At 40.0% G+C, this 72,089-nt stretch overlaps 1 protein-coding gene across 2 annotated transcripts; it reads right to left on the reverse strand.

The window, feature by feature from the left end:
• Positions 1–3,386: 3,386 nt before the first annotated feature.
• On the reverse strand, positions 3,387–60,107 carry LOC137961916 (structural maintenance of chromosomes protein 1). 2 transcript variants are annotated; one of them, XM_068808555.1, is made up of 18 exons: positions 59,373–60,105; positions 40,421–40,657; positions 37,085–37,318; positions 17,164–17,402; positions 16,463–16,729; positions 11,822–12,092; positions 11,355–11,479; positions 10,484–10,593; positions 10,288–10,395; positions 10,074–10,213; positions 8,255–8,344; positions 7,972–8,180; positions 7,169–7,338; positions 6,100–6,209; positions 5,541–5,920; positions 4,525–4,776; positions 3,848–4,075; positions 3,387–3,764 (listed from the first exon to the last, which is right to left on the reverse strand). In XM_068808555.1, the coding sequence occupies exons 1-18, from the start codon at positions 59,808–59,810 to the stop codon at positions 3,716–3,718; spliced, it is 3,657 nt and encodes a 1,218-aa protein (XP_068664656.1). In that variant the 5' UTR covers positions 59,811–60,105; the 3' UTR covers positions 3,387–3,715. The 2 variants fall into 2 exon arrangements, with proteins under 2 accessions (XP_068664656.1, XP_068664657.1); XM_068808556.1 differs by lacking the exon at positions 3,387–3,764 and having other exon boundaries at positions 3,948–4,075; positions 4,497–4,776; positions 59,373–60,107.
• Positions 60,108–72,089: the final 11,982 nt, after the last annotated feature.

The raw sequence follows: 72,089 nt of genomic DNA on the forward strand, positions 1-72,089 counted from the left end.
TGTCAAACAAATTGATGCTGCTAAAGCTTCCCTTTGCCTCTCTTGGACTGAAATATCGGTGGAGTATGGTTGAGTGAACTTCCACTCTTGAAGTAGACCCCGAACCGAGCCAAAATTGATGAATATTGTCTCCTTGCTTAGTATTGAGTATGTTTTGCAATACATCAAATAACTTTTGTAAAGAAATCGTATTAGAATATAGCTTAGTACAAGTGTACCAAATCTGTTTGACTGATTCTAAGTGGACAACATTGTTGGCTACATGCTCTTCCATATTATTAATAAGCCAACAAATTACCAAATTATCATCCTTAACTCACTTTAGATAGGATTGACTTTCTTCATCAATCGGTGGAGAAGGCTTGGTTAAGTGATCGAGAAGGTCTCGAGTAATAAGAAACCTTCTTACCGATTGAGACCAACTAAGATAATTGCATAATACCCTTAAGGGAATAGTAGTAATTTTGAGTATATCATTCTTACTACTTGTGTTTCCTTCAGCCATCTTAAGTCAACCAATGCTTAGTAATGCACAAACAAGAGGAGGATATGATGAAGATCCAATCAAACTAAAACTCCAATTAAGATAGCGCAATTGTTGTAATCCCTAATTAAGTTTGAGAAGCAATTAAAGCAATAATATGTGTCCAAAAAAGAAGGTAACCTAAATGAGATGGCTACCTTCCTCCCAATCCGAATTTTAAACTCAAGGACCTTAAGAGTCCAAAAAATTCAAACTTGTATTCAAACTGAAACCCCAATCTTGGGAGGCTCATGTGTTGCCAAAAATATCCATTGTTCAAATTTGAAAAATAATCCACTTAATCAAATTTGAACAGCCTTCTTTCACATAGCAACCACTTTCAAATAAAGATAAGTTCTTATCCACTACATTAGCCACTAAATCAGGCTCCAAATAAACTAAAAATCATATCTTAAGTGGAGTAGATCAATTATTCACTCAATACCAATTCAAATCGTCCTTTTGGTCTTAAAAAACTCAAGAACTCGTGGTTGGTTCTTAACCCAAGCATAGCTTAACTTTTCCTTATGATAAGTGTCATATTTATCACTTAAAAAGACACATTTCCCTTACTCATTTCCAAAAATCCTTTAGGCAATGAAATTGCTCATTAGTCTTAAAAGGGTTGGAGAAGAAATTAGCAATTCCAAAAAATCATAAATCACCAAAAACCAACTGCTCTTTAAGATCGGCAAAGTCCCTCAAACAATTTCTATATGTTTGGAGAATCCGAGTACCATAAATCATAAACAAACTTGATTTAATCCAAAAAAATCAAGTAAGCTACTGGTCTTGAATAATGAGAGATCAGGCTAAGTCTCATGCAAGTCTCATATCATTCTTCCATCATATAACCATCAACTTCATAATCAATAGGTCTTCATAGCCTTGTAGGCAACCGATCTTGATCGAACTTGCAATATTTGAGTGCAAGAAGATCAAAGTCGTAATGTCCTTTAAACACCAAGTATTAGTTTTCACAACTTCTCATATGAAAGCCATTTGTTTCTTGATGTAATATAGAGATTAAGGGCTCTGTACATAGTATGAATGTAAGGAAAAATATAACCAGAAATCACTTATTTTTCCATGGTTGAATATCTTCCTTCAAGAGCACCTTGCATGAAACCTTCAAAGGTACTTAAGCGTCACTTCAACGTGAGAGTCCTAAATCCTCAGTTCTGATACGATGTAGAATTTAGGACTCCTTCGTAATGATCTCAAGCCAAAGAGGGAGAAGAAGAAGAGAAGAAGAGAAGAAGAGAGAAATGAGAGAGAGTTTAGAGATCGACTTCCAAGAGAAGGGAGAGGAGAGTTTGGACGAATTTGAGAAGAGAGGAGAGAACTTGATGCTCTACCTCTTAGCCAGGGACCTCTATTTATAGTTTTTACAATGCCCTTAGAGCTACAACATTACAAGAGAAGAGACATAAATAGATAAATAATTACATCTTCATGCCATCTTTATAAAAAAATCTTCTTAGTTACCAATATGGCACCTCTTGGATGTGTGGGTTTCTTCCTTAGACGTAGGCTTGAGTCCACCTTCTAACAAGTAAGTTTATTCCTTTTAAAGCTTTTAGACCTTGATATGCATTGATTCTTGAATATGAAGTATCTAAAATACTTAGTTTTGCAAATTGTCAAATTTTTTAAGTTTTGTTATTATCAAAAACAATAAGGGAGTCAACCAATGGCCAACATTGTTAATAAATTTGATCCACCAAATAATTGACCTAAATATTAGTTAATCAAAATGAATATACTTATTATAAAATAAATATTTAAATTTATCATATAAATATTTTTTTATAAAATAAATGAATCATAATTACTTAAACTTACTTAGTTATTTTTAAAAATTTTAAGTTTTAATAATATATAATAGTTAACATTTATATGAATAATTATTTAAATTATATAAATTTTAATTTGAAAATTTAATTCTACATTATATTAGTTTAGATCATTTTAATCTTAATGTTAGACAATATATTTTGAATATTTCACTTTTTAAATATATTTAACATAATCTTAGATTATTATGTTATTATCAAAATAAAAATATTAGTTAACCATTTTAGTAAAAACATAGTAATAATATTTATATTCAATATATATTATTTTATCATATTACTAATATTGTATAATAAATAATAAGTTATATTAAATTATTAAATTATTAATTGTTAGTATTATATAAATAATTTAAAATTACATAGCTCTTAGTAATTTAAATTATTATGTTAAAAATTTATATGAATTACTACATTTTCATTATATAATTTTGTAATTAACTTTAATTATTTAGATTTTCTTAAATTAATAATATTTAGTAAGAACCCAGGAGGGTAGTACTTCCTTTTCTTTTCTTTTTTTCATTCATTCATTCACCGGAACTCTTAGGATTTTCGTTTCGGATCTTGGAGATAAATTAACATTATATTACTGAAAAAGTTGAGGTATCTAAAAAATAGTTTCAAATAAATTCTCACTACACTAACTTTAAAATCATTGTTGAATTGAAATTCCAGACCAATTCTAAACAAATTTGTTCATACCTAATAGTCCTAAGAACAGCAATAAACCGGAGGGGAATGATAATGGGCAAAAATTATTGGATATCTAAGGGTCTGTTTAGAACACCTAGAAAAAAAAAAGAGAATTTAACCGTTATTATTCCTAAAAATAAAATAATAATCAATCTCCCCTAACGATGTTAGGTATTTTGAAATACAATATCGTATACTTGCTACCTCCCACACCTATGCATACCTTATCCCTGCAGTTACATTGTTCGCTATTTACGCTTTTTACCCTTACGTTATACAATGAACTGGTAGCTAAGCAGAAGAAACATAATTCAATATATGAAATAAGGTGAAGCACAAAATGGTATTTCGCCAGAAGCCATTTTTTCCAAATATGACGGAGATATGTTCAAAATATAAACATTTACAATAAAGTAGACAAAGGAGGTCAGTCCTGGCACATGTCTCCTCAAAAACTGCTGCTCACAATCTACCAAAATGAACCAGATGCGTTTTGGGTCCATATACAACATGAAGGAGAGAGGTAGCTAGCCCAAGATCCTGTCTCAAAGCAGATAACTCTTCTCTCCCACTGATGATATCATATACAAGAATCAGCTGAAAAATTCAGTTAGCCAAGTGTGTGAGTAGCAACTGGTTGTCAACACTCCCGATACTTGGTAAGATCAAATGTCAAAGTTCTTGAACAGCTGCAAACAAAAACCAAACATCAACAATTCCCAGTGAAGGAACAAAACAGTTTAGGAGAAGGAAGAGGGCATTGAAATTTTACCTTCTTTCAGAGTCTCGGTAGACTCCAACTAAGGCTTCAGCCTTGTCATAGAAAGTGTCTTTTAGTGAAATCACGATAGTTTGAAATCCAGTCCCTCCCTCGGCATCTTGATTCCCCCTCGCCCCATCACATGACTTCGACCGAACGAACCCTGCGACCTTGGCAACATTCAAGTTGTCCAATGCAGCATCAACTTCATCCAGTATAAAGAATGGAGACGGTCGGTAACTGCAACATTTATCATACTATGATTTAGAAGTTATAAATTAGAATCATCATCGCAACCCTTTTTCCTCTTTCTCATGCAGAAATAGAAATTTTGTAACCATTTCAACCTTTATGTGTAAACTACTACAAGGTTGGGGGATGATTAGTAGACTAACTGTAGGTGCATCCACTCACCTGTTTGCAAAAGAAATTCACTACTCAAAGTGCCAATTCAGTTTCCAACTAGGCAGTGCCAATAGAGAATGACATGTTTTCTAAATGACCCAGAATTATATATAAGGCAGTACTCCTGTTTGGCAGAGTAACCAGTACCAAGAATTTAACTAGTAAAAAAAATGTAATGGCTTTGGCATAGCATCCTCTAACCACTCCATTTTTCAGAAAAAGTGATATGTAGTGGAGTCAAAAAAGAGAACCGTACAGAAATGAGAAGCAGTTGGAACGAACACCTGTGGATTGAAAACAGCAAAGCAAGAGCAGCAACTGTCTTTTCACCCCCAGATAACTGTTCCATATCTCGAAACCGTTTTGTCGGAGGCATTGCTGTGTATTTTATGCCATGCAAGTATGGATCATCCTCATTTTCAAGATTCAAATAAGCAGTTCCACCAAGAGGATGAGTGCTGCTCTTTGTTAGTTGCTTGTAGATCTTATCAATGTTGTTTGAAACATGGTTGAAAGCTTCCATGAACAGCTCATACCTACGATAACCACAACATAGCAGTATAATGATAATATCCCAACATTATCGATGTAGCACACACTGTCAAGAGGTAAATTAGGAGATCGTTTGAAACTACTAATGAGCTAAATGCAAAAGACGCTAATTTAAATTTTCCCTTTTTTTGGCTCATGCAACAGAAGTAGCAAAAATGGAGCAGCTAAAAAAGTTCCATATCCAATATGTAACAATAAAGGTAATGCTACAGATGAACAAAACATTCAACCATGTGCCCAGGATAGGCAACCACCTAACCAACATAAGACACAAGCACATCCCACAATCTGATGATCCTGGAGTTGGCCTGCTTATAAGGTATTGAGCAAACCACAGAAAAGACTTACCCTGGGAGTATGCTACTTTCAAAACCTTTTCACCAGCTATCCTCTTCAATTCTATTAACATTACCAGGGTAACCTTGAGCAGAAAATGTCCATCATATTTTTTAGTTGCATATGCATGCCTTAAGGAACTGAATTGTTCATGTTCGGTGATTCATACCAACAATTGCATTTCTTGCAACATAAAGAGAAAAAAGAAATAAAAAATCTTCCTGAACAAATATGTTAACCGGATCCTATATGCATGATCCTCACAGCAAAAATAAAAAATAAAAAATCTTGTTTTAGTTGAAAACTTTGACTAAAACCAACATCAACAAATTCTTGAAAGCAAGGTTTGCTTGTTATGAACTTATTTTGTAAGCAGTACCATCCAAATAAACTGCAGTATCTGATAACATACCTCTTTTGCTTCACTGAATTGTACTTATCAGCTATTTCTTGAACTACATGCTTTGCAGCATCAAATTCTTCTGTTACTTGTCTCTCCTTCTCTTGTAGAGCCTCATATTGGTCCAAGGCCTTCAAGTTGGGAGCAGTTCTTTCAATTTCAGACACTAAGGAGTCCATCTTCTGTTTGAATTCTACCTCAACTTTATCTCGCTCGGAAGGTCTCATGTCCCGTAGATGTGATCTACTTAACTGATTGTAATCAAAACTTGGTGTTTGCGAGGATGATCCTGTGTCCATAGGGTCAGAAATAATAGGAAGCTTTATTTGCTCCAGGTCACACTTCTCAAATATTTCTTGCATACGTGATTTCATTTGCTCAATCTGGGACACCTGTATATAAATGCAAAGCAAACCATACAACCTGTTCTCTTCAGCAAGTCAGACAAACTAAAATGCTAATCCACTTTCAAATACTTAGTGAGAAGAAGACCTCTAGCACAACTACTAGCAAAGATACATTGAAAAATCAAACAAATGAGGAGCTTCATGGGATCAGTGTAACATCCGACCTTTGAGTTTACTTGTCGTTTCAGTTTCCCAAAGCTTCCCATGACCTCAGCGCACTGTTTCTTCAGTTCATCAATGGCTTCTTCACACTCATCTGATTTGGCTTTCCACTCTAGGAACAGAATAAAAATTAAAGGAAATCAAATTTTAAAAATGTTGCAACAAAGTACTTACAGCTGTTAAAATTAACACTCTGCTAGGTCCCAACATGGTTGAAACAAAAAGACAGATATTTCTTCCAAAGATTTTTAGTGTGAGGTTGTAAGGTGCATATCTGTGTCTAAACAACATTCAAAAAAGAAAATTTTCCTTTTAAGGACAAGAAAAAGAGTTGAGTTTTCTACTCTGGGAACACAATGAAAATTAAAAGAAAGTCAATTTATAGTTGTTGCAATAGATTGCTCACAGAAGAAAGTTATCTATGATTACTACTAAAACCTAAGCTGCATAAATTACAAAGAAAAACAACAACAACTAAACTGCATAGGCCCCAAGATAGTTGATGAAAAATGGTGAAAACTCAATTTTGAAAGAAAACAAAAAGGATAAGATGAGAGGAGCAGTCGCCATAATTCAATAACTGCCTGGAGTTAAGGTCTACTTGTGATCTGAATCCCCCTAAAGTACATTACAATACAATGGACAGATATGCCCTCAATAACTTAAACAAAACAGAACATAAAGGCAATTGTCTAATCTACCCCTCACAAGACCATGATTTCAAAACAAAAACAAAAAAAGTCTTCTTAATTACAAAAAACAACCTGTCTGCCTATCTCTCAACAATTGAAGTGAAAGGACAAATATGTTTTTAAAGTTGGTAAGAAATAGGGTGAATTCTACATGATCACCAAAGGAATTCATGGCAATAAAATATGTTTTTATGTTAATAAAAACATAAGCATTTTCTAATGGGAAAGAAATAAAAAGCATTTTATCCCAACACCTATAAAAAAATTAACAACACGCATAGATAAGCATGCTACTCCAGTACGAAGACTAACTATCAGTGAATCTTTCTAATTCAAAGTGCTAGCTCAAACTATATAAACAGAAGATTAAGATTGGTACCCTCTAGTTCAGCCTTAATTTCATCCATCTCCTTTCCAGCTTTCTCAGTAGCTAATTTGGCTTCAGCATTTTTTCTCTGTACTTGCTTTAACTCTCCATCTAATGATTTCAAAGATGCTTCCAGCTTTGTGATTGGTGAGATCATGTCTCGCTTCTGCTCATACTCTAACCTAATAAAAGATGATCCTCATAATGTAAATTTGAGCAATTCATACTCTCAATTTACATATAAAAAAGATAAAATAATATTATAAATATATATATAAGAGAAGAACAAGAGAAAACAAGGAAATAAAACAAACAAAGAAAAAATAAAAAAAAACTTGAAGATTCTACAGGGTCCAACAAATGGATTAAATAGGTTGTAAGTTCAAATTTATAACTGATCCCCAAAAAGCTCTTTCTGCTTTCTAACAGTTATTAACACAGCTACGGAAAAGTTTAAACATGTAGAAGAAATCAAGCTTCAAATGAGAATTCATAAGAGGTAAATAGTTGTCCTGAAGAGATACAACTGGGAAAAGATCAACTGATGTTGGCCTTTGGCCCAATAACTGATCTCATCTTCAGCAGATTATGGACCAGTTATCTTTTCAAAAACTGTCCAAAAATAAAGTGAAAAAGGAAAAAACAGTATAAACCAGCATTAAGAAACAGGGTGCATGTGAAAGCCATAACTCAACAAGCTTTTAAGCATATAATTATAGTCATTGGCAATGTTACAACTCGCAAGGAAAAGAGTGTAGATGCACATCCAAGAAAGTGTCTGTCTACTATAAGGTAGAAGATCAATCCAAGCTTACTGGTACTTCAGTTTTGACATGTGATTGCTCATTTGAAGTCTCTTTTCTGAGAGCTCTTGAGCATCCTTGAGTTGTTTCTCTTCATATTCACGAATATTTTTCACACCAACAGATGCACTGAAGTTCTTGTAGACACGGTCAACAATCTCATTGATCCTTTTTTCAAGTTTCTGGATATCCACCAATCTTTTTGCAATGACACTTTTCAGCTGCAGATACAAAAATGATGTAAAATGATCATTAAATCCGATGAACTCCAACTATATAAATTCATTGCCTGTACCTTTTGGAGATCAGGCTTAAGACGATCAATCTCTTCTTTTACATTCTGCTTCTCCTGTTTCAGTTTTGACATCTTCTCCTGAAAATTTTTCTGTAGACAAGCAATTCCAGTAAAATATCCATACTGCTTAGTGCATATATCCATACTGCTTAGTGCATCTCTCAGAACAAACACTTAGAAACGAGTGAAGAACAAATTTGGGAAAAACTAGACCCATCCTCACCCCCATGCCTTCTTCCCCACACCCCTGGCATACATAATATAACTCCACCCTAGCTTCTTAGCAATTAAAGAAATAGAATATTGTATTCCAATTCCAGATAAACAGTAATCAGGAATTATGCACAGTAATATCATCTGGAGTTACATTCATGAGAAACTCTAGAACAATCTTTTCTTCCTTCAACTTCAACAATGCATTTCCATTGTAGAACTTATAAAAGGGGAGAGAATGTGAGATTCCCCTATCATGCACCCTCTTTACTGAAGAAATGGAGAAGGTGAAAGAGGGGAAAGTGGAAACCCCAACTCCTCCCAACAAAGGAGCAGCCCCCACCCTCCCTCATCACTTCTCAATCCTCTGCCTGCTGGAGGGTGGTGCTTTAATCCGAAACAGAAAGTGGGAGGTGCTACTGACTTTTGTTTTAGATAATTTGTATTTTATATAAATGGTTAATTATTTTGTATATATACATATTTTATTTTTTTAAAATAAATAACTTATTATTATAAATGAGATTCAGCTCTATTATATAAATATGACTCATTTAGATTAAATAATATTTAAGTCAATTATTTAGCAGTTGCAGTTAATTGCACTGACTGTAGAATTCTATAGTTTCAAAAAGGTAGACAAGATACCAGTATCACAGTCATTCTAGAATCTTACATTCAAGAAATCCTTATCCTAGAATTTTATAAACCAGTAACATATTCCAGTAAAAGTAGTCCAGTACTACAATTCCAAACACCTGCCCAAAGAAGGAAAAAAATAAGATAAGGACCCTGATTCTGTTGAAGAATGAAACTAAGAGTACAATTTGTCTAGAAGACATGTGAGAAATTGAGTGAATAGGGTTGAGAGAGAGAGATGAAGAGGAAGAGAGACGAGAGCCAGAAAACTGAAAAGAACGTCTTTCTGAATTAGGAGAAAAGTACGACCCCTAATCTCTATCATTGACTAAACTGGATGTAGAGGAAAAGACATCTCTACCCCCTATAAAAAGTATACCTTATATCTACATATATACAAGTCCAAAAATTCTGAAAATTGGACCATAGGTACTTCTAAACTTCCTGGAACTAACAACACTCTTCTAGTTACAATCAGAACCCAGTGAAGTGACCAAACTACCCTCAGTACATTTAACAACATATATACTAGGACTGGCAATGGGAAAAGTCACATGATCCACACACTTAACCAATGAAACCACTGAGCATTCTTTTCTTGTGAATTTAAGACCATGAGAATGGCAGGCAAGACAAAACCAAAGATAGACTTATTGCTAAAAAAGGCATCAGAACAACTTGTTGTCAGTCAAGGAATCACCACTTGGATTACTTTCTCATTTTTTTACCTTTCCTTCTCTGCAGATTAACTCTTGTTGGAAAAAGTTAGAACCATATTCTAGCTGTGTTGCATCAGTTATATAGATCTTTTCCGTTCTGTTCTATCTTTTAATGGACCCATGCACCATTTCCAACTATACCATTTTCACCCTTCCAGTGAAAACAGAATAAATAACTGAACCTATAGTATCTGATATTACATATTTCACCTAATGAAGCACAGTGATGAAAGATTTTGTTCTGGCACCTTCTCAATTTCAGCATAATGAATCTTCCTTTCAAGCCCAGTAACTCTTCCAGATGCCTCTGACTCTTTTAAGGCCATTTCTCTAATTGATCCAAGCTTTTCCAGTTCTGATTCATAGCTCTCCTTTTGCTTTTTCTTACCTAATAAAGTTCCAAAAGATTAGCAAATGCCCAACAAGGACGATATCAACCAAGAATTATATGCAATAATCAACCTGAAATTAGCTGATCATCCCATTTTTGAGACCTAGCTTCCATTCCTCCACTGATCCCACCAGTCATTGTACCCGATTTAGTGAGAAGAATTCCATCAACAGTTACCACTGAAAACACAGCGCATTAGGAATAGTCTTCATAAATGATAAGAGTGTCAGGAATGGTTACAAGGAGCTATATTGCAATACCAGTTACCTTTATGCCTCTCTCTACTCCAACTAAGCATCTTGGCCTCTTCAAGCTCATCACAAACTAGGGTATTCCCAACTGCATATAAGATAGCCTTCTCCAAAGACTGATCAAACGTACAATTGTTAAGCTTAACAAAAAATACGTTTTCTTTTACGTAACAACTTTTTACTAATTGCTCGAAACCTTTCAGTTGACAACAGAAGAATCCACCGAACATAAACCATAGCATATAAGCACTCACATCATTATTTGAACACCATAACATAAAAAGTGCCATAATATTCTAAGTTCTAACAATAATACTAACGATAACAAAAGATAATGACATAATAATAACATAACATCTCTTTGCCATTTTCAAAATTATATATAATAACAATAACAATTGAATTCAATTGTAACTCTACAAGAAGTCCGAGCCCCCACAGGAGGTAGGGGAGTTCAGATATTCCGGGCGTGGTGAATTGGGTGAACTGCATGCCTAAGCGGTATTGTGCCTTCACTGAAAGAAAGCATTATGCACTCCTTCAAGGGTGGAAGATTTACTCCAGCACTTGCCATGTCCTTCTTGATATTTGATGATGTTTTCTTTGTATTTGTTTTTCTATTTTTTGGTAAATTTGCATAACTGGGAGATTTATATGTTGGTTTTTTCATTATATCCCTCTTTTGTCTTTCGATGTAATTCTCACCATCTTCCAAAAATTGCATCTTAATCTGTACTCCAGAGGCAAATTACATAGTTCATGCTCATCAAGCTTGCTGCAAATTGAATTAAACTGATTTGTCTCTTTCTTTCTAGAGCAAGAAAAGATTTTATTTTTATGAATAGGTAAATGGAAAAGCAATTAGTACGAAACCATGAGAAGGATATTGGATGACATCAAAAACAAGCTTGGCAGTACCACCCAATGTTCGCAGCTTCTCAATTACAGGCTTCACACGAACTGACTGTAAAGGTATAAATGTCTGAGGAGGAAGCCGGTGATCCTTCAAATACTGCAAAGAAGAAAAGTAATTTGTCTATTGTCAACTATTCCAATTTGAAGAAAATGAATGCCAAATTGAACGATAAAAATTACGACTTTAACCTGCCATCCACAAGGAAATCTGAAAACTGTAAACCAGAAAATCATATTGTCCACATATTGCCCTTTAACCCACGTAGAAAAATTCTACTCTCAGAAAAATGCTTGGGAAATTGAATTTCCATTCAATTAAATTTTGCACAAACAGGAATGGAAGCAGACATGGTGATGTTTTCCATCTAGAATATTTTTTTATGATTTGCTACATAGAGAGCTTCTATGACAACTTCAACTTTCAGGCAAATTCACATACCTTAATGCATTCTTTCCCCGTATTTTCATCCTCAACTACTACTGCATCCATAAATTTACCCATTGCAACAGTAACAGCAAGGTTATACTTTTTTTGTGTTGGTCTACAAAGATCAGTCATGCGACCATGAACACCTGAAAACAGGCGCTTCAAACTCTCCACAGCTTCAGACAAGCGGGCATCTCGCTCACTCTCATGTTTGTCAGCTTTCAACTCGTTCAACTGCATTTCTATTTCAGTAATCTTTAATTTCAAGCTATCATGCTTACTCCTGTATAAAAAAGCACTTTAATTAGTGAGACCAAGGTATCAAGTTTACTACTGTCTAAAAAAGCACTTTTTTTAGAAAAGATGAGAAAAACCATCATTTCCAAAAAACAAAATGATGATAAATTCATTAAGAGAAGAATATATAAGGAATATTACAACAAAATCTCAACCCGCATAACTGTCAACCCATATTACAAGGAATGAGTCACCCATAACCATATCAAGCAAGAAAACCCCCAAACAAGCCAATGACAACGATATAATTAGCACTTCTTACAACATGATTCCCAACAAAGTAACCGCCACGAAGGTTTTTGATATACCCCAAAGCAGGAATAAAGATGTTCAAGCCAAAACAAACAAAAGAAATAACAACGAACCTTCCCTTCCTTGCCGAAATCACCCAAATCGACGAGAATACTCCCCGATAGATACGTCTCCTGATGCGAATACGACCCACGACAAGAAACGGAAACTCCTCCGTCGAAATCGATGTAAGACTCACCGGAAATAGTCACCGATAACCCTGGTATTCGAGAGACCAGTACTCTCCCTGAGCAACGCTCCTTTGAATACTCAAAACGACGATCCCCCTTCTCCCTTCGTCCCCCCCCCCCCCCCAAGTTCCCTCCCGAAAACACTTTATATTATTAAATTCCCAAAATACCCCTGATCCATTAATTAAATTCCCCTAACCCATTAATCACCCTCTAATTTGGTATCTTATCATTACCCCCCGCCCAAACTTTCACCTTGTCCTCAAGGTGAAAAACAAGAAACTAGAGCCTCATTGCCTCGAAATCCGCCCAAGTGGCTTCAACTCCGGGAGGTCCTTCCATTGCACCAAAGACTCCTACTGCTACTGCCTTGTCTTTGTTTTTTTTTTTTTTTTTTTTTAAGCGTATAGTTAGAATGGCAGCAGGTTGCACTGCCCAACCCCACAAGAACCCCATATCCCTCAGCCTGGATAATTCACATCATCGCCTTGAGTGAAACCAAAGTTCTGTGCAAGAAGGGATCTCCCTGTAACACGACCGTCTCATTACCCAATCGAAACTTCATAGCAAGTGTTTTCCAATTCGTATATGTTCTGCCTAAGGTCGCCAACCACTGTACACCTAAAATCACATCGGTGCTTCCCAATTCCAAAGGCAAAAAATCCTCCACGATCTCGATGCCTTGAAGAGTTAATCGAACCCCCTTACAAATGCCTTCCCTGGGAAGTGCCTCACTTGTACCCAATTGAACGCCATACTTGGTTGTTGGGGATAAAGGCAGGTGCAGTTTGTTTACCACTGTAGTGGAAATAAAATTATGAGTTGCTCCACCATCAATGAGCACGACGACTGGTTGCTCTCCGATGGTTCCCGCAATCATGATAGTCTTCGGAAGTGTTAATCCAACTACCGAGATCAACAACACCTCAACTATGTGAGCATCCGCTCTATCCACTTCGGCCTGCTGTTCACACTTGCCATCATCGCCATCCTCCATAACTTCGTTGTTCAGCTCTTGTAAAATCATCACCGGTAGATCCTTGTTTTTACATCTATGCCCAGCTGAGAATTTTTCATCACAACGGTAGCACAAACCCCGCTCTCGCCGGTATTGGATTTCGGTTTCCGTGAGTTTCCTGAATGGCGTCCTCTTCTCCATCCCATGTTTCGTCGTTTCTGCCATGGACATGGTACTCCCATTACTCCCAAATATGGTCCCCGCTGGGTTTGGAGTCCCCAGCCCAAACCGAGTCTACTGAATAACTTTATTTTTTTCTTCTAACTTTTGGGCCAACTCCATGGTCTTTCCCAACCCATTGGGCTCCAACACCCTCACCTCGGCCCAAATTTCTGGCTTAAGCCCATTAACAAAGTTGGACTCCAATACCTTTTCTGGAATATCGTCCAACATGGAAGTCAAATCCTCAAATCACCTTCTGTAATCTCTCACGGTGGGCTCCTGCTGCAACGCCAGAAATTTCTCATAAGGAGAGCTGTCTTCAGAACTTTGGAACCTTTTTAGCAATAAGGACTGAAATTCTTCCCAGATCATGATCTCCCTCCTGTTATTTTCATACTTGAAACATTTTAATGCCTCCCCTTCCAGACATACTACGGCAGCTTCCAGTTTTTCACCGTGAGATACCCGGTTAAGCGAAAAATATCGTTCAACTCTGTAAATCCAATCATCGGGGTCTTCTCCCTGAAAAAAACTGGCAACTCTAACTTTCTGAGTCGCACTTCATACCGGCTCTACCGATTCCAATCAACCCCGCCACCATCTCTTCCATGTCCGATACCTCTCTGGATCGAGTTATCGCTCACTGCCGAGTCCAGCCCCTGTCTTGCCGTCCTACTCTGCGCATTCAGATTTCGGTTAAGCTCCTCTTGGGTACGCAGGAGTTGCTCAACACGCCCTATCAACACCATCAACCCTTGTTCCATGGCCGGAATCTTCCGAACCTCTTCCTTCATCGAGCTCACCTCCTCCCTTACGGAACTCACAATTCCTTCCACCGATTCCACCCTGGACTCCATTTTGGTAGTCGCCATGAATTTTTTTTTTTTTTATTCTTCTTCTTCTTCTCTACCAATCGCCGAAGTCGAAAAATCACCGTCGACTCACTCTCGACTCCCGGTAGAATACGCTTCAATCCCTACTGCCGAAAACGTACAGAAACCCCCTTCTAGCTGATGACGCACCGGAAAACCTCTGATATATTTCCGATTTAGTCAAATAGTGCCAAATCGAAAAAACAAAAAACTCCTTTTCACTGCCAAAGTCCAGATGCGAACCCAACCTCGCTCTGATACCAAATGATATGCACCTAGCCAATACTACCCAAAAGACTGGCCTGTTAGGAGCGGAAGACATAGGTACTTAACCTAGGACCATAACATCAAATGTTAAGCACCTAGCCAATACTACCCCAAAGACCAACCTGTTAGGAGCGGAAGACATAGGTACTTAACCCAGGACCATAACATCACATCCCACCTTCGCAAGCCGACATCCACGGCGGCCCACTCTAGCGACACTGGCCCGACCCGGGTTTTGATCCTACGACCTACCAGTATTTTAATCCAGCCTCTAGGTGGCCCCCTCCGGGAGTCAAACACGCGTGGGAGCCCGCTTTGATACCAAATGTTATACCCCAAAGCAGAAATACAGATGTTCAAACCAAAATAAACGAAAGAAATAACAACGAACCTTCCCTTCCTTGCCGAAATCACCCAAATCGATGAGAATACTCCCCGATAGATACGTCTCCTGATACGAATACAACCCACGACAAGAAACGGAAACTCCTCCGTCGAAATCGATGTAAGACTCGCCGGAAATAGTCACCAATAACCCTGGTATTCGAGAGACCAATACTCTTCCTAAGCTACGCTCCCCTGAATACTCAAAACAACGACCCCCCTTCTCCCTTCGTCCACCTCTAAGTTCCCTCCCGAAAACACTTAACATTATTAAATTCCCAAAATACCACTGACCCATTAATTAAATTCCCAAAATGCCCCTGACCCATTAATCACCCTCTAATTTGGGGTCTATCAGTTTTGCCGAAGATAAGCTAACTAATCCCCACTGCTGAACCCCCCTGTACAAATACGGGGAAAGAAAAAAAAAATGCCTAGTCTTAAAACAAGGAAAAAAAGCATGAGTCTCTGCCTCCACAGCATCATATACTCTAAATGGAGCAGGGTAAACACAAAGAACCATACCTGTATGGTCTATAAAGACACCTCTTCCAGCAGGGCCTGGATTTCCTCTAGAGCTACCATCAAAGTTAAGCTTCAACAATCCCTCGTGAGGGGGGACCATGAAACAACTGAGGCACAAATTGAGAAGGAAAAGCCAACCAAAATTTTTAATGCTCTTTCGGGACTGCACTATGCAAGTGGTTGAGCAACATGTATTTACTTGCCCAAAACTGGGAGAAATGAACCATCCATTCAAGCACACCTCAAATGGTCCTAGACTTCCCTAAAAAGTCCTGCTATTCGTCTCCTCCCAAATAGCCAAAAAACTGCATCAAAAGCTGGCTTCCATAGCGTCTTCCCCAGATAAGGAAGAAGCCTAATAATCATTTAAGACACCAAAATACAGGAAAGAGGAAGGGGAAAAAGTAGGAAGAAAATTTCTACAACAGGGCATTCCAAATCAAAGAGAAAAAAAAAAGGCAGAGAATAAATAAAAAAAAGCCCTTTTTTTATAACTAGACATGAAGACTTTGACAATGTCTGTCATTCAACTCTAAAAATGAGAAGCAGACAGTGAAATTTGTGTGAGACTACTACATGCATAGACAGATATAGAAGAAGGCAAAATGCTTCTTAACTGTTATATGAAGCAAGAGTGACTACAAACCTTGAGTCGCGGTGCTTTTCTTGCATTTCACTTAGTTCCTTCCTTGCTCGTGAAAGCTCTTTTCCATGTTTTCCAAGTGCATCAATAGTTTTATCAAGTCGTTCTTGCAATTGTTTCTCTTGTGATAACAGCTCTTGGTCCCTGTTAATCAATTGATCAAGATTTTCTTCTAAATTCTTTTCAGCTTCAATATCAGCATGTTGTTGCCTATCAAGAACCTCTTTCTCATCTCTTAGTTTTGCAGTTCTTGTCCCAGCTTCCTCCTTGCTGTGAGCATTGCACTCTATTTTAGAAAGAGCCATTTAACAAAAACAGACCCACATTCAATGGCTAGACATATGATACCAACATTTAGATAAGCATCCTTACTCCTCTTCCTCAATTTATGAAATTTTCATCATTCTCAAAGAAAAGATAGCAAGGAATCCAGAAAACATGCTTTTCACAGAAGCATCTGTTGAAAGATTTTGATTTTCTCGTAGCAGAAACAAACATGGTTTTCTGTCTAAAACTAGAATAGATTAAATAAGATGAACCTATGAGGATTTGACTGCACATTGATTTTTTGGCCCAGTATGATGAATCAATAATATAGACATTACATTTTCACAAAAAAAAAAAAACGAAAAAAAAAATATAGACATTAGTCAGACATCATATTCCCGTGTCTCTCAGAATAGAGGAAACACAAAATTACTTACATTCTATGATATTCATGAAGTTGGCTATCAGCAAGTTGAAGTTTTCCAACTCCATCCTGTCCTTTCTCATGTAACTTACGAAGAGCTTCACTCACATCATTCAAATCTTTCTGTAGCTTCTCAATTTCTTTCTGATGCCTCTGTCGATCTTCTTCTTTCTTTTGCAGCTCTCTTCTGTTGCTCTTAATTTTTGAATTTATGCGAGTCATTTCTTCCTTTAACTTTAAAAGCTCTGGTTGCTGTATGGAAAAGGTCAAATTAAATAAAAAATCTAATGGACCTTTGAAACTAAAGCATTAAAGGAGCATCGTCACCAAAAAAAAAGAGCACCAAAACTCAGACTAAAAGTAGTTCTCAAATGCAGAACATGATAGGCAAATAAATACTGGAGGAAAGAAACAAAACTTGAACAAAGAGTGCCTCTCAAATTCAAGTGCAAGTGCAACAAAACCTTTTTACAGAGTTGATGCTGGAGAAAGCTATGTACCTAGATATAGCAATTGTGTAAAACTACAGATCAAACTGAGCCATGACCCTTAAACTATCATTTCTCGCAAATGGTTATGTAACAGTTGTTTATATACACTGTTTGGTATAAGATATGTGTCAAATAATAGTCCCACATAGATTAATGAGTACAAAGATCTTGAGTTTATTAGTTGGGAAAGAGGTTTCCTAAGTTGGCTAGTTATTTTGGGATGGGACTTGGACCCAACTTTACATGGTATCAGAGCAGGTACTCATATGTGGGCCTACACCTAAAACTATCCACTTGTAAAGCCACAAAAGAGGGCCTACACCTAAAATTATTCACTTGTAGAGCCATAAAAGAGGGCCTACACCTCAAACTATTCACTTGTAAAGCCACAAAAGAAGGCCTACACCTAAACTATCCACTTGTTGAGCCACAAAAGAGAACCTACACCTAAACTATCCACTTGTAGAGCCACAAAAGAGGGCCTACACCTAAAATTATCCACCTTTAGAGCCTCAAAAGAGAGCTTACACCTAAATTATCTACTTGTAGAGCCACAAAAAAGGCCTACATGTGAGAGAGAGTGTTAAGGAATAATCCCACTTGGATTAGTGAGTACAAAGATCTTGAGATTATTAATTGGGAAAGAGGTTTCCTAAGTTGGCTAGTCATTTTGGGATGAGCCTTGGATCCAAGTTTACAATATGTTACAAACCATATGGTACACAGTTCATTCAAACACAAGTGTTTGACAAACAGATGTTTTTTTATGAAGATCCTTCATGTAATATTTTGGGAATAGTAAGTTTACATATTTTTCTTAAATGAATTACCATCTCATCTCCACAACCATATTCTGCCAAAGAAAAAAGCAAACAATCTAATGGCTGCAGTTATTGATGATTGTAGAATACAATTGATGATAAGAAACAAATACACTTCAGGATACAACTTCTCATTGAGAAGCAAGAAACTTCAAACATCACCTTGAGTGCCTTGTGATCACATTTTCACGCATTTGCTCGACAGCCCACACAGATCTTTAATTAACAGATTGCCAATGTTTTATTACATGTTGTTAGAAATTCTTATTTTTAGTAAACTTATTTTTTTGTGTTTTCCAAGAAAGTGTTTTCCTGTAGACAGTAGATTCCTAAAGTTTAAGGGTTGCAAAGACAGGATTCTAATTTTAAGTATTCTTTAAATTATAAATAGGGGAAAGGATTCTCAATACCCTAATCTCTCCAACATTTTCTTCGGCAAATTTTCACATGTTATCAGAATGGATTGTCATCTAAGTTTTGTGAGTTGACCTATCAACTTACAAAGACAATGTTGTTCATCTTTTCTTTGCCTATTTACGCTATGTTCTTCATCATAGAATATTGTTCTTTTGGTACACCCGTTCATCTTTCGCAGTTTCTTGCTTGTCTCCTCAAGTTCATAGTTTGCATCTCCCCTATGGTAACTTATTGTAGAAAGTGTCATCCATGAGTCTCATCCAATCTGCCAGTTGTGCTAGAGTCGAATTAAATTGGCAAATAACTTCGCATAGTTCAATTGCCAAAACCTCTAGTTCTTTTTTTTTTTTTTAAATGAAAACCTCTAGTTCTTTACTATGAATATTTGCATGATTTCACCTATGAAAACCTCTAGTTCGAATTTATTGCTTTTTTGCCAAAAACAGCCTATGTCCAAATAATCTGAGAGAGAAGAGCTGAATCAATGATATTAGTTCATCACAGAGTTTGTTGAGAATTTGATCCTCCAAATGATGAAGCTTTTAACTAAGAAAGATCAATAACTATATTTGTGAGAAAACCAGCTCAAGGGCATTTTGGTCATTTTACATGATCGGTTATGTTATATTACTGCACTATTTAGTCTATGTACAAATTTTTATATCCATAGGAAGAGTAGAATGGGAGTTATAAGGGAATAAGTGATTTAAAGTAAAGAGGGGCAATTTTGTAAATTGTCCAACAAAACCTAATAAATAGCATTGGGAGTCGTGTATGACCCCCAATGCAGCTCATTCAAGAGCTTCTCTCTTCTTCTCTCTGTACCTTCAAGTTTCACATATTTTACATGGTATCAAGTTTTCAAATCTCCTCGGTAATTTGTTGGTAAAAAGTTGACTTTTTCTCCTCTATCTTTTGCCATAACCCCATGGTTACTGGCTTTATCACCTTTTGAATGATTATCTGTTTTAACTGCCTTAAAAAGGGTTCTTTTTTATTGATCTTGGGATGTGTGTCACCTACCCAGACCAATGCTTACGTCATCAACCTCTATGCTAACGTCAACCCTAACTGAGGTCTATTTTTTAAGGATTTTCTATTTAATTGCAGTATTATATTAATCTGAAGATATTTTACTCATGCACATCTCATTCTTTCCCTAACCCTAATTTTTTACAAAGCGGGGCCCATATTATTGGAAGTGAAGGTATTTGGGTATTGAAATTGAAGAATTTAGTGATTCTATACTTATTATATGGCTGATTTGGGTGAAGTATATGTACTATCCAGATAAATGGCTGGATCTTATAGTAAAGATGTTTTTATGACCTCTGAGAAGTTGACAGAACCAAACTATCTTAATTGGACCAGATTAGTGAGAATGTTTTTGAAGGGTAGAAGGGGGACAAAGTATATCCGAGATGATCCTCCAATCCCAACTAATGATTGGGAAGCAGAAGACAACCAAGTTATAACTTAGACTGTCAACAATATTTATTCAACTTTAAGAAATCAGGTGATGCACTATGAAACTGCAAAAGCTATGTGGGTTTCTTTAGAGTACTTATATGCTCAAAAGAGCAATTTATCCCAAGGTTATGAACTGTATACTGATTTCTTTGGTCTCAAAAGAGGTAGAAGACAATTATACAATACTATAGTGCATTTTGGACTCTAGCTATAGTACTAAGACAAATCTTTGACCTCTCTTGAAGCTAAACATTTTGGCATATAACTCATAAACTCATGAAAAGTTGCTCTCCTAAGCATAAACGGACTCTAAGCACACATCTCCTTAGTAATGTCACAATTCATAACAACTTGGAATTAATGCTATTAATCAGCCAGGTCAAAACCTAATTGTCCTCAGCTTCCAAGTCATCATTCAAAGGGAAAGAAGGATCTTCCCTAATGAATTTGGACTTCTTCTTAGCCTTCTATTCTAGTCTAACTGACTTTGACCAACTGAGTCTCTTAAAAATAATCATAATTACATCTTTTTCCTCTGAGTTTCCAGATTCTCTCGGAGGGGTGATAATCTCATCAGAATCAGCCATCAGGGTAAAATATTATCCAATTCAACTAATTTCACTTCTCACACACTTCAACGAATCACAACTAGGTGGTCTCCACTTTGCAAATTAGGGTTAGAGCAAAATTACAACATGCGCCAACCACAAGAACAAAATACTTCAAGTTTATGCAATCAAATCAGCATAAGCCACGAAAAAACTCCAACAAATAGGGCTGACATCAGCCAACCCTTAGGAGAATGCAGGCAAAGAACCCAATTTAGGGTAAGCATAGTGCAAAAAAGAGTAGATTTCTACTTAGTAAACACTCATGGAGTAGTAATCAATCTCAGAACTGCTCAATCAGCAGTAGAGGTCATCAACCCTTGGGTTATGAAAGAAAAGAACATAAAAAGTGCTGATTTTACTAACCAGTCGGGCCCAAATTTCGAAGAATCCTTTTCTAAAAAGTCGCAGGCTTCAAAAGAGAGGATTGGAGAAGAATGAGGGCTTCCAACCAAGATCTACTGCTCTAATACATGAAAAAATATAAAGCTAAGTATAGAGGAAGGAATTGAGAGAGAGAAGGAGAAAGAAAAGGGAGAGAAGAGAGTTCTGTGAGGACTCTTCTTGAGGGTCGTGCATGACCCCCAGCCTTTTATTAAGTGATTTCAACATAAATTATAGAAATACCCATATACACTTAAACCCTTATATCTCCAAATATACTCAAATTCCATGAAAATAAGACTAGGGACAGATCTAAACATGTAAAATAAGATAATGTAAACTCTAGACGTTACAGCAAGCATAAAAAGACAATATTGCCCTTCAATGAATTTTCTAACAAATATTTTGAGCCATTATTGGGATCCTGCATTTGTATAAACTAGAGAGTGTTTTCCAGACTAACCCCACTATGTCCACAACCCATCTGTCAAAGGACTCAGTTACCTGAATAAAAGCAATCCCAAAGGAAACACAGTCACATCCATGAATATGATTAAAGATTTTTGTTCACCTATGCTGTTGAACCCACAACATAACCGATTCCAGAGATCATGGATGTGAAAGTTCAATATTGGCCTATGCTAACTCCCTCAACATACCAAATTCTATGAAGGTTATCATGGGCCTCCTCGAGCATAAGTGCACATCCCCTGTCAACTCAAATTTATGTCAGAAATTGGGCTTTGACAAGCAATCTGCTTCCCTGGAGATTCTTCTTCACAATTAAGAAGTCCTAATACTACTACATGCCTTCTGTTATTCCCAGGTTACACTTCTTTGACAATGTCTAGCTGTAGATGACAATATCTACTTCTCGTATCAGACTTCTTGGCCTTCTTCAGCCTGTTGTATTATCTTAGTCCCTTCCCGTTTCCACTTATAAAAAATTATTATCATTTGAAACAAAAAATAAAAATAAAAAAAAAATAAGAGAAGAAAAACCACCTCTAGCACAGCAATAAAGAGTTACTCAAACATTTTATTAGAAAATGTGATTAGGGGTATTTTGGTTTCTGCCCTTGTGCTATCTACCCCTAGTTGTCATACAGTAGTATAGGTAGTTAACCTATAAGTCTGGCATGTTTTCTAGTCATTTTATGACTAATGTTGGGTGAATCCACTTTCATCCTAAAATAATTAGCCACTTAGGAGGTTTATTGTTCGACCTTACAACTCATTCACTTGTATTAAGATTTTTCAATGTGGGACTTTTTCCCACTTTTTTCCAAAATGACTCCCCCTCACGTTTAGGCTTACATGTAACAAGCCTGCTACCTGTCCACAACACACGAACAACCTAGCTCTCACCTCATGAAATCCACAATATAAAAATAACCTGGGGATCGCACACTAGGCCTCGGCTCATGCACTCAACCTGGTCTGATACCACTATTGGGTTGAGTGAATTCAATCCCAAAATGACTAGCCACTTAAGAGTCCTATTGCTCAACCTTATAACTCCTTCACTTCTCTTAAGATTTCTCAATGTGGGATTTTTTTTCCATTCGCACATTTAAAAGAGCATAGTTTTCTCCATTTCCAATTCATAGAGCTAAATCAAGACGCCATTGTGTTTCAGAATGCCAAGTCTGCAACAAACTTAGTCAGTGACAGATTGAACTTCATTCAATAAAATTTGAGATTTATTACATAAAAAACTTATAGAGTAGGTGCACACAGTTTTGTTAAATAGGAACCAATAAGAACCCTTGGAGACAAGTGTTCCCAGCAGTGCATTCTTGTCAGAAAAAAATGTACTTTCTAAGCAATCAGCAGCCCGAGGGGGGAGGGGACCAAACAAGGATTTTGGAGGGGCGCCTGCTGAGATGAAGGCTAGCAAGTTAAGACCAATTGATGCTGAGAGGGGCACCAAAGACAGAGAATCTTTTCTGGTAGACAGCCGGGAGGCAACGAGTCTAATAACATTGCTGGAAATCATGTCAGTGATGCTGGCTTTGAAATTAAATCTTCTCTGATTGTGCTCTTTCCAGAGGGCCCACAGAATATACCTTGTGCATGATGAAAGGATGATTCTGCCATAATAAGGTAGAGTGGAGTGAATGATGGACTTGCATGCGCCAAAGACATTGTTGGGGAGGCACATTTGCAAGCCAATGTAGTGAATGATGCTAGTCCAGACAGTCCAAGCAAAAGGGCACTACAGTAGGAGGAGACAAGTGGTTTCTTCAGCTGAGCTGCAAAGGGGGCAGTGTATGTCGGGAACAGTGTTACCCCGTTTATGGAGATGTGGCAGTGAGGATTTTGTCTTGGCCAGCAAACCAGAGGAAGAAACGCACTTTGAGGGGCGCAACCAACTTCCAAAAGGTGAGATCATGAGGAGCTGATGATGACCATCCCCTGATGAATAAGTAAGCAGAAGAAACTGAGAAGGAGTCACTTTCCTCTAGGTGCCATATAATCTTGTCATTAAGATGCGACATTCCTCTATTGCAATATGCTGATGATACTATAATTTTTGGAGAAGGTACCCTTTCTCAAGTCTCCCACTTGAAAGCTCTATTAAACCTCTTTGAGTTGTCTACTGGGCAGAAGTAAGTTGGGCTAAATCTTCCATTTTGGGTTTCGATATTAATCCTTTGGTTCTTAATTCCATGGCAAACTATTTGGGTTGTAAAGTTGTCTCCTCTCCAGGTAGGTATTTGGGTCTCCCTCTTTCTCCTGTATTACCCACAAAATCTTCTTGGCACCCAGTCATTGAGTGGCTTGAAGGTAGGCTCGCTTCCTAGAGAGGGAAGTTTTTGTCTAAAGCTGGTAAACTCACTCTGATTAAGTCATGTTTACATGGTATTCCATCTTCTTTTTATCATTGTATTGTTGCCCAGCCTTTGTAAGGAAGATAATAGAGTTTTTAAAAAGAAGATTTTTATGGGGTGGGCAAAATGGTGAAAAAAAGTAGTCTTGTAAAATGGGTTGACATATGTAAACCTTTTGCTGAGGGTGGCCTTGGAATTCGCGACATTGGAACAACAAACTCGGCTCTGCTTTTGAAGTGGATCTGGAAATTCAACATGACCCCGTCTCTGGTTTGGCGAAACATGGTGGCGAGTAAAGCAGATAAGTTCTTGGGATAGTGGACTGAAGGAGGAAGGTATAACAGATTATCTCTTGTCTGGAAAAAAATAGCTAAGTTGCTGCCTGTCTTCAAAAATGTTGTCAAGTGTTATATTGGATCTGGAAGTAGGACAAGGTTCTGGACAGATTGGTAGATAGGTCAGGCTAGTCTAAACTCTTGCTATGGTCAAATCTACTCTTCTCGCCAGAAACAAGGAGGCTAATATTTCTACTGTTGGACGGAATTCTTATGATTGGAACCTAAATCTCCGTAGAGGGCTGACAGAAGCAGAAACTATTGAAGCCGCCAAACTCATTACGAGTCTATCTTCGGCCCGTGTCAAAATGGCCCAGACACCCTGATATGGACAATTTGTCCCAAAGATACGTTTGCTACTTCATCTGCCAACAAAGCTCTTCTACCCCCCTCCTATTCTCAATCCTGTCACCCATCAGCCATTCCGTGGTCTCTACACGTACCACCGAGAGCAAAATTCTTTATTTGAACTGCATGCCAAAACAAAACCCTAACATCGGATGCGTTAATTCATCGGGGAACGCACATTTTGGATCCTCTTTGCCCGTTCTGCATGTCCTCCATTGAAATTGCGGATCATGTACTTCTGCATTGTAATTATGCGCACTCGGTATGGACAAATCTCATCAACAAAATTGGCTTGCACTATTGCTCATCCCAAAATCTCGTTTCTACAATCCACACGATTACAAAGGTTAATCTCCCTAAAATTGGAAAGTTATTAATCTCCTGCAACGTCGGTCACATTATCTAGGGCCTTTGGAAAGAACGGAATAATAGAAGGTTTAATAACAAATCCCTTCCTGACTACATTCTCTGCAATCAGATTGTGGGGCAAGTCACCTCTTGGATTCGGATGAGAAAAGAATTCAAAAGTCTTGGAGGGATCATTCTTCGTGAGAATTGGGATCTTGTTGCAAAATTGTCCTATCCCCCCCCCCCCCCCCCCCCCCTCCCCCCCTCCGACGATGGAGACTTGGCCTCTTCCTCCAGCTGGATTTTGCAAACTAAACTTTGATGGAAGTGTGTTAGGTTGTCCGGGGTTAGCTGGATATGGGGAGGGTCATCCATGACGACAAAGGAAAATTGCTCCTCTCTTTTTGCAGGCCACTCGGCATATCAGACTCAACAACAGCCGAGTTATCTAGGTTGTTCAATGGCCTGAAGCTGTTTCATCAGAGAATGGAAGGACCTTTATTTGTCGAAGGCGATTCTCAAGTTGTTATCAGTTGATGTTAGAAGACATGCAAACCCCCATGGCGGCATGGGGATCTTTTTTATGATATATGTATTATAATTTCCCAAATACGATGTAAGTGGAAATATATTCCAAGATCAGCAAATCACTTGGCGGATAGTCGGGCTAAAACAGGTGTTTTTCTCCAACAGCTTGTTGTGAAGGAAGGCCCTATTTAGTTTGGTTTGTATTTTTTCTCTTTCTCTTAGTAATATATTCACACCTTTTTCAAAAAAAAAATAGGGATGCATCTGCATTTGCAGAAGATCGGAGTGATAACACGAATTAAGGCAGCCTTCGAGTCGTTGAGGCCTCTGTGGAAGTAGAAGTTCCATCCATTGAGAGGAATCCAGCAATCAGCAACCAAAGCATGCTGCATAGAGCTAATAGAGTGGAGTGTTGGGTGTCCAGCCTCATGCTGCTTGTTGCCACACCACCAATTCAACCAGAAGAGAAGGGAAAAGCCATTTCCGATGAGGAATCTGATACCCTTCTCAAAAGTGGATAAGAGGGGAAAGAACACTCTCCATAAAGGCAACAGTTTGTGATGACGACCACCTGAAATCCACCAGTGTGTGTTCATGCTGAGTTTGGAGATGAGCATTGGCCACCACATGCATTTTGGCTCAGCCTTAGATTTCCAGAACCATTTGAGGATAAAAGCCTGATTCATGTCCTTCATTAGCCGGATGTCGAGGCTACCTATAGCCTTGGGCATGCAGAGATTTGTCCACTTCACAAGATGGTATTTGAAACTATCTGAGGTTCCTCTCCATAGGAGATGCCGTTTGATGGCATCGATGCTCTCGCAAATACCAGTTGGTATACCCGAGAGGTAGGAGTTGAGCAGAATGAGACGCCTAGCTTTGGAAAGAAGATGACCTTTCCAGGTAACAAGGCAACACTCTAATCTTTCCCTCACCAGGGTCCAAAGATTCTTGTGAGGCCAGCTGTAAAAGAGAGGCAGTCCAAGGTCAAAGGTTGGCAAGGTAGCAATTTCACAACCCAAGGAATTAGCCATAGCTTGAAGAGTCTCCGCCTCAATGTAATAACCGGTGATTGGGGATTTGCGCCAATTGACTTTCTACCTAGTGATGATCTCAAAAAGGCCAATGAAAGTTTTAAGTTTGTTCACTTCCTCAATTGTTCCCACTCCGAAGAAGATAGTGTCATCTGCAAATTGGAGGGGGATGTTGAAGGCTTGTTGATTGGAAACAGGTTGGAGCCATCCAGTTTGCTGCGTGTGATGGACCATGAAACTCAACCATAATATTGAACAGGAGAAGCGACAGGGGGTCACCTTGTCACACAGTTTATGCCATTTAGGATGAGGGAGAAGGAAGGAGAGGTGATACAACTTCTGATCCAGAACCGCCATTTCATGTTGAAACCCATTCGGAGAAGGTCATCGAGCAGGCCCCAATTAACGCGGTCAAATGCCTTTTCTAGATCAATTTTGAGAACAAATTGAAGCTAGTAGCAGGTCTTGAAGTGGTGGAGAAGCTCGTGGGATGCCATTGTAGCAACAAGGATAGGTCTGCCATGGAGAAAAGCACACTGGTTTTGGATAATGACTACAGGAAGAACTGCCTTTAATCTGTGAGATAGGATCCTTGCAAAGATTTTGTAGCTAATGGGGCGATAATTTCTTGGGTGTTCAGCGTTTGATTTCTTTGGAATAAGGGTAATGAAAGTGGCTCCCAAACTCTTAAAGGTGATTCCATGGTGATAGAAGGAATTAACCATCCTGGTGATATCATTTTTGAGGGAGGACCAGCAGCGCTTGAAAAAGTCCCCATTGAAGAAGCCATTGGGCCCCGAGGCATGATCAATGGGCAGGCCGAGGGTGGCTCGCTCAATTTTCTTTGCTGAAAGTGTAGCTCAAGGAGATTAGCAACGGCACTTGAGATGGTCAGGAGCACCACACTGGTAAGCTTGGGGCGATGAACGCCTTCCTCTTTGTATGGATCTGCGAAGTAATTTAAAAAGGTGTTAGTGACAACTGCTCGGTCAGAGGTCACCTCATTCTCAAGGCAGATGGGGTTGATGCGTTTGATTCTTCATCTAGAGGAGGCCATGGCATAGAAGAACTTTGTATTTCCATCCCCCTTCTGGAGCCATTTGTACTGGTTCATTGCTTCCAGTGAAGATGCTCACGGAAGGACAATGAGAGGGAGCAGGCTTGAATGGCGAGTCTAGCCTTGAATTCAGAGAGAGAGAGAGAGAGAGAGAGTTGCTGACCACTATCTTCAATTTTATTCAAATCGGTAATTTTAGAAAGGAGGTCAGATTTCTCAACAAAATAGCCTTTTGCTTATCAGACACCCATTTCCGAAGGTGAGGTCTAAGCTGCTTACGCTTCAAAGGGAGGGCCCAGGCAATGTCGCCAATTGAGGGGATGGAAGAGCAAATGTTTGAGAAGACATAATCAAAATCCTCTTCCAGCAGCCATGTGTTGTCAAACCAGAATGGCTTGGGTCCCCATTGGCCGAATTTGGTGTCCACCAAAATAGGCATGTGGTCGGATCAGATGCAGTTAATTACTTTGCCTATGGAATTGGGGTAGAGTTGAAGTCATTCTTCGTTAGCTAGGAAGCGATCTAGCTTGGAAAGGATGGGCCTGCATTGTTGACTGTTAGAAGATCCAAGGAAGAAAGCCCACGCAACTAAGAGGTGGCATATTGGTAAATAAGAATACTTCTCGTAAAGATGGCACGAAGATGTAATTACTAATCTATTTATGTCTCTTCTCATGTAATGTTGTAGTCCTAAGGGCATTGTAAAAACTATAAATAGAGGCTCTTGGCAAAGAGGTAGAGCATTAAATTCTCTCCTCTCTTCTCAAATTCGTTCAAACTCTCCTCTCCCTTCTCTTGGAAGTCGATCTCTAAACTCTCTCCTTTCTCTCTTCTTCTCTTCTTCTTCTCCTTCTTCCTCTTTGGCCCGATATCATTATGAAGGAGTCCTAAATTTTATATGATATCAAACCTTAGGATTTAGGACTCCCATGTTGAAGAGATGCTTAAGTACCTTCGAAGGTTTCATGAAGGTGCTCTTGAAGGAAGATATTCAACCATGGAAAAATAAATGATTTTTGGTTATATTTTTCCTTACATTTATACTATGTACCGAGCCCTTACTCTCTATTTTACATCAAGAAACAAATGGCTTTCATATGAGAAGTTGTGAAAGCTAATACTTGGTGTATAAGGACATTACAACCATGATTTTCTTGCACTCAAATATTGCAAGTTTGATCAAGATCGGTTGCCTACAAGGTTATGAAGACCTATTGATTATGAAGTTGATGGTTACATGATGGAAGAATGATATGAGACTTGCATGAGACTTAACATGAGCTCTCATTATTCAAAACCAGTAGTTTACTTGATTTTTTTGGATTAAATCACGTTGGTTTATGATTTATGGTACTCGAATTCTCCAAACATATAGAAATTGTTTGAGGGACGTTGTCGAGCTCAAGTTGGTTTTTGGTGATTTATGATTTTTTTGAATTGCTAATTCCTTCTCCAACCCTTTTAAGACTTATGAGCAATTTCATTGCGTAAAGGATTTTTGGAAATGAGTAAGGGAAAGGTGTTTTCTAAAGTGATGAATATGACACCTATCAAAAGGAAAAGTTAAGCCATGCTTGGGTTAAGAACCAGCCACGAGTTCTTGAGTTTTTTAAAACCAAAAAGAGGATTTGAATTGGTATTGAGTGAGCAATTGATCTACTCCACTTAAGATACGATTTTTGGTATATGTGGTGCCTGATTTAGTGACTAGGATAAGTACTTATCTTTAATTGGAAAATGGCTGGTATTTGAAAGAAGGCTGTTCAAATTTGATTAAGTGGATTATTTTTCAAATTTGAACAATGGATATTTTAGGCAAACATGAACCTCCAAGATTGGATTTTCAGTTTGAATACAAGTTTGAATTTTTTGGACTCTTAAGGTCTTTTTTGAGTTTAAAATTCGAATTGGGAGGAAGGCAGCCACCTCACTCGGGTTACCTCTTTTTTTGGACACCATGTCATTGCTTTAATTGCTTCTCAAGCTTGATTTTTGGATTATATCAGTTCTACTTCAATCCATATCAATTCTTCAATATTGGATTATAGCAATTGCACCATCTTAATTGGAATTTTAGTTTGATTGGATCTTCATCATATACTCTCACTCACGAAGACTATGTAACATTTTAGAAAAATGAAGTCATTCATGAGGTCTTCCCTTACATCTTTTTACCTACGGCTGCTACCACTATTTCTTCAAGTATGTTTTCTTCCACTTCCTTCTCTTCATCTTAGATAATAGACTCCAGGGCCTCCGATCATCTCTCAGGTAACAAACATATGCTAAAAATTTTAACTCCATGTATTCCCGATAAGTTTGTTACTATAGCTAATGGTACCCAAACTAAAGTATTTGGCAAGGGCTAATCTTCTATTACACCCTCTATCCCACTTCGAGACGTCCTATTTGTTCCTCAATTCCCTTTAAACTTACTCTCGGTAAGTCAGCTCACAAAACATCTAAATTGCTATGTCACCTTCTCACCCTCTTCTTGTGTATTTCAGGATCTAACAACGAAGCGGGTGATTGGTGGAGGCCATGAAAAGGGAGGTTTGTATTACTTAGACCTGCCTTCGTTAGCTACACTTTCATCTTCTCCATCCAAGGCTCAACTTTGGCACAACCGGCTTGGCCATCCTTCTGCATCCTCTCGTTGGCATTTTTTTCCGTCTTTAAAGTCTTTATCAACTTTAAATTGTGAGATTTGTCAGTTAAGCAAAGACCATAGGAGCACATATTCTCCTCGCCCTACCAATAAAAGTGTTGCTCCCTCTTCTCTAGTACACTCTGATGTATGTGGACCTTTGAGTGTCTCCAATATTTCTCAAGTTAAATATTTTGTTACTTTTGTTGATGATTTTACCCGGGTTACTTGGTTATATCTATTTAAAGAAAGATCTGACATATGTACTATCTTTAAGGCATTTCATGCTATGGTATTAACCCAGTTTGGCGAGAAAATTTAAGTACTTAGGTCTAATAATACTAAAGAGTACTTGTCTAGTCAGTTTCAGTCCTTCTGTTAAGGTAATGGCCTTATCCATCAAATATCATGTGCCTACACACCTCAACAAAATGGTGTTGCCGAAAGAAATAATTGTCATCTCCTTGAGGTTGTTTGAGGCCTCCTCTACTCCATAAAGGTACCCTACTTCTATTGGCATTATGCCATACTTACGGCTTGTTTCCTTATCAATAGGTTACCTTCATCAGTACTTGGTCATAAGACTCCATATTTTGTATTATTTCCTAGTGAAGACCTATTTTCTCTTCCTATAAAAGTCTTTGGGTGAGCTTGTTTTATCCATCTCACATCTCCTCAGAAAAGTAAACTTGCTCATCGCTCTATGAAGTGCATTTTCTTGGGTTACTCTCGCACCCAAAAAGGTTATGTTTGTTACAATCCTACCCTTCGGTGGTTACTTGTGTCTAGTGATGTGACCTTTTTTTAGGACACCTCATCATATTCCTCGAATGTTGCTCCTCCGGGTCTGTCGTTCCCTCCTACCACTCCGAGTGTTAGAAGATGGGCTCAAGTCCACATGTCCAAGGAAGAAGGCCCACACATCCAAGAGGTGACATATTGGTAAATAAGAAGACTTCTCATAAAGATGGCATGAAGATGTAATTACCTGTCTATTTATGTCTCTTCTCTTGTAGCCCTAAGGGCAATGTAAAAACTATAAATATAGGCCCTTGGCTAAGAGGTAGAGCATTAAGTTCTCTCCTCTCTTCTCAAATTTGTCCAAACTCTCCTCTCCCTTCTCTTGGAAGTCGATCTCTAAACTCTCTCTCCTTTCTCTCTTCTTCTCTCTTCTCCTCTCCCTCTTTGGCTCGAGATCATTATGAAGGAGTCCTAAATTTTACACTGGCAATTGGTCCAAGTAAAGCTTTTAGCAGAAAGGGGAACGTCCTCAAGCTCGCAAGCGCCCATGAAAACAGAAAATTTGCGCATGGAAGAGGTGATTCCGGGACGATGGGGCATCTTCTCATTGCAGAATCTAATAGTGTTAAAGTCTCCCATGAAAAGCCATGCAGTTTACTATCTTTGAGGGAGGGACATGAGGTCTTCCAAAAATTGTTGCCATTCCCTGTAATGGATAGGGCCATAGACACCCGTCAGGCTCCAAGAGTTCCTGAAAGTACGATCAAAGATCTTTAGATTATTTGAGAAGGCACCAATGTAGTTGTCAAGGATTTCAACAGTGGTGGACTTCCACATCTCCAGGATCTCACCAAAGTGGCCAGTGGCGTTTAAGGCAATCCAGTCAGAGTTTGGCAAGCCCAAATGTCACGGATGTTAAGTTGTCGAGCATGGAGCCTAATCAACGCCCTACGCTGAGCCAGTACATAGATCGACCTTCACGGTTGCCCTAATTTTTCCTTTATAATTGAAGGGCACCGCTATTAAGGGTTTTATCATCACGGAAAAGGATATATTCACTGCTTTTTCATTAAGGGCAATTTGGGAATTTTACTCTTGTATCGCAGTTGCCCTAATTTTTCCTTTATAATTGAGGGCCGCCGTTATTAGGGTTTTATCATCTTTTTGATAAGGTCAAGGTAAGCGTGGGTCATCAGATAGGAGCGAAAGACATGAATTATTAATCAATTAGGGTTTTATCATCACAGAAAAGGACTTTGAGTTGCAGCCCCCGAGAGGTTAGAGAAAGATACATATAAGTGTGTGATTTCTCTTGTAAAATATTTCGTCTTCATAGTGGATTATTGTAGCGGTGCAGAAGACATGATGTAGTCTCACCTTGAAGCGAACATGTATAAATCTTGTTGTTTGTTCTGGTGCTTTTTTTTTCCATCTTCCGCAATTATTATTATTGATCTCGTTAGTTTAGAATTAGGGCATCTAATTCCTAACAACGGACAATACAGTGATCCAACTAATGGTGCTAGGTTTCCTACAGGAAAATAATAGAGGTTTTGGAGGAAGAGATCGTGTCTCCAATAGTGGCCATTTTGGAGGGGTTTCCAATTTTACGGATGTTCCATGAAAGAATGATCATAATCGCTTTCTGCTTTCGGAGACTCCCCGATTTGGATTTAAGGGTAATGATGGGGTCTTGGGCAATGGCTCCCATCAATTTTGTGAAGCGCATCATTTGAGCTCAAGTTTCTTCATCATATTTGTGTTTCTCGTATTGAAATTCCGTCACAAATTTCTAGGAATTCTCGAAGGGGGGTTGACTCTTCCCGTCTCTGGATTCGTCGAAAGTTGGAAGCGGTAGCTTGGTTCCAAGAAGAACATCTCTTGAAGAAGTACCCACACAGAAGAACACAACAACAAGACTCAAGTTCAAGCATTATAGACAAACATCTAAACTCAGTCAATTTTTGTAAGAGAACATTCTAACACTATCCCTTAAGTACATCTGTTAAATCGAAGCTTGAGGATGTAAATTTCATATAGACATGTTTAGGATCATCATAAACATCATTTAGAAACATGTTAGAGAACTTAGAGAAAAATTCTCATGCTTTTAAAAAGTCTATACTTTTAATCTAGGATTGGAATGATCGATCAGCCATTGCTGATGATCGATCATTCAGAATTGTGCATGCCAGAAATATAAAGCATGATCGATGAACCACAATCAATTGATCGATCATCCCACCTGATTGATCGATCATTGTTGTCCAGGCAAGTAAAATTTTCATGGAATAACCGATCATCTCTCCAGTTTGATTGATGAGCCAAAATGTCGCCAATAAAGGACTCAAGCATAATCAATCAAATGAAAATACACTGATCGATCATACTTGTATTGCACAGCCAGAGGGAATCTTAATTGATCGATCAGCCACTGGCAATGATCGATCAAGTTAACTCTTTTGGACCAACGATAACATATTGATCGATCAATCACCGGTCTCATTTTTTAAATGGGTAAATAATGGCTAGTTAGAGTTGGGAAAGCTATAAATACCCCCACCAACCCACGAGTAAAGGAGTGAATAAGCATTTATTGGCATATCTTCAAGCCACAAACCTTTACCTAGCAAATTTTCATCAAAAGTGCTTTATAGAAAAAAAGAGAAAGCTACACACTTGGAAAACCTTTATTTTTTTTTTTTTTAAAATGATGCTGATTTTTATTAAGACAAAAGCTCAAAAGAGCAATTTACAAAGGAGGGAAGCTTTCCCAAACAATAAGAGATTGCTAGGAAATTACGAATTTTGCCAATTTATCAGCCAAAGAGTTGGCTAATCTAGAAATGAGATTCCAATTACAATAAGTAGAAGATACAATGTCAAAAATACTATCAGTGATGGGCCAATGGCACCAAGGGGGGGAGTTGTCTTCGGAACACCAACTAATAACAATCTTCGAGTCACCTTCAATGATTAACTTGCCATGGAGACGATCCCTGAAGATTTGGAGGTTGAACAACAGAACACTAACTTCAGCAGTATTAGAATCGACAATGCCTACAGGACCAACAAAAGAAAGAATAGGGTCTCCATTGTGACCTCTAAACATACAACATGCGCCAGCCGACCCAAGACAGCCAAATAGCACTACCATCAAAATTCAACTTAATGCAATCGCAAGGGAGAGGATCCCAGATGGCCATACTCAGAGTTCTGCAGGGGCCAAACATATGGGCGATCAAATTCCAATTTTCTCGAAGGAAAACACCCAATAGAGTGGCAAAATCCTTCCTTGTATGAAGCCAACTACAGATGAGGCCAACGACATGAGAAGCCGTGTTGTTCGGGGTGCTAGCTTTGGAGTTGAATCTCCAGTTGTTCTTCTCAAGCCAAATGCACCATGAAACATGCGCATGACATGCCGAAAGTATTCACTTGCCCAACAAAGGAAGGTGAATCCCTTGAACCATCTCAAAGGTGCCGAAGAGGTCCTGATGTAGCCCCACTTGGAGCCCAATCTTCTAAAAAATCTTCATCAAGACTTGCCACGAAAATCCAAAGTGTAAGAGGACATGCTGGACTCTCTTTGCACTCACCACAAAGGGGACAAGAAAGATCAGGGGTGGTCAAGCCTCTTCTATGAAGGTTGTCCGGAGTAAGAATTTGTTCCCTGATGGCTTACCACACGAAAAAATTGATTTTGCTTGGCGCTGAGAGTTTCCAAGCCAGATTCGTCTTGTGCTCATGAATACTATAGTCTTGCTTTCTGATATGAGAGTAAGAAGAAGTAACAGTGAATCGGCCATTATTGTTGGGCTTCCAAATCAGCTTATCAACCGAATGCGCCCGAATAATAGTACTATTGAGTCTGATAAGGAGAGAGCAAAAAGCCAACAATTCTTCATCATTTAGTCCCCAACAGAACGGGAGGCTCCACGACTGATCACTCCATGAATAAGCCCCAGAGCAAGAGAGGTCGCTTGCCACCCTATGCAGCCCCAGGAAGTCCTCTGAGAGGGATCAGGGGCCACACCATTCATCCGACCAGAACAGAAGGGTCCTTCCATTGCCCGTGTGAAACGAGGTAGCATCTCTGAATACTGGAAGGAGCTTGAAAATTGATTTCTATATCGGGGATAGGAGGCGAGCGGCGCCATCCTCTCTCCACCAGGCACCCGAAAACTGAAGGTAGAATTTCACCATATTCGTCCATAAACTGTTATGCTTGTTGTTGAAGTTCCAAATCCATTTGAGCATAAGAGGAAAACCTTTAGTTTTTCAATCATCCTTACATTCATCATAGTGCAAGTTCCTTGATCATTTCACAACGTGCTACAAAGGAGGAGGCAGCTTTAATCTCTCAAGGAGAAGCATCTTTCGAAGTAAGGGTATAATTTTTCCCTTTCTTTTTATGTATTTGTGAAAGGTATATCCAGAACCTGTTAATCTAGATTGAAAGGCTTAGCTAGAACTAGCATCTAACAGCAATCTCTTGGGGAGATTAGGCTTGAGTAAAACCATGTATTGAGCTACACGTGGCCAAAGAGAGTCAGAATCTCTTTTGTAACTTTCCATCTATTAGAGGTTAATAGTGGAATTTTCCCCAGCAAGGGTTCTTAGGCGGTGACTACCACTAGGGAAACATCGATAACAAAAATTCTATTAGTACCTATGGTATGTGCATGTTGTTATTTACGTTGAATTACTTTTATACATGATTTTTTAATCACACGCACAAGTTGTTTTTAATTTGCATATCTCAATTCACCCCCCTCTTGAGAAGCCACCTGGGCCAACAATTATAAATATTTTGACAAGGGGAGAAAATTACTCCTAGATTATATACAAGGGCTACAGTGAGATTAAATTGGAAAAACCTAGCACGGGTATTCATGTCTTGGAAGAATGGACAGTCCCCCTCAAGTGGAGCTCTCAAACTGAATTTTGATAGGAGTTCACAAGGAAACCCAAGCCTTGGGGAGATTAGCGGGTCATTAGAGATGCTAATAGAAGTATTATACTCTCTTTCTCTGGTCCTTCAGGTGAAATTGATTCTACAGAGACCAAAGTAAATGGGGTTTTTCAACGCCTCATACTATGCTGTGAGAATTTCTCTTCACCTTTACTTGTCAATGAATATTATCTTGTGGTGCAAAGGTATGGCAAAACCTCACTGGAGACTGGTCCGGCATTTTCTTTTAATTATGGATCTGGCTGAGCACTTGCATTTCAATCTTCCACAATTGTAGTCAACTTGGCTACTAACTAGTAGTCATATCTTTTGTATTTTTCATTGATTAACCTTGAAATATTGTATCACGGGGTGCTTTTGACCATCTCTTTTTAGTTTCTTATTGAAAAATTTGTCACTATTCAAAAAAAGGGAAAATTTCTTCATGTAAGTGAATGAATGCCAATGAGCATCTTGGTATAGCTCCTTAAATACAACTGAGATCCTTCAACTTTGTCAGCCTTGTTAATTCGCTGATTCTCATGGGTACAACTAGAAAAGATTTTGACAAGTGCTAATTCAACAAGGAAAAAAAAAAAAAAGAAAAAAACATGGGCATAGGTTCTGATTGCAGCCAAGTGATCACTATTGCATAGACCTCATCACATCATCTCTTTTCATATTTAGTGATCACAATTGACATAAGGTATCTAACGTCTTTCGATTTTTTTAATAATGATGCGACTGTAGGTATCAAATCTCCTCCAAGGGAGATCAACAATTATGCTCTATTCTTATCAACACGGAGGGACAACTGAGCAGTTTATCAACACAGTAGCAGCACACAGCCCACTTAACACTGGAACATGTTTAAGACAATAAAAAACCACCACATGCAGCAAGTAAAAGGAAAGTACCTTTTTGTCGAGATCGCCTTTTTTCTTTGCTAATTTCTTGTCACATAGTGTCATCTCTTTCAGGTACCCAGCTTGTTCTTTCTTTCTGGTAATGATGTTGTTTTCATACTCCCCCTGGACCTTGGAAACATCTTCTAGATTTTTTTTCTCAGATTCAAGGTCAGCGCTTGTCTTCTGGATATCCTTTTCAACATTTAATAGTTGCCATAAAAAGTGTTCCTTCTTCAAAGATTTCTGCAGACATTTGAGTGGAGGAATTATTTGTAGATCTTTCTTTTTTTCTGGATAATAGAAGTATAATTTTCCTGATAAATTCAGTGTAAATACTATTAGAACCCATCCACATGACATGCATTTCATTCAGAGAAACCAATTTCTACCATCAGCTTTAAGAAACTACCATAGAGCACAAAAAACATTTGTTTCATTTCAAAATCACAAATAGCATTTCCTTGAATAAACTAGTCAAACATAAAAAAGATACTTAATTATACATATTTATTTGACAGCAAATGAGAAATTTGTGTTTTTAAATAGAACTTGAATGTTCTGAAGATGAAGAAAGCCAAAGACTGGTAAAATAAAAACAAACATAGAAGATAGTGGACCTAATTAATTTTTTTTATTTTTATTTTTTTTTGAGTGACAGGTCTCACTTACTTTCTGTACCCAAGCATCAATTTCATGGGATGTATTCAGAATTAGTCATCAGAATTTTCCCTGCTACACAGTGGGAATATTTATCACGAGATAGGTTCTGCAAACAACATCATAATTTTTCTTTTTTTTCTCTTTTTACTTTGTAAACTGAGGAAAACACATTCTCATAATAAAATGAAATTGTCAGCTAAAAAAGGTGATGTCACACATGAATATAAGCTAATCAACCCACAGTCACGAACTTTGCCTTATTAATCTCAGGGGGGGGGGGGGGGCGAAAAGTTCATTGAATGTCAAAGTCTCCAAGCCACCTTAGAAGACCTAGCCCACCAGGACTATATCTGGTGGATTTGGAAGCTTCAAGAGGGAAACATAAACACCGCCTTTTCCATGTTGTTGCCTCTATGAGAAGGACCAAACTCCTAATCACTGGACATTGACGCTCACCTTACCTCTCAACCCTCTATTTTTTTATGCCACGGATTTGTTTAATTGGAGCATATAACAATCTGCAAGTTTATATGTTGGAATCCTAGACCCCTATTTGCTTTGCTTTGCATTCCAGATTGGTATTTGGAGCAAGATTGATCTAAATTGAAGGCCAAAGTGTGTTTATGTGTTGAATACATACCCAGTGCAGGTGAAATTGGTAGTTAATGTGTTGTTAACGTCTTTGGACTCATCATTTCAAACAAAAAAAAAAATGTCTTTGGACTCCTGCATTATTTCATATGGCTGAATCTTCAGATAAGAAACCAGCAAAGGTAAATGAGAACGATGGAAATATCACCAGATTACTTCTGACAAGCTTAATAGACAAAATTATGTTATGTAGGCTCAAGCAGTCCAAATTTTCTCGGCTCCAAAGGGAAATTGAAGTTCCTAACTAAGGATCCTGCTCCAAAGGAAAATTGAAGTTCCTAACTAAAGATCCTCTAAATCCAAGGATAGAAGAACAGGAACAAGAAAATTATACCGTTATGGCATGGCTGTCAAGATAGTATGAAATCAAAGAATGTGCATCAAGTGATTTATAATAAAACGGTAAATGAAATCTGGAAATTTTGGAGAAGAGATTTCTACAATCCGATAATATGTCTCATATCTCCGATCTTTATGTTCAAATATTTACAACAAAGTTAGGTATGGGAACCTTCCCCTAGCGACTGCATCAAACTCAACTTCGATGGAAGTGCCTTGGGATGTCCCTGGCCGGTGGGTGCAGGAGATGTCTTCAAGGACAATTGTGGTGAGATCATTCTCTCTTATGCGTGGCCGGTTGGTATTGCCAACTCCAACACTGCTGAAGTGAGTGACCTCCATTATGGGCTGCAAATTTTCAAAGACCGTCTCCACGGAAAGCTGCTTATCGAAGAGGATTCCAAAAGTCGTCATCAATTGGTGCTCCAGCTCAAGCTCCCCCTGGCACCAATGGCTTATCATTGATTGTAATGCTGACATTGTGTCCACAATTTATTGTACTTGGAATCACATTCCTAGATCAGCCAACTCCTTGGCTGATAGATTGGCCAAATTTGGAACCTCCCAGCAATCTCTCATTGTATGGGAAAGTTTCCCCCCTGTAATCTTACCCTTCTAAGTCTTTTAATATAATTCAGCATCATTTCAAAAAAAATAAAAAATAAAAAAAAGAACGAGCAAAAGGCACTGGCTTCCTCATCATTCAAACCCCAACAAAAGAGAAGACTTCAAGACTGATTGCGCCATGCATCAGCCACCAAGCGGGACAACCCCGAGGAAATCCTAGAGAGCCCAAAACACTCTTCCATGAGAGGGGGACCCACACCATTCATCAATCCAGAAAAGGAAAGTCCTCCCATTCCCGACATAGAAGGACATCACTGCCTTAAAGGTAGGAAGCAGCTTGTATACAGATATCCCTATCGGGGACAAACAGCGGGGAGCGCCTCCCTCTCTCCACCAATGGCCAGTGAGTTGAAGTATAAAGCTCACCATGCTCCTCCACAAGCCGCAATGCTTTGTATTAAAATTCCAAATACATTTGAGGAGGAGGGCGCAGTTCGTGTCTTTAGTTGTCCGAATACCTAGACCACCACGAAACCGAGGGAGACAAACCTCGGTTGTCTTTGAAAACCATGTCAAAAACATTAATCAAAATGATGGGATTCAGAAAGTAAGGAAGGTTCATGCATACTTTCCCAATGTAGATGTAATGTTCTACTAGGCCTGGTTCTTTTTCAGAAGTTCTTACTTTTAATTGGTGAAGTTTTCACATGATGAAATTGTTATTCAAACACCTGATTTCACCACAATATGAGCATAACACTCTTAACTCTTAAACTTGCTGCCCAAAACATGACTTCACAAACTCAACCTCCAACGGGATAAAAGCACTTGAGCTTAATAAGCCAAGCTCAGGTGTTGACTGTTAGGAGAACCACCTCAAGCAGCCTGATCTTTCAAAGACAAGACATAGCTGAAGTTCAACCCAAAAACCACATTACGAGACTTATTTAACCCACCAACGTTGATAAATTTATGATATCAATATTCATGAGCCCCATGATGATGAACATGCATTTTTTTATTTTTTTTGAAAACATGACATGCCATCACATAATGAATCCAAAACATAACATGTATTATAACTAGCAGAAAAATAAGATATCTCACTAATGACTATCACCCATATACCAATTGTTCCTGCAATCGAAGATGTTTTTCAGCCTCATCCTTTTGTTGTTTCTTCTGTTTTTTCTCTGTGGAAACTGTCTTCTTTTTCTGGTAAATGAGTGCAAACTCTTCTTCTGCCCTAGCTTTCTGATCCTCAAGATCTTCATAGTCTTTCTTGAGGTCATCAGAACCAGATATCTGCTCAAGAAGTGCAGTAAGTTCCTTGGGATTCTTTGAAGCAATTGACTCAACATCACCCTGCAGCATGAAATCTTATACAGAATGAGCTCCAAAGACATCCCTCTCAGCATGCAGATGGTAGAAAAGCCACAAATTTTCTGATGCTCCAAATTCAAGTATTCCCAAGCTGTTGTTTAAGATAGCAAGATCATGCATTCACATGCAATATGCTGGTAATGTCAAAAAATAAATCCTTACATGATAATGCATACATCACATCAAAGCATCCTTGAATGATAATGCATATATCATGCCAACGCTTGGATGACAATGCGTGCATCATGCCACATAAAAGGCATAGCATGATAGGAAAAGAAGACATAGGTTCAGATTATACTATATACATCTTTACTTGACCTACATGCAGCTATCATTCCAGATGCCAACTAGCCACTGTAAAAATAAAAAAGAGAGAGAAAAACAAAAAGTTTCTAAGAGACGACCTATACTTGTCAAAGTAACCACGAAAAGAGAAAATAAAAATTTCAGTCGTAATTTTTACACCTATAATTCTTTCTCAAAAAAAAATTACACTTATAAGGCAGCTTTACAAGGAATTTAATGACAATGAGTAGAGAATCCAAGCTTCCACCAAGAATTTGCAGGTTTCACTCTTGTTTAGGTATGTAGAAAGAATACAGATGTTACTTTCCTATCTCCAAAAAAGATGTGCATCTCAACAGACGTTACATTTTGAAGAGGTTCCATGGTAAGATTCATGTTCAATGGACTCCAGATTTGAGTTTGTTCCTCCATAACCTCATACTGGTTTTTATAGCTATGTGCTTCCAACATTGCCTCCAGCTCCCTTGACCCCTCTGGATCATATTTCTCTTGCAGATTCACCTACACAGGTTTACTATCAATGAGACAAGGGTTTGGATAGTGAAGAAAACAGAGTAGAACAGCCCTCTAAACCATCTCCTTCTCTGTATGGAAACATACTCAATATAATGATCTGGTTATCTGTATTGTTCCACGGCAAGGCAAAGATCCTACACTGTACATCTTATGTCAACATTGGTTCTCATCAGAATACAAAATCACAAGCAGAATTATTTTGTTCTGCATTCTATTTGAAAGGACTCTTCTGTACGGCAACTCATCTCTTTCAATCCTCCACTGTCTCTTTCTTTTTGCATCCAGTACATATACACACCCTAGTTTCTGGGTTAGTTGATTTTCTGGATATTATCTAACCAAAAAAAGCCCAGGCCTCATGGTGGGATTCAAAACCTTCATCAAACTATGACAACGGATATGATGATTGAAGAATGGTTTAAAAATGTAATCTTCCTGGAGGATACATCACACTTTCACCAGATGTGAGGATTTAGTGGGACTAGAATCATGTCATCCATAGGACTTCAAACATAGGAGTTCAAACACTCCCCCAAGGCCCAAAAGTACAAGAGCGGAAGCCCAAGCCTTTATGTATCCCTGCCGCTCATACCATACAGCTGTTCTAGTATTTTTTTTAAGAGAAGCTTTTTTTTTTTATAGAACGATATTCATCTTCTCTCAAAAGGGTCGAGAGAGGCGAGCGGCGAGCGATGCACCCACCACTGTGAGGGTCAAGCTAGATTCTCGCAATCGCCTGTTAACCTCCGTCATCATCAACGAGAGAGGAAGAGATCCCACTCGGAGATGCAAGCAGGAGCGCAGCACCAGCGAACGGACTCGTCACCGTCACTATGATGGAAGTACGAAAAAAATCAACAACTTGGTGGCCAGAGAATACAGACAGAAGAGACCCTTCACTGGCGACAGCTCTAAGAGACTCAATCAACCTGATCGGGAGGATTTTCACTCTGACAGTTCGGATCATCGCGTTTTAGATAGAGAGCACAGGCATCGTAGAGTTGGCATATAGTGCAACACTCCAAGGACCGCCAAGCTAGAAAAAGAAGATGATGATTGGACGATTGTTCGCCAAGAACCATCACGTCCTAAAACTCATTCAAACCCATCGCCCCTGAACCCCAATGATTACAGTATCTCCTATGACCGCGCCTACAAGACCAAGCCTTGTATTCATGTTTTTTTTTTTTTTCATGAAAGTGCATATATTGATAAAAGAGAGAAATACAAACCTAGTTAAGGGCCTGGCTCCACAACAAAGTGTTGGAGAGACACACCCGCTTTGGCTTGAGAGTCTGCTAAGTGGTTAGCAGAGCATGGAATGTTTTTCCACGTACAATTTAGCCCAGAAATTAAATTACAGATTTCCTTGAACATACCCCAATGTCGCCAGGGGGGTGACCATGATTTGCGCACCAATTGATGATTACTGTTGAGTCGCCTTCAATATAGAGTGGGCCAGAGAGATGGTTGGAGAAGACCTTGAGCCCGTGCAGAAGTCCAGCGAGTTCTGTAGTAGTAGAGTCTGATCTGCCAAGGGGACCAGCATATGAGAAGAGAAGTTCGCTATTTCCATTATGAAGAACACCACCGAAACTTGCAGGACCAGGCCAGCCTAAAGCGTTGCCATCAAAGTTGAGCTTTATATATCCAGGTGGAGGGGGTGTCCATGTGGCCATAGTAGGGGGGCGAGCGGGAAGGGACATCTAGGCAATAGATAGCCAATTTCCTCTAAAGTTTGAGGCACTGAATTTTTTGAATTCTTTTTTATTTAAAAGCCAAATAGAGACTTGGCTTGCTATTTGGCCCAATGCAACAAGATATAATCATTCTCCCTAGCTTTGGAAGCTGCGAGTTGACCAGAGAGAGGATAGTGTCAGCTAGGTTTCTTGAAGCACAGAATTGGAGGCCAATTTTGTTTAAAAGGGTTGTCCAAACTAGGTAGGCATACTTGCAGGAAAGGAGGACGTGGGTTGCTGTTTCTGGGGTATTTATGCAGAACGGGCAGTGATGGTCCAAGATTGAGGTGCCTCTACAAATTAAAGCATCAGAGGTCAATATTTTGTTCCTGCAAGCAGACCAAACGAAGAATTTGAATCGTAGGGGGGCTAGCAGATCCCAAGCTTGAGCCGTTGGGTGCTTAGGATGATCTGAGAGGTTGTTTAGGAGTGCATAGGCGGAAGATGAGGAGAAAGATACTTTTGGACAAGGAGTCCAAATTAGGGTATCTTCAGATGTGTTCATTTGGCTGCGAGGAAGAATGAGGAGTTAGGACGCTAGGAGAGCTTCATCATCAGTAAGATGCCCTATTAGGTTAAGATTTCAATCTCCATTTTCTGACAAACTATCCGAAATGGTAATCTCTTGGTTACTTGTGAGGCCAAAGATAACCGGGAAGCTATTTTTCAAAGGAGTTTGGCCAACCCACCAGTTATTCTAAAACTTCGATGTATTTCCGTTGCCAATATAACATTTGGTAGCAATTTTGAAATTGGGAAGGAGTTGAGCAATTTTTTTCCATGCAGGTGAGAGAGAGCGGATTCTCCCTCCTTCTATACACCAACCAGAGGAAAGATTTGTTTTTTCCTTGATGAAAGTTCTCCAAAGCAAATTATGATTCATGTTATATTTCCAAATCCATTTAAGCAACAGGGCTGAGTTTGTTGTAGATGTGTCTCGAATTCCCAGCCCACCTAAATCTTTTTGGCTTACAAACCTCCTCCCATTTGACCAGATGATATTTTTTCTCGCCATTAGGACCTCCCCAAAGGAAGCGTCTCTTAATAACTCAATTTTGTTTTTGATAGATGAAGGGCACTGAAACATGGACAAATAATAGTTGGGAATTCCTTGAAGGCATGATTTGATGAGAACTAATTTACCTGCTTTTGAGAGAAATTTCCCCCTCTAGGTGGCAAGTCTCCCTTCAAGACGTTCAATGACTGGGTGCCAAGAAGTCTTAGAGGGGAGACGAGGGATCAGAGGAAGCCCCTAATATGTTCCAGAGGATAGTTCAATGCGGCAGCCCAAGTAGTTGGCCATAGAGTTAAGAAGGCCTAGCTCTATATTGTATCCTGAGATGGAGGATTTTTCCCAATTGATTTTTTGCCCAGACGAGATTTCAAATAAGCTCAGTACAGTAGTAAGATTCTGAATTTGATCGAGAGTGTCATCACAAAAAAGAATAGTGTCATGTGCATATTGGAGGAGGCTAACATCAAGTGTAGGGTTAGGGGAGGCAGGACTTAGCCATCCAGTAGATTTGGTTGAGCGGATCATTGCAACTAATTGTTCCCCAATGACGGTGAATAGAAGAGGGGACAGAGGGTCCCCCTGCCTGAGTCCTCTAGTGCTTTTGAAATATCCACTGGGTTCGCCATTTATCATAACTGAATAAGAGACATTGGAGATACAGTTTCTCATCCAAAATCTCCAACGAATGGGAAAACCCATCTTGTAGAGGAGGTGATCAAGAAGCTTCCAATTTACTCTATCAAAAGCTTTTTCAAAGTCCAGTTTTATAACCACTCTTGGGTTATTCAATTTCTTGAAGGAGTGGAGGATTTCATGTGCTGTCATAGTTGAGTCAAGAATATTCCTACTAGCAATGAAGCCACTTTGACTGGGACTAATAACTTTATGGAGAACAGATTTGAGGCGCTTGGCAAGGACACGAGCTAAGATTTTGTAAGGGCTAGTGGTGAGGCTTATGGGCCTGAAATCTTTAGCCTGATTGGAGCCAAATTTTTTTGGGACGAGGGCTATGAAGGAGGCTCCAATAGATTTATAAGTTATACCTACTTGGTGAAAATTGTGGACAAAATTTTGGACATCACTTCAGATTAAGTCCCAAAACCGTCGGTAAAATTCCCCATTGAACCAGTCTGGGCCCGAGGCCCTATCTCTAGGCAATCCGAGGACTGCTGCATCAATTTCCTAGGGGGTGAAAGGCTTTTCAAGTTAGCCTTGTATTCATGTTACTGTCCACAATGGTGAGAAGAGGTCTTTCATCTCAGTTCCATTGTCGGCCAGCAAATCCTTCATCCACCAGTCTCTGGCAGCTAAATCAACACATCACACCAGCATTGCAACGACAAAGGAACTATGGACTGGACCACTTTGCTTCACCTTTCGCACCGATTGCCAGCAGAACACTAGAGAATGCCGAATTGTGCAGCATTGCAGAAGCATCACCGTGGCACGTATCTCGGTTCTAGAAGCCACCAACACCAACTTTGGTTGGGATTGTTTTATCCAGTGCCTACGAAACCTTCAACCACCCTCATCACCTACCCAAAATCTCAAGTTCAATAACACTCCCGCTTTCCCCCCCATTCAAACCAACACTGCCATACACAACCCGGAAGCTAGAAGGACACCCCCCCTCATTAACCAAACACTACCTTCCACCCATCCCCAACAACTGTCTGCATAACACCCCTCAACTACCTACAATTGAACTCATCAATGGCCATCCCCTACATAATCCTCTCATGGCCTTCCCCCATATTCACCCACGTCTGAAAATTGAAGAGTTCTCCTTTTGCAATTGGCTACCCCAATCCTCTCATCATCCTGGTGAACCCGAACTAGACCCCAATCTCTGCATAATTACCGTACTGGCCCACCACGCCAGCACCATTGTGTCCCCAGCGGACATGGACTCCCCCTTCCCCTCCCCCATCTGCTCATCCTCCTCAAATGAAATCCACTCCGATAGCGAATCCTCAACCTCCGTTCCCAATCAACCCAACCAAGTTCCTACAACTGGTCCTCACTCTAAATACCCTTGCCTGCCCCCCACCAACACTGGCAACATACCAGAGACGCTGGCACAGCCCTCCCAGCAACCCATGCCACAGCGAATCAAGCACATCGGCCCCTTAACCTGTTCCACCAGAATTTGGTAGACATTCCTTTCCCCCGCCAAATGAAAGAGCCAACGAATTGATCAAAGCATTACAGTCTGAAAGAAGCAAGTATGATGACGATACATGGAGTCACATGATGGAATTAGCCAAGAAATTGGGCATGGTTTATAACGGCAACCTGTCGGGTGACAGGCCCACTTCTGAAGTTACCAAAAATCGTCAGTCATGATTATCACTTCTTGGAATGTGTGCTGAATTGGGTCTGCCAGAAAGCGAGCCAGAATAAGAGACCTCATTGCTACTTGTAAACTTCTGTTGTAATTTTACAAGAATCTAACTGTCAATGCTTGAATGATTCCCTTGCCCAAGACCTTTGGGCATGCCCACCTTGAATGGAAAGTTGTTGATGCCACTGGTCTCTCAGGTGGCTTTTTTAATTCTCTGGAACTCCAATGTTATTGATGTGTTGGACTATGTTCTTGGTACTTACTCAATTAGGCTTAAGCTGCAAGACTCGACTTGGGGTCTCTCTGGGGGTCTTGCTGGTATATATGGGCTCATTTGCTACCGTGAGAGAAGCTTGTTTTGAGATGAGTTATCTGACATCATTCTGAATTGGCAGCTCCCATGGCTTGTTGTTGGGGTTTTTAACGTAATTCATTTCTGCAATGCAAAATCCCCTCAAGCTTCCAGAATTAACTGCACCATGCATAGCTTTGCGGACTTTATTGGGAGCTGTTAGTTAGGAGATCAATATTTCTGGTAAATCCTTTACCTGGTCCAATGGGCAATGGCCACCTACTCTATCCAAGTTAGATCGCTTCTTTGCCACCCAAGACTGGTTGACACTATATGATGACACCCATGGGTAGGTCCTTAACCATATTGGCTTTGATTATTGGCCCATACAGATCAACACTAGAACTAGTACCCCCTTCCGATTTGATAATACTTGTCTGATTGAAGACGTAGGGGTCTGAATTAAATGGTACCAACTATGATGGTTAGATCTTCCCTCGCAAGATGAAGTTGCTTAAGAGCAAATTAAAATTTTGGTCCTCGAATTGTCGCCTCACAGCCAACAATGAGAAAGGAATAAGAAAAAATCTCTCTTCAAACAAATCCAAGTCTTTTGAAGGCTCAAATGTAGAATCTCTACTTAGTGCCTCAACATCTTGCTGCTGACGAAGGTCTTAGGTTGGGATTGGAGTCGTACTAGATGATGCGAGGAACGGAGAAGGAGAAATCTCTAGACGAGCGACAGACGGGGAAGGAGAAATCTCTCAATGCGAGAAAGAAGGCGAAGGAGAAAACTCTTGATGCGAGAGACGGAGTTTTTCAACAAACAACTCAGGATAAGGATTCGATTAAGGAGGGGAGACGAAGCAATGATCACCGAAGGACCACTGATAATGGCGACACCTCACTGGCTGCCATGCAACAAACCAGAAGGACTCCTCCAAGACCTGACAAGGAATACAAATCCAAAGACCTTTCAACGTGGAAGAATTCTACTCCGAATGGTGAAGACAAGGAAAGCGGTTGGCAAAAGGCAAACCGACACAAGACAACCAAAAGACAAGCTCGAAGCCCCACTACAATAGCGAACCCGATTGTCACTTTTCAGGAAGGAAATACCACTCTCTCGTTCCAAAGCATCTCTAATCGCGTCAGACGACTAGTCCGTTTTTTCTTGACAACAAAAGGCAAGTAATCCTTCATCTCCATTCCTTCAACGCCAACGCTGCTTTCGTCACCCAATTTGATATTGCTACCCAGTTATCTGAACTGACAAGGACATCGAAGGAGCTCTGGACCGGAGATCTCATCTTCCTCTTATCTGTCTACCAGTACAAGGACAAATGGGAGTGCAAGATCACCCAGTGCCACGGTAGGCATAATCATGGGAAGAATCTATGTCCCGGAGGCATCAAACTCGGATTTTGGATGGGGCCAATTTCGAGCCTGGATTGTTCAAATCACTGAAACTAATAAAGGCGAAAAAAACCCCAAAACCTTCTTTCCCGCCTCTGAAACCTCTAGACTCCTGCTTCCGCTCCCCACCACCTTCCCTATACCACCACAATCCTTACCGCACAACCCTCTAACCCTTTCTCCATCCACCTAGACCCTCACCATCTCAGCACTGGAACCAAACTCCTATCCCATTCCATCATCATCACCACTCAACATCCCAGCTCGGACATCCTACCAGCTCTATCATGGTTATCCAAGCTCTACAAATCACACATCAACCCAATGTTTCCTTCATAAATAATCGAAGATGGCTGATCCGCTTCCGAAACCAAACAAACACTGAACGTGCTCTTTGCCTTCCTCTCACCCCCGCCTCGCCCATTTCCAAAATCAACTGCCAAACCCCATTCCATCTGGAATTGCTTCTCGGCCAATGGACCTATATCCTAGGCCTCCCTACGAAGCTCTGGCAGGTTGACATTTTCCAACAAATCGCCGAATGCTTCAGTCAATTTGTAATGCTACATGATGACACCTCTAGGCTGGCTCGGCTCAATATGGCCCGCATCGTCCTCATCCCCACGCAGCCTTGTTCGGGTTCCTCTCTCATCAAAATCGCCATTGAGACTCATGTCTTCTAGATTCGGGTCATCTTCCTTGGCTCCAACAGTTGCTCCTCTCCGACAATGGCGGACACTCAAACAGCGAGCTAGCAACTTCCCGCCCCGCATTATCTTGGATAATACCCAAGCACCTCTGCCCCTTAAGCAGGTAATGTCCATTAACCCGGTCTTATCACCCCGTCAGGTACGGAACTGTCAGCTGTCACAGGAGTTTTTGAATTCAACCTCAAGTAAACCACCCCCGCTCTAGAAAACTACCTCAAAACCCACCCCATACCCCATTTTAAAACCTTGATTCTGTACCCCAAAATTCTTGACAATACCTATACCCATCAGCAAAAAAATTTTATACGATCCTGACAAGTACCATCCTGTTCAACCCTTCTGCCCTGCGCCTCGACCCGAAAATCCATAAAAGGACATCTTTTTCTAGGTTGATCAGGCATCTGATTTAAACCTTCACCTACCACCTAACCCCATTTTACAGACCCTGATTCCATATCCCAAAATTCCTGACAACGTCCTGGCAAGCAACCCACCTGGTCACACCTTGCACCCCACGCCTCGACCCACAACTCCACAAAAGGACATCCTTCTCCAAGTTCACCAGACAACTGATTTAAACCCTCACCTACCACCGAACTGACCAGGTTTTAAATCTTGACAGAGCCCACCCCCCCATCCTTGTCATCCTACACTCCATCTTGCTCCAAAAAAACAGCCGCTTGAGCTCTCCCCCTTAATCCAAAAGCCCCATCATCTCCCCCATCGTATCACATCAAAAATGTCCACTACCACCTCTTTGCCATCCGGCGACACCTCTCCCTCCCCCACTCTCCCTCCTAGCATCCAATACTCAAAGTCTGATATAGAATCGAGTGGTAGCACTCCTATCCTTCGAAATTTTCGTCGTATCCCTACCTCCACCACAAAAAATACTCCCCCCCAACACTTGAGAGTCATCACCTACGAATGCATAAACCGAGCTTCTATTCGACCAACCGATTCTCCAAATCAAGAGGAGTCCAATGACCCACCAACTATTTATCCAAACATTCTAGTGAACGGCGAACTTTCGTGCCAGATGATGACTTCATCGCGAGTCTTCAAGCTGAAATGTCTACAACCCCCCAGCAAATCCGAAGTCAACAAACATCCAAACAAATGATCATTTTATTCTGGAACACGCACGGAATTGGTTCGAGTTGGAGAAGAACATGTATTTGAGACCTGATTGTCTCCTGCAAGGCCTCCATTGTTCTCATCCAAGAATCCAAAATTACCTCGATGTTCGACTAGATTGTCCATGACCTTTGGAGCAATCGCCAAGTGAAATGGCCTGCAATTGACGCAATTGGATCGGTTGGGGATATCCTTGCCATGTGGAACCAAAATCTGGTTGAGGTATTAGATGAACATCGCGGGATTCACTCAATCAGCCTTCACATCTGTGACCAAACAACGAGTAATACGGGGTTTACGGTCCTTCTCGTTATGGTCAGCGAAATTTGTTTTGGGAGGAATTGTTGGACATCTCCCTTCACTGGGGGGGAGGGTGGCTCCTTGTGGGAGACTTCAACTTTACTCGCTTCTGCTCTGAAAAATCTCCCCCCGCTAGGTGCATCTCCGCATCGATGAGGAAATTTGTTTACTACATCAGAAGTTGTGAGCTGGACAACATTTGTCTATCCGGGAAGATGTTCACATGGTCCAACAGGCAGAGGCATAAACCCATCCTCTCCAAACTTGACCAGCTTGTTGCCAACAGTGAGTGGTTGCAGATGCATCATCTAACCACGGGGAGGATTCTCAACCGCCTTGGTTCTGATCATTGGCCTATATTGATTGATACAAGAACTGACAGTTCGGGCCCGAAGCCATTTTGGTTTGAAAACGCTTGGATTAAGAATCCATCCTTCTTTGAGTAGGTTAACTCGGTCTGGCCTTCCTTACGGCCATTTGGAAGGCCTGGATGGGCTTTACCACAAAAGCTCCATATTCGTTCCTGGGCCACCTCACTTCATGCGGGAATCAAGACCACAAAGGCGAGCAATCTCACCCAGCTCTCTGCTCTGGATAGTTTGAAGGAATCGCGTACCCTCCCCCCTGATGAGTTTCATTCCCGGAACGCCCTACAATTGCAACTTCAAGATATCTCCTACTCCGAGCTTACTTGCTAGTGCGATTCAATTGGCTTAGCAAAGGGGATGGCAACATTCGTTTCTTTCACTCGATGGCCTCAGCATCGTTCAAACTGGGTCTCCTCGATGCAAGTTGACGGGGACTTAACAAGGATGCCATAGCTAACCTTTTTTTGAGCTTTTTTGCAAATCTTTACCATGAAGAGCGATGCCCCCTCCCATGCCTCTAGCACATCTCCTTCTCCACCCTTCCTACTGGTATCGCATCTATGTTGGATAGGCCCTTCTCTCAGAGGGAAATTGAACTTGCAACTTTGGGTCTTGCCTCATACCGTGCTCCTGGTCTGGACGGATTCAATGGTGACTTCTTCAAGCAATGTTGGCCTATTATTAAAGAGGACATATCGAAGATGGTTCATTCTTTTTACTCCCATGGTTTATCATATAGAAGCATGGGAGCCTCTTTCATTGCTTGAATCCCCAAAAGCAAATCTCCAAGCACCTAAGGGATTACCGGCCGATCAGTCTTACATCCAGCTCCTACAAAATCATTGCAAGGATCCTTGCCAATCAACTTTTATTACAGGAAGAAATATTATGGATCCAGCCATGGCCTCTCATGAAATGATGGATCATCATAGCTGACTAGGAAAACCATGCTTTGCTCTGAAGATCGACCTAGAAAAAGCATTTGATCGAGTCCGTTGGTCCCATATGGGGGATCTCCTGCGCAAAATGGGTTTCGAACCCAAATGGCAGTACTGGATCCACAGTTGCATCTCGTTTGCAAGTTACTCACTTTTGCTCAATGGGTACCATTCTAGGTTACTTCAAGGGATCTAGAGGCATCCGGCAAAGGGACCCACTTTCACCCTTACTCTTCGATCTTTTGGCAGAATATCTTGCTCAATTAGTTTGGGCAGCCAAATCGGTAGGATGGATCCAACCGATCTCCTCTTAGGCTGACCTTGACATCCCGCTACTGCAATTTGCGGATGACACTATTCTATTTGGCATTGGCACCATCAAATCTCTTCGTGGTCTTTTTGAGCAGTCTACAGGTCAGAAAGTGAGCTGGAGCAAAACATCTCTATTGGGGTTCCACATTCAAGAGAGCACCCTTCATAGCATGGCTGACCTTCTCAGATGTCAAATTGGAGCCCTCCCCACCTCTCATTTGGGGTGCCCTCTTTTCATCGGTAGACCACTCAAGCAGCTTTGAGACCTAGTCATCGAAAAATTAGAGCAACAGTTGGCTACATGGCAGGGCCGATTTTTATCTTTGGCTGGAAGGCTCACCCTTCTCCGGGCTGCTATTGATGGAATCCCAATCTTTTTCTTGTCATTCTTCTGTTGCCCAGCGGAAATCTGCAATCAAATTGATCGGATTCGTAGAAGATTCCTTTGGCACTGTTCAAGTGACGATTTCAAGTATCACGTAGTTAGTTGGGCAGACGTATGTCAACCCAAAGATTCGGGGGGACCTCGGCTTATGTCTAACCAGAGATATGAATTCAGCCTGCCTCCTGAAGTGGTTTTGGCGCTTCAATGTCTACCCTAATGCCATTTGGAGAGCTATAGTGGCCAAAAATCTCAACTTAGACGAAAGATGGCGGACAAGTGGCAGATGCGACGACTCTCGCCTCTTTGGCGCTCTCTCTATCCGTTGATCACGTCCCTTCGTACTGGGGTTAATTTTTTTGCGGGCAATGGTGAAACTATTTGGTTTTGGACTGACCTTGGTGCAAAGGTTTGGAATTGAGCAGATCTTACTATCCTCTTCTCCCCATTTCTTTCTCCCAAAATGCCATGGTTGCGAACTGCTGGACCTCTCCCTGGAATCTCTTTTTCTGACGGGGCCTTTCGGATTCAGAAGCTATAATTGCCTCTCAACTCTTATCAGACTTGCAGGAAATCGATATTAGACCCGCTACTTCGGATAAGCTCATCTAGGTGCCCGATAGCAGTGGAAGTTTCTCCATCTCATCTGCCTACTTGCTCATCACTGGCAAGCTCGATCCCCACATCAGCTCTATTTCCTGGAAGAAGGTAGCCCCCCCCCCCCCCAAAGATTAATTTGTTTCTATGGAGTGCCCTTCATGGAAGGATACTCACAGTGGACAATCTTAGGCGAAGAGGCAATACCTCCCCTTGCAGGCTCCACCCACTATGTTAGGAATTAGGGGCTTTAATTCAATACTAACGAGAGCAATAATAATTGCAGATGAAGAAAAAAATCAAACACGAGAACACAATATTTATACAGGTTCGACTCCTATCTTATGCCGTTGTAATAACTCATTATAATGATGAAGTAGTTTACAAGAAGAATAACCTTTCTCTCGCACAACTCAGGATCCTCGATAATCACCCTAACAACGGTGCCTCCAATATAAAGAGAAAACTAGGGCACCCACAATACCAGTGTGAAATCCCAAACTACCCTTAATGAAACAGTAGTCAATATATCGTGGACCTTTCAGGGGCTCCCCACCCCCTTCCAACCCCCACGGCGACCTTACTGCAAAGGTCGATCCGCAAACCGACTCTGTGTAAGGTGTTAATTAGGCTCCACAACTTAACATACTATGCTCTCATGAAGATGAAACAATCCAGCATTTGCTGCTCCATTGTCATTTCTCATGGCAAATCTAGACTCAGATCCTCCATCGCATAGGCATTACATTCTGTATGCCTCAGCAATTATCGGATGTTGGTCTGTTTCTCCAACACCTCCCCATACCTAAGCTGGGGCGTATGATTGTGTCAGCTTGCCTTGGTTACATCCCCTGGCTGATTTGGCAGTAGAGAAATAATCGGCACTTCAATTCCAAACTTCTCTCAATTGACGGGATCACAGAAATGATTGTGGGATACATCTCAGCTTGGCTACACAACAAGAAGGATATGCGCACGTTTAGTGGCTCCTCTCTGCAGATCAACTGGCGATGCATTGCGCAGACATCTGAAAACCGACGGCCTCCAACATGCATTCTGTAGTCCCCCTCCTCATGAAACATTCAAGCTAATTTTGATGGCAGTGCCTCGGGGTAGTTCGGGACTTGCTAGCTTTGGAGGAGTTATCAGGGATGCCTTGGGTAGCATCCTTTTTTCAGCCGCGGGGCCGATGGGAATTTCAGATTCCACTGTTGCTGAGCTCCGGGCCTTATATCATGGTTTAGCGACTTTTAGAGATCATCTCCACGGCCCCCTCATTGCTGAAGGAGATTCCAACGTTATTATTCATTTGTGCTCCGTTGCTTTTACCCCTCCTTCTAGACACTGGCCTATTTATCATCGTGTTTTGGACATTGTTGCCAATCTTTCTTGTACTTGGTCACATATTCCCCGTTCTGCTAATTCTTTGGCCGACGGGCTTGCTAAACATGGGACCTCCCTTCCCGCAATGGTTGTAACGGGAGGCCCCTTTAGTTTGAAATTTTTCCTCTGTTAATATATTTGACAAATATTTCTTGAAGAGTGATGCCTGAAGAGAACACCCAACGTCCACCAATGGAGGCTAACGGAACAGCCAAGACCAAAGCTCCCAGCTATGAGTTTTCGTGGATAGAACCACCACGAAATTAGGCTGACGGCACAGCCTAGACCAAGAGCTCCAAGCTCTGAGTTCGGTGGACAGAACCACCACCACCAGAGGCTGACGGAACAGCCAGGGAGAGGAGCTTCAAGCTTCGGTTTCACCGTGAGGAAGAAGACAACAAGGAGGCTGGAAAAACGGGAGTGCTGCTCCCCTCCTCTTCATTTTTATTTAAACTTAGGGTTAGGTTACTTACATTACAGCCCATGGGCTAAATACAATGCAACCCAACCCAACTAATCCCTTTCTAATTAGACTATGTACATGACATAAATTATACAACGAATATTAACATAAAGCCTATCTTATATGCATTCCAACATATGGTAACAATATTATCACTTTTATCAAAAACAAAAAAAAAAACAATGAGAAAGCCCCTCTCCAATCTCAAATTGCTGATTTTGATTCCCTTGAAGAGCAAAGGTGCCACACTTCCACTGAATTCTCTAGTCGTATTCTTCTTCAAAACAATTTTCAAACTTTTATTAATAGAGAGCGAGTACATTGGAAGCGACGAGCCAGATTCAAATGGCTCGTAGAGGGAGATGCTAATATGAAATTCTTCCATGTTGTCGCCTCGGCTCGTAGGAGGACTAACCGGATGACTTCCTTAGTCATTGACAATGAAGTCACCTCGGACAGGGCCTCTATTACTAATGTTTTAATTAGCTTCTTTGTCGGCCTATATATCGGGGAGTGCCATACCATATCAAGACTTCCGAACATTCACTTCTCCACAATTTCTCCCACTTTGCCCACTTTCCCTAAGCTTCCATTTTCTGATCGAGAGATTGAAGATGCAGTCCTCGGCCTCCTAACCGATCATGCCCCCAACCCGGATGGGTATAATGGCGAATTCTACAAGCACTATTGGCATATTTTGAAGGATGACATCACCTCTATGGTCCACAGTTTCATCTGAGGTATCACCTTCAAGAGTGTTGGAGCATCCCTCATTGCCCTAATAACAAAAAAGCTAATGTGGAACTCCCGAGCAACTTCAAACCGATCAACCTTGTGTCAAGCCCGTACAAGATTATTGACCGCATTCTTGCTCACATGCTCAAGGTCACTCACCGAGGATAAAGTGCTTTCATTTGGGGAAGAGATATATTGGACTCTACTATGGCCGCTCATGAACTTCTCGACCACCTCTCAAAATCTGGCCTCCCCCGATTTGTTCTCAAACTCTACCTTGAGAAGGCTTTCGATAGGGTCAGCTCATCCCTTCTCAATGATATTTTGGACCGTATGGGTTTTGGCCACCAGTGGAGATTCTGAATTTGTATTTGCATCTCCTCTACTGCGTATTCCCCCCTTCTCAATGGCACAGTTTGTGGGTTTTTTATAGGAACCAGAAGCCTTCGTCAGGGTGATTTCCTCTCCCCCCTCTGGTTGTTGAATACCTGCCCCAATGATCTACTCTGCCAAAGAAATATGTAAGCTTAGCTCTGTCTCCCAACCAAAGAGAATTTGACATCCCCTTGCTACAATTTGTTGATGACACTATCAGCTTTGGTGTTGGCACGCTCGAGCAAGTGATCAAACTTAAAGCTCCCCTCGGCCTCTTTGAGCTCACATTGGGACAGAAGATCAATTTAAGGGAAACCGGTATTTTGGGAGTTCACATCCATCTGGATCTCCTTCAGGTTGTGGCTGATACCCTCGGACGCACTATTATGACACTCCCTTCTACCAACCTGGGGCTTCCCTTGATTGACAACAAACCTTGGATGAACCTCTGGGCCCCAGTTATTGAGAGGCTTGAGCGCCGCATATCCACCTGGAAAGCCCGCCAACTCTCAAAGGAAGAAAGGCTTATCCTTCTCAACTCTTGTATTGTGGGAATCCCGAACTATTTCCTTTCATTTTTATCCCACTTCCATTTGTTGTTGAATTGACCAGATTAAGCATCGTTGTTTTATGGAGAGGCACCAACGAGTTTAATTATCATTCGGTTACTTGGAAAGATGTTTGTTTACCCAAGCATCTTGAGGGTTTTGGTATCAAGAGTACAAAAGAGATGGGTCAAGATCTTTTGTTTAAATGGTTTTGGAAGCTCAATTCTACCACTGAGTCTATTTGGAGGCCCAAGGTCATTGCCAATCTTTGGATGACAAGGATGAAATGGATCACTATGGGCAAGCGTCACTCATTTGGCAATCTATGCTCCACCTTGTTAAGGAATAGTCCCACATGGATTACTAAGTACAAAGATCTTGAGTTTATTAGCTGGAAAAGAGGTTTCCTAAGTTGGCTAGTTATTTTGGGATAGGTTTTGGACCCAACTTAACATGGTATCAAAGCAGGTACTCATATGTGGGCCTGTACCTAAAAACTATCTACTTGTAGAGCCACAAAAAAGGGCCTATTCCTAAACTATCCACTTGTAGAGCCACAAAAGAAGTCTTACACCTAACTGCCTACTCCTAAATTATCCACTAGTAGAGCCACAAAAAGAGGGTCTACACGTGAGGGGGAGTGTTAAGAAATAGTCCCAAATAGATTACTGAGTACAAAGATCTTGAGTTTATTAGCTGAAAAAGAGGTTTCCTAAGTTGGCTAATCATTTTGGGATGGGCCTTGGACCCAACTTAACACACCTCTTCTCGACTTTTGGATCCACAATCCATTTCTTTCTAGGTGACGGCTACAGTTTGAATTTTTGGACTAATTGGTAATGCGGAAATGCCCCTTGGCCAACTCATTCCAACCCATTATGCCGCTCACGACTCGCCATGAATTGACGGTGGTGGCTGAAGTGTGGGAGAATGGATCATGGAACCTCCATCTTAGAAAGGGACTCACCAATGAAGAAGCCCTCATTACATGTAATCTGGTTGTTGGCCTTGACTCTTTCCAAATCCGCACTCACATATTGGATAACTTGATTTGGTTCCCCAATACCAGTGGTTGCTTCTCAGTGGCACTGGACCCGGCACTCTAATGTTCATACAGCCGTTGTTGTTTGGCGTCTCATGTCCCCCTATTTAGTCAAACTTTCCTCTAGAGTGCATGCCTTAAGAAGATCCTCACAAGCAAGCAACACCCCCCCCCCCCCCCCCTCCCCCTTGGACTACCTAAATCTCAATTTTGATGGCAGTACTATTGGCAATTCAGGGGCGGCTGGCTTTGCCATTGTATTCTAGGATTCTGATTGTACTCCCCTCATCTCTTACTTCGGACCCTTTGGTAGTGCGGACTCTACCACTGCTGAACTTTCTACCCTCCTCCACGGCCTTTGCATTTATCACGACCATTTCAGCAATCCCACATCATCAAGGGAGACTCTAAGGTGGTGATTGGTGTTAGAAATTAGACGCCCTAATTCCAAGCTAACAAGAGCAATAATAGTAATTGCAGAAGAAAGAAAAACAAGCATGAAATCACAGGTTTGCCTCAAAGTGAGACTACGTCTTGTCTTCCGCCGCTGCAGTAATCCACTATAAAGGTGAAATAGTTTACAAGAGAAATCGCACACACTTACAGTGTTTTCTCTAACCTCTCTTGGACTACAACTCCAACTCCTTCTCGGTGATGATAATCATAAAACCCTAATAACGGTGTCTCCCCCGATATAAAGAGAAAAACTAAGGCAACCGTTTCACAAAAGTGAAATTCCCAAACTACCCTTAATAACACAATAGTCAATATATCGTGGACCCACCCCCGCCCCCCTTCCAACCCCCAAGGCGACCCTACTCCCTCATCACCCTCTTGGTGCCATTGGGACACCTTCCTAGATATTTTGGACCTCTCATCTTCAATTACACGTATTTGGTCTCATATACCCCGTTTAGCTAATTATAGTGTTGACTCTTATCCTAAGCTTGGAACCTCCTTCCAATCTCTTATTGTAAGGGGAGGTCTCCCTTAATGTAATTTTGGTTTGTTGAAATAAAATCATCACTCTACAAAAAAAAACTTCTCCTGAAAGAAATTTTATCTTGGAATTCAAATCTTCTTCTCAGGATTGCTTCTGCAAATACACTTCTCAGGATTGCTTCTGCAAATACACTTCTCAGGACTGCTTCTCACACTTATTTGTTCAACCAACAGACTACTGACTTGGACAAACCAAGATAGCTCACATCAAGTTACTTAAATCTCCACCTTCTTAATAAGTTACTTATTTCAGTTGAATAATTATTTTTCATGAACAGAAGCTTAAAACTTCAACAAAATTTGGAAAGTTGACATTTGGCTCAGAAAGTTTCTTGGTCTATTCCATCACTGAAGGCATCAAATAAATTGAGTTATTGGCAAATAATCCATCCCTAACATGTTCTTGTTGATGCTTGTCATTGCACTGTCCATACTAAATGTATTCGTGAATTTCACATCTGATTGATACCAAGAAGCAACACCAATGAAGACAGACGACCCTTAAGGCATTACTTTTAAAAGATAAATGTAATTAGTATACAACCAATAACTACATAATAATAACAGGAAAAGAACCATGCTATAGCGCTTATAAACTTACTTTTTGGATAGTCACACGCCTTCACAACACCAACATTCATGAGAATTGTGCTTAATTGCATGCCAAACATAGAATAACTCAGAGCAGCAAAAAAATTGCCGGCATCGCCGGGCAAGAAAATTTTCATTCAGAATCATAAACCGCTAAGAAAAAATTAAAGGACATATAATCACCTGAAAAACAAGAAAATTCCGGGCCTTGACAAGTATCCCAAGAGATTTTAGTTTACTATTATATTCATCCCACGTGACAACTTTTCCGTCAATCCTGTACTCACTTCCACCAGAACTCGTAATGGCCCTCGTGAACTGAAGCTCTGAACCGTTTCCCATCTGATAAACAAGCCGAACAAAAGCTTTTCTTCCCTTTTGCTCCTTCTCTTTGTCGTCAAATGCATAGATCAAATCTTTCAGCTGGGCACCACGTAGATGGCCAGAACGAACACCAAGTACAAAGCTTATAGCATCCATAAGATTGGACTTTCCGGCGCCATTGGGTCCAATAATTGCTGTAAAATCATAGAACGGACCAATGGTTTGTATGCCCTTGTAAGATTTGAAGTTCTCGAGCTCGAGACGTAGGATCTTTCCGGGAGAAATTAGAGCCGGCATGACAACAACCACTTCGTGAAATTCAGCTAGGGTTTTCAGAAATTTTTTGGTGGATACGAAGTGAGGAGGTTTTGGAGCTCCAAACTGAATTGCTCGAAGCTACCACCGGAGAAACATCTAATTGGGCTTCGGACGAACTTCAGAAGTCTGAAATGAAGCTGCAAGGTGAGTAGAGCAGCAACAATTGTAAGTGGCGGGAAGAGGGAATAGGGGAGAGAAAATGAAATGCGAGAGGACCAACTGGGAGTATGAGACCGTGAAGTGAGCTCGGCACGGCAGCTAGCGCACATGATGTTCCGAGAGTTCCTCGACACCTGATAACGACGTTACTTCTTTGTCTAAGCTCATAAATTATAAAAAAGATGGGTAAATATGTAAATACACCTGTCTTGATTTTAAAAACAATCAGTATACACCACATCTCTAAAAAGGTTTTAAAAAAATTTATTGAATAATCGTAGATTTATAACCTTATGTTTTAACATTAAAAAGGCGAATTTCATTTGGGCGGTTAAAAGATCGAAGATCAACCTCCTCAGCCACAGATCCTCTCCTAAAAAACGTGAGATCAGCTACACAGATTTAGAAGCCAAAGAACAAATTTCATAAGATACATCTCAATGCCTCCAAATAGGCTTTTTAGACTTCTTTCCCTCAACTACCCATCAAAATAATTAAGTAAAACGCACTTTTAATCTACATGGGGCTGGAGAAATATTCATGGTAAAGCTTCAATCCTTTTAACATAGCTTCAAGCTCAACAGAGTTGACGTCTGAAAGACCAAAAGATGAGCAAAGGTGAAGAGAGTGATCCGTAAGAGTAGTTGAAGATACCTCCTACACCCTAAAGGGCAAGAATACCCCTCAACTACCCATCAAAATTCAACTTAATTATACCCTGCTAGGGGAAAATGAAGAAGCCCAAACCAGCACTTGTTGATTGATCTTGTGAACTCAGGTTTGTGATAAGATGGACTTCCTATTAAAGTACCTAGGGTTCCTTTCATTCGAGAGGGACAGGGAAATAAGAGACTAAACAAGCTTTCTACAACAGGGAGTAAAGGTAAAGAGAATGATCCACAGAGTCACTAAAGATACATCCCACACCCTAAGGGGCTAGGTTTGCCCCTCGACTACCCATCAAGATTCAACTTAATTCTGTCCTGTAGAGGGGCAAGGGATTGATCTTGTTAATTAAGGTTTGAGACAATATGGACTTCCTATTGATGGGCCTACAATTCCTTTCATTCTAGAGGGACCAAAAAATAAGAGATTAAACAAACTTTCAACAACAAGCAGCCCATGTGGGAAGGTGCAAGAGTGTTGACCAGGGCCAATATATAAACACATGAGATTTTAAGAGAAAAAAAGAAAATAGGAATTCTAGCTCTTGGGAGAGAGGAGCGAAGAAACCAAGGGAGATCAAGAAGAGAGAAAAAAAAGAGGGGTAAAGACGAATTTGAACCAAGAGGAAGAGGTTTGAATGCTCAACCACGTACCTTGAGGTTGTATTTATAGTGGTATAAAGGTGTTTACAAATACTACAATACCCTTAGGGTTACATGCAAAAGAAAAAAAACATAAGAAGACACATACTAACTTGCATAATTATAATTTTATGTCATCCTTGTGAAATTTCTCCCTATTTACTAGTCGCTCCTATACACATGGGTGTCTTTTTAACACTTCCCCTCAAACTGGTTTTTGTAACTTCACTTTACAAATAATCTTGGTCAACAAACTTGTGTGCTTGAAAAAAAATTCTAAAATTATGTGACTTGAAAAAGAAATTTTGATTTTATTACTTTCATTCATCTTGTTCCTGTTCACATCTTGTTTGTATTCTTCTTCTTGTCTCCCCCTTACTTGGATATTCTAGTCACATAAAATTTGATTAGCACAACAAGTGGAATTCTTCATTGTCAATTACCTCCTTCTTGTACTTCTTACTCTATTCCTCCCCTCAAGTTGGGGATCTCTTTGTGTTTTACCAAGAGAGCCAGCTTGCACAAAATAATGATGAGAAAAGAAATTCACTCCTAGTCATACGATAAAGCTCTATACACCAGTCAAAACAGTCATAATCTAAAACAACCTCCTCAATTTCAATGGCGAAAAAATAACTCATCTTTAGAGGACAACAAATAGACTACTCACGTTTTAAGGGTAGCCCAAACACTAATCACCTTTTGAGTGAAGAAGAAAAATACTTGACATAAACTGGATGTAGGGCACACTCTTATACTTTTAGGTATTGGGTCTATTGATATTGCTCTAAAGTGAATTAACAAACACGGTTTGAAGAAAGTACTTTTAGAAATTAAAGGTGAGATTCAAAATATAGCAGCTCTCATACTTCAATGGAAGGAGACTGCACAATGCAGCTCTTCAAGAAGGTGGTACTTCTAGATCAATAGATTTATAAAAAAGTGACCAGGTTTGACTCAAGAGAGAGATAAAAAAATATTTTCTCCGTGAACATGATGATTGAGTAAACTTAAAAGAATCTTCAATAAGAAAGTTTTGATTCGAACATAATAATAGAAACTTTCGAATCAAAACTTTCTAAAAATAGACTTTGGACTTTTCTTATAAGGTAATTACTTTTTTATACAACTTGATCATTTTGGAAAGAAAATATTCAAGAGGTAAATTATGGAATAAGGGAGATTTAGAACACTAATATTTGGCATTTAGAATGAGGAAACAAAACTTTTTAATTCAAAAATTCTAGACTTTATCAAAAAGGAAACTAAACTCATATAGGAAAAGACTTCTCTTAAGGAAACTAATATAATGAAAACTTTTAAGAAATGAAACATACTCAAATTGATAAAATCTATACTAGAGTTTGAAAACAAATAGAAAATTTAACAAACATTAGGAACTAAAAAAGTGAAGCAAAAAATTCTGATTTTCTCAAGCAACAAAATGCCAACATGACTTTTGATTCTTCCTATGTGGATATCTCTCTCTCGAAATATCAAATTGAGAAACGGTTTATTAGAATAGAAAATAGACTCACATAGCTTTTTTTGAGTTCAATTTAAATTATCGGTATTGTTGGTACAAATTGTTCGGAAAGGTGAGGCTTTTCACTGCTACTCAGAACTTTTCTGTTGTTTAATCTTCGTTGCTTCAGATGTCGATTTATCTTTCTAAAACTATCTAATTACAACAATTCTTTTTGAGCTGAAAACTAGACTCAAAGATCTTTCCAATGGTACATAATTTGCTATATGAAAATTATGGTAAAAGAGTGAAAAATCTAATAAAAAAATTGGGAAAATGACTAAAGGGAAAAATGAGAAACTCCTCTCTTTTTTTTCTTTTTCTTCTTTTTCTTTTTCTTCTTCCACCCTTTCTTCTCCATCTTCTTCTCCTTTTCTATGTCAGATCTTCACCTATAGTGATACCATGTTGATTTTTAGGGAAAACACATAAACACAAGAGATTTCAAGGGAAAGAGATAAGACAGGAAATCTAGCTCTTGGGAAAGAGGAGTGAAAAAAACAAAGGAGAAAGAAAAAGAAGGAGACGTGTAACGACAAATTTGACCAAATAGAAAGAAGCTTATATTCTCTACCCCATGCTTTGAGGTTATATTTATGCTTATGTGAAGGTGTTTACAATAACTACAATGCCCATAAGGCTACATGCTTCAAAAGGAAAAAAAAACATATGAGGACATACACTAGCTTGTGTAATTACAATTGTATGCGATTTTTATGAAAATTCTCCTGATTTAATAGTCACGTCACCCCTACACATATGAGTGTCTTTTAACAAAGACAAACTCGTGGAAGAAGCTCGTAATAAAAAACGCACTTTAAGAAATTAAAGTCGACTAAAAAATGCGCCTTCACAAGTTGGGCAAAGGGCAATGCACAAGAAAGTGTTTATGTAAAAAATTATCTCCTTATTGTTAGGTAAACTTAACAAGTCAGGGCCATTGTAAAAACTAAATTATCGCTAATTGTTTTTACATTAAAATGTAGACAAAAGTAGCAAGATTTTTCATTAAATAAAACTTTTGTTGATAAACATAAACATGACTGGTCGGTTGAACCGGGTTCCTTCAATTAAAAATATATTTTCTTATTCTTTGTAATGATGTCTCACCGGTTCAACCAAAGGTTCAACCCAAATGAACTAGGTTGAACAAGACCTAATCATTGGGTTGGTGAACAGGTTGGATGTTATAATATTAAATAAAATTATAAAAAAAAGTATAGATATTTAAATCTAAATCTCAAGGAAATTTTATATTGAAGATGCTTTACATTCACTTATACTAGGCAAATAAAGAAAAATATAAGTTAATATTTGTTTATAAAGGTAAAAGCATAGAAATCTTGACATTATGCTTTTATGGCTTAATGCTAGTTTTTTTCCTACTAGTGTGTAGGTCATTTCTTCTTATAGAGGATAAATGAAGAATTGGGGATTTTATTCTCCTCGTATGCGTTTCATTACTTTGTAGGAAAATAGGACCTCCTTACTCTAGTTCCAATAATAGTTCATGCTTGTGACTCAACTATGACCGCCCATGCTGGAGTGGTCAACCCTCCCCGTCAGCACACTTATCCTACATATGGCCACGTTTTTTGGTAAAATGTCCTTTATTGGGACTGAGTGCTATTACGGTAAATGTCCCTGGCATCCAGCCAACGTCTGCACCTCTTTCAGGGCTCTACTATAGTGCCTCCTCTTTCGGTTGTCGACTCTCCTGTGTTCTTGGCTCGTACTTTTGAATCACTAGTGTGGAAGTTGTTGTGAGGAAGTTGGAGCATGCCAAAAAGTATCCTACCGGCCCCAAGTCGGGTCTACCATTTTATAAAGAAGATCCTATGCACCATTTGCAGCAAGTTGGGCGTTCATGATATTCTCTCATCCCCAGTTTGAGGAGGAGTGTTGGAAGATGGGCCCAAGACCACACGACCAAGGAAGATCCACACATCCAAGTGTGTTAGAATATGGGCTCAAACCCATAAAACCAAAGAAGATCCACACATCCAAGAGATATGGAAGATGGGCCCAAGACCACACGACCAAGGAAGATCCACACATCCAAGTGTATTAGAATATGGGCTCAAACCCATAAAACCAAAGAAGATCCACACATCCAAGAGATATGGAAGATGAGCTCAAAGCCCACAAACCCATATAGTGATGGAAGGATGGTAAATAAAGAGTCATCTCACAAAGATGGCATTCAAGTAATTCGATTAAGTTCTAGGGGCATAATTATAATATTCTAGTTCATTAATCTATAATAAGCTTCCGACATAAGTCCATAAGTTTTTCTTCCTCCTGTTTTCTCCCAATGGGTGTCTCTTTCTTTTTTTCCATTAGCTAAATTCATGGAGTCCTAAAAATCAACTTGGTATAGAGCATACTATGCTTCCAAATATATATATATATATATATATATATATTGTCTTTTGCCATTGTGTTTTGCTTGTTCTCTCCCCTTGTGAAACTAGTTTTCTTTACTATTGTTGATTTTTGTCCAATGAGTGCCTTGTTACATAAACGGAAGACGTTGCTAATCTGAGCCCATGCCATAGCTTGAGCCTATTCTGCTTGAGCCATTGCCATTCTCATCTTAGCTTCTTGCCCGACCTTTTCTCCTGATTCAATCTCTGCTCTTAGTTCTAACATGGCTTACTTTTCATCTTGAAAAGGCGTCAATTTTGGGGGAAACAATTTTCACTTGTTGATGTTGATTACTTTGTATTTCATTCGCCATACAACCAGCTGGTACAGAAGAGCTTTGCTCGGCAAGGAAGGATGTTTGTATTTCATTCGCCATACAACCAGCTGGTACAGAAGAGCTTTGCTCGGCAAGGAAGGATGGAGCAGTGCTGCTCTTGTATCTCTGGCGTTTATACGTCCGATGAGTCATAAAAAATGAACAAAGAAAATTGATCGAAGAAAGAGTACAGAGGCTTTGTGAGGAAAATAAATAAGAAAGCGAACGAGCAGACGCGAGGCAGGGTAGTCAAGAAAAATGTTGTTGTAGATTTATTTCCGGAAACTCTATCTGCCTCGACTTTGCTATGATCTCGTATCTTTCATCTATCGTATATTTTCCTCATCCATCAAGTCATATGCTGGAAGATTGCTAGACGAACGTCGTTTCATTTTTTCATCCACCCTGGCCTTACCCATTGTCATCCGACCACGAGTCAACCGTAATTAGCTCTTTGTAGAGTCGCGACTCAAATGGATAGGTGCCGAAGCATAAGGTTCTGATTATCTGATGGAGAATCATGTGTTAGATTCGTAATAGTAAATTCTAATCCAGAATTTACAACATGCTAGAATATTAGGATTCAAAACAAAATACCTGGATCCATTCCGTAAATTTCGCCTTCTGATGCGGAATCTCTATGACGAACGATAAGAACGGATATGGTCTTTCTCAACTAAATCACCTTATTCCTCAATGGAATCTTCGTCTCTCTTCCGGATGGGGAGAAGGGAAACTGTGTGTGATTTAGTATGTTGGGGACCATAACCATGTTATGTCTCTTTATATAGGGTTCCCATATTTCCCTATGGTATCTACTCAAGTGGCCCATATTCATGGCCCATTCCTTAATGGGCTTAACAAAATTAGATCACTTAATTTCAGCCCTTCTATTAATAATAGATAATATAATTGCATTTCTAATATGTTACCCAAATTAGAATAGGAAATATGAATTTCCTAACAATCTCCCACTTGGGTTACATATCATTCCTGAAACAATTATATCACAATTCTTTAGGCGCGCATTTGTATACTATTAATAATGGAACCATCGTATATATTAATAATGGAACCACCACGACTTTCATCACATTACATTCGTGACTAAACCACGATGATTACCATACTAATACACTCAATGACATAGATCAAATATGGATGAGTAGCATGGAAATTACATGCAATGTGATCTCAAACATGCCTATTTCCAACTGGTCCTTCTTTAGTATTTAGTGAGATCTTTACATAGTCCTTAATGCAATGTGAACATTGCAAATAGAAAAACACAAGCAAGTTCATAAATAAAATAATAAGCAATCAATTTTATTAAAAAAATCAAATAACTCAATGTTTAAAACAAACATATAGTACAAAAATGACTCCCACTAAACCAAGGTATCCTCAGAAATAATGCCCATATGAGCAGTGTGCTCATGAAAGACCTTAGGCGGTAAACCCTTGGTTAATGGTCTGCTAGCATAGAGTCTGTCCCTATATGTTCTATAGAAATCTGCTTATTCTGAACTCTCTCCTTAACAACTAGAAATTTGATGTCAATAAACTTTGACTTCGTCAAGCTCCTGTTGTTGTTGGAATAAAGTACTGCTGAGTTATTGTCATAGTAAATCTTTAATGGCCTTTCAATGCTATCTACCACTCGCAGCCCAGTGACAAAGTTTCGCAACCATATTCCGTGGTTGGATGTCTCAAAACAAGCAATGAACTCTACAGCCATGGTTGAAGAAGTTATGAGAGTCTGCTTAGCAGACTTCCATGAGATAGCTCCTTCACCCAACATAAAGATGTAGCTTGATGTGGAGCGTCTGCTATCTTGGCATCCGACAAAGTCGGAATCAGAGAACCCAGTGATCTCTAAACTGTCTGATCTCTGATAAGTAACCATGTAGTCTTTTGTTCTCCTCAAATAACGCATCACGCGTTTGGCTGCCTTCCAATGTTGCATACCCGGATTACTCAAATACCTGCCCAGAATTCCTACTATAAATGCTATGTCGGGACGAGTACAAACTTGAGCGTACATTAAACTCCCTACTACTGATGCATAGGGAATTTTCTGTATCTCTGTTCTTTCAAGATCATTTTTAGGGCACTGTTTGAGACTAAATTTGTCTCCTTTAGCGACGGGTGTGTCTCCTGGTTTACTATCTTTCATGCCGAATCTACTCAACACCTTATCAATATAGCTCTTTTGTGACAACCTAAGGATACCTTGAGAACGATCTCTAAGTATCTGTATACCTAATACAAAAGAGGCATCACCAAGATCTTTCATCTCGAATGTCTTCGTTAGAAATTTCTTGGTTTCGTGCAATACGCCTATATCGCTACTAGCGAGTAGAATATCATCGACATATAATATCAAGAAGATGTATTTACTCCCACTGAACTTATGATATACACAATCATCAACAACATTCGCCTCACAACCGTACGAGGTTATGACTTGATGGAACTTGTGATACCATTGACGGGAAGCTTGTTTGAGACCATAGATGGATTTCTTCAATTTACAGACCATAGACTTTGGATCACCAGATACAAAGTTTTCTGGTTGTACTATATAAATCGTCTCATCAATGTCTCCATTGAGAAACACAGTTTTGACATCCATCTGATGTAGCTCTAGATCTAAATGAGCCACTAGTGCCATTATTGTTCTAAAAGAGTCTTTCGCAGATACCGGAGAGAAAGTCTCTTTATAGTCTATGCCTTCCCTTTGAGTAAAGCCTTTAGCGACTAGACGGGCCTTATATCTCTCGACATTGCCTTTTGAATCCCTCTTGGTTTTAAATATCCATTTACAACCAATGGGCTTCGCACCTTTAGGCAACTCGATGAGATCCCAAACGTCATTGTCTTTCATAGACTTTATCTCATCTTCATGGCATCAATCCACTTTTGAGAGTTAGAACTGCGCAAGGCTTGACATAAGTTAATCGGGTCATCTTCTGTCAATCCGACGCCATCCTCATGTTCTTGGAGAAATATGATATAATCATCTGGAAACGCATTTCTCCTCTCTCTAGTGGATCTCCTTAATGGCACCTCTTGAGGTTGTTGAGTTTGTACTAAAGGTGGTGCAAGAGGAAGAATCTCATTGTTGTCTTGATTTGGAACAATGTCAGGAATAGGAGCCTAAACATTTTCTTCTAGTGCCTGAACTGTGTCTTGAACAGCAATAGGTATGAAGACCTGATCACTATCAATAACAGATTCTTCTTCAAAGACAACATTCATTATGTTTTCTTCCCCTCCAAACTCAATATCCTCAAGGAATCTCACATGTCCCGTTTCAAAGAAGGATCGTCAAGTGGGATCGTAAAACTTATAACCCCGAGAGCGTTCAGCATACCCAATGAAATAACAGCTAACCATCTTTGAGTCCAGTTTTCTTTCATGTGGCCTATAAGGCTGGGCCTCAGCTGGACAACCCCAAATGTGCAAGTGCCTAATGCTAGGCTTTTTGCCTGTCCAAAGTTCATAGGGGGTTTTGGCAACTGCTTTGCTCGGTACCCTGTTAAGGATGTACACTGCGGTCTTGAGAGCTTCTCCCCAAAGTGACTCTGGCAAAGAGGAATGACTGATCATACTCCTTACCATATCCTTAAGAGTTCGGTTTCGTCGCTCGGCAACACCGTTCATGCTAGGTTTGCCCGGCATGGTGTATTGCGGAACTATTCCACACTCTTTGAGGAAAATCGCGAAGGGTCCTGGACGTTGTTCTCCTGATCCATCATACCGTCCGTAGGATTCACCACCACGGTCGGATTTGACAACCTTGATTTTCTTTCCAAGTTGAAGTTCAACTTCAGCTTTGAAAGACTTAAAGACGTCCAGGGATTGTGACTTCTCATGTATTAAATATAGGTAACCGAATCTAGAGTAATCGTCTATGAACGTAATGAAGTACTGTTGGCCATTCCATGAAGCTGTAGGGAATGGACCACAGATATCTGTATGTATAAGTTCTAAGACATCTTTAGCTCTTTCGGCACCTAATTTTCTAACATTTGTTTGTTTCCCCTTGATGCACTCAACACAAACTTGGAAGTTTGTAGTATCTAGGGGTTCAAGAATTCCATCCGACACAAGCCTTTGAATTCTCTGTTTAGAGATATGTCCTAAACGTTTGTGCCATAATGTGGCGGAATTCTCACTTAATTTTCGCTTCATACCACATGAACTAATTTGCAATATTTCTCTATAGGAACTAACAACTTCAAGCATATATAGATTATCAATTAAGGGACCGGAACCAACAAAATTTGAATTTTGGTAGAGACTAACTTTATTATTTCCAAAAGAACAAGAAAAACCTGATTTGTCCAAAATGGAAATAGAAATTAAATTCCGCCTAAAAGACGGTGCAACAAATGTCTCAAATAAATCCAAATAAAATCCAGTGTTTAATTGTAATCTGAAAGTTCCTATAGCTTCTACTGCAACTTTATTGTCGTCGCCCACAAAGATGAATTTTTCAGCATCACTTGGCGATCGGCTCCACAGGCAACCCTGCAAAGACATACTAATGCGAGTGGTAGCACCAGAATCCACCCACCAAGTGTCTTTAGGTACAGAAGCTAAATTAACTTCAGAACAAACTAAAGTTAGAGGCATACCCTTCTTTACACGCCAGGCGGCGTACTTGGGACAATCCTTCTTCATATGTCCCGACTTCTTGCAGAAGAAACAGGTAAACTCCTCAGCCTGCTTCTTCAGTTTCTTAGTCTGAGAAGAACCTACCGCAATATCCTTACCTCTCTTCTTCTTCTTGTACTGAGAGGTGGAGGCCAAGTGAGCACTTTCAGTCTTATCCCGTTGTTGCCTCTCTTCCTCTTGCACACAGTGAGATATAAGCTCATTTAGGGACCATTTGTCCTTCTGAGTGTTATAACTCACTTTGAATTGACCAAAGTGTGCAGGAAGAGAAATCAGAACCAAGTGCACTAGCAAGTCCTCAGACAGCTCTAACTTAAGTGACTTGAGTTTTGATGCGAGATGAGACATTTCCATGATGTACTCTCTGATGTTCCCTTTGCCTTTATACTTCATCGAAATGAGTTTAGCCAAAAGGCTACTCGCCTCTGATTTTTCATTCTTGGCAAAATGTTGTTCAATTTCTTTTAGGAACTTCTTGGCGCTCTCGCTCTCTGTCATAGAGCCCCGAAACACCTCCGGAATGGAGCGTTTCATGATCATCAAACACATTCGGTTAGAGTGCTCCCACTTCTCAATTTTAACCTCATTGAGGTTATCAGGAGTAGAAATGGGTGGCTCTGCCCAAAGTGCAAGATCTAAATCCATACAACCGAGGACAATTTCCACGGTATCTTTCCAAGCCTTAAAATTCGTCCCGCTTAACATTGGAATACTGCTTATTTGAGCAATCACATTTGAAGCAGTAACAACAGAAACTGTATAAAGAACAAAAAACAAGCATACTCACATTAACTAGCATGTCATATAAAGAAAAATAGACAAGTACAAAATAAAATCCAAATTGGGGACCCATCTCAAGATACCTAGTACAACATTAATTCCTAGTCTTTTGACAGAGAAATTAATTGTAATTGGTACTCTCAGTGCAATGATCAAATACTGACAATCAGTTCTGTCAAACAATAGTCTTTCTTTGGACCGACTATTATTCACATGAAAAGTCTTTATAATTGTCATGCATTTATCATCACAGGTACGTTGTTTATTTGGCCAAATTGTGTCTTCCGTTGGGCAGAGCACAATTTGCATAAATAACTCCGTACAAACATCTATGTATTTCTAGTCAAATTGTTCTACACTACAGATGTTACTTTGGCAACATGTAGCTTCAATTTTTTTTTTTTTATGCTACGTATTATCCAACGGACATAGCAGCATACACAACGGTTGCTGCGGTTGTCCAACGTACAAAGCACCGCGCCCGCTACAGTGACAAGCACGGCAGTTGCCCAACGGACGCACGCCCATGCAGTTGCCCAACGGGCATGACAACGCACACAACAGTTGCTGCGGTTGTCCAACAGACAAAGCACCGCGCCCGTTACAGTGACCGGGCACGTCGGTTGCCCAACGAACATTGCGGTGAACAGGCACTGTAGTTGCCCAACTGGCATGGCAACGCGCCCAGTGGTGGCAACGGACGGGACGACGGCAGCCCTCCCGACAGGCGCTGCTGCCGCCCAAGGGCCACGGCAGTGCTCCCGACGGGCACTGTTGTCTCCCAACAGGAACGACAGCGCGCCCGACGGGCACTGCTAGTGCCCAACGGCACGGCAGCGCTTCCGAAAGGACCTACTGTCTCCCAACAGCGACGGCAGCGCTCCCGACAGGCGCTGCTATCGCCCATTCTTTTCGATGGGCACTGAAGCGCCGGACTTTCTGTTGCCGGCGCTGCCGTTCGCCCATATTCTTCCTTCTTTCCCCTTCCGACGACGACAAGTATCTTCCGTCGTCGCCCCCTTTTCCCGCCGGGCGTCGCTGCATCGACGGGGCTTCTTCGG

This window comes from Aristolochia californica, unplaced genomic scaffold, assembly GCF_029961685.1.
Source record: "Aristolochia californica isolate CCGP_79_NKW_82.1479 unplaced genomic scaffold, dmAriCali1.0.hap1 SCAF_4, whole genome shotgun sequence".
Classification (NCBI taxonomy): Eukaryota; Viridiplantae; Streptophyta; class Magnoliopsida; order Piperales; family Aristolochiaceae; genus Aristolochia; species Aristolochia californica.

Coding starts and splice junctions, on each gene's coding strand:
- LOC137961916 (XM_068808555.1), bottom strand. CDS start 59,810: ATGCCGGCTCTAATTTCTCCCGGAAAGATCCTACGTCTCGAGCTCGAG. Junction 40,658..59,372: donor GGAATTTTCTTGTTTTTCAG/GTGATTATATGT, acceptor TTCATGCTGCAG/GGTGATGTTGAGTCAATTGC. Junction 10,396..10,483: donor GAGTAGAGAGAGGCATAAAG/GTAACTGGTATT, acceptor CTGTGTTTTCAG/TGGTAACTGTTGATGGAATT.